This window comes from Salvelinus alpinus, chromosome 28 (assembly GCF_045679555.1).
Source record: "Salvelinus alpinus chromosome 28, SLU_Salpinus.1, whole genome shotgun sequence".
In the NCBI taxonomy this organism is placed as follows: domain Eukaryota; kingdom Metazoa; phylum Chordata; class Actinopteri; order Salmoniformes; family Salmonidae; genus Salvelinus; species Salvelinus alpinus.
The window spans coordinates 20,806,719-20,878,807 of NC_092113.1; the positions used below are offsets into that span (position 1 = coordinate 20,806,719).

Sequence of the window (72,089 nt, forward strand, 5' to 3'; positions counted from 1 at the left end):
TTTACATAATTTCCATCAATTCCCATTTTTAAAGTGGCTGGAGTTGAGTCAGTATGTTGGCAGCGGTCGCTAAATGTTAGTGGTGGCTGTTTAACAGTCTGATGGCCTTGAGATAGAAGCTGTTTTTCAGTCTCTCGGTCCCTGCTTTGATGCACCTGTACTGACCTCGCCTTCTGGATGATAGCGGGGTGAACAGGCAGTGGCTTGGGTGGTTGTTGTCCTTGATGATCTTTATGGCCTTCCTGTGACATCGGGTGGTGTAGGTGTCCTGGAGGGCAGGTAGTTTGCCCCTGGTGATGCGTTCTGCAGACCTCACTACCCTCTGGAGAGCCTTACGGTTGTGGGCGGAGCAGTTGCCGTACCAGGCGGTGATACAGCCCGACAGGATGCTCTCGATTGTGCATCTGTAGAAGTTTGTGAGTGCTTTTGGTGACAAGCCGAATTTCTTCAGCCTCCTGAGGTTGAAGAGGCGCTGCTGCGCCTTCTTCACAACGCTGTCTGTGTGGGTGGACCAATTCAGTTTGTCCGTGATGTGTACACCGAGGAACTTAAAACTTTCCACCTTCTCCACTACTGACCCGTCGATGTGGATAGGGGGGTGCTCCCTCTGCTGTTTCCTGAAGTCCACAATCATCTCCTTTGTTTTGTTGACGTTGAGTGTGAGGTTATTTTCCTGACACCACACTCCGAGGGCCCTCACCTCCTCCCTGTAGGCCGTCTCGTTGTTGTTGGTAATCAAGCCTACCACTGTAGTGTCATCCGCAAACTTGATGATTGAGTTGGAGGCGTGCATGGCCACGCAGTCGTGGGTGAACAGGGAGTACAGGAGAGGGCTCAGAACGCACCCTTGTGGGGCCCCAGTGTTGAGGATCAGCGGGGTGGAGATGTTGTTACCTACCCTCACCACCTGGGGGCGGCCCGTCAGGAAGTCCAGGACCCAGTTGCACAGGGCGGGGTCGAGACCCAGGGTCTCGAGCTTGATGACGAGTTTGGAGGGTACTATGGTGTTAAATGCTGAGCTGTAATCGATGAACAGCATTCTCACATGGGTATTCCTCTTGTCCAGATGGGTTAGGGCAGTGTGCAGTGTGGTTGCGATTGCGTCGTCTGTGGACCTATTGGGTCGGTAAGCAAATTGGAGTGGGTCTAGGGTGTCCGGTAGGGTGGAGGTGATATGGTCCTTGACTAGTCTCTCAAAGCACTTCATGATGACGGAAGTGAGTGCTACGGGGCGGTAGTCGTTTAGCTCAGTTACCTTAGCTTTCTTGGGAACAGGAACAATGGTGGCCCTCTTGAAGCATGTGGGAACAGCAGACTGGGATAAGGATTGATTGAATATGTCCGTAAACACACCAGCCAGCTGGTCTGCGCATGCTCTGAGGACGCGGCTGGGAATGCCGTCTGGGCCTGCAGCCTTGCGAGGGTTAACACGTTTAAATGTTTTACTCACCTCGGCTGCAGTGAAGGAGAGCCCGCAGGTTTTGGTAGGGGGCCGTGTCAGTGGCACTGTATTGTCCTCAAAGCGGGCAAAAAAGTTGTTTAGCCTGTCTGGGAGCAAGACATCCTGGTCCGCGACGGGGCTGGTTTTCTTTTTGTAATCCGTGATTGACTGTAGACCCTGCCACATACCTCTTGTGTCTGAGCTGTTGAATTGCGACTCGATTTTGTCTCTGTACTGAGACTTAGCCTGTTTGATTGCCTTGCGGAGAGAATAGCTACACTGTTTGTATTCGGTCATGCTTCCGGTCACCTTGCCCTGGTTAAAAGCAGTGGTTCGCGCTTTCAGTTTCACGCGAATGCTGCCGTCAATCCACGGTTTCTGGTTTGGGAATGTTTTTATCGTTGCTGTGGGTACGACATCGTCAATGCACTTCCTAATGAACTCGCTCACCGAATCAGCATATTCGTCAATATTGTTGTTGGACGCGATGCGGAACATATTCCAATCCGCGTGATCGAAGCAGTCTTGAAGCGTGGATTCAGATTGGTCGGACCAGCGTTGAACAGACCTGAGCGCGGGAGCTTGTTGTTTGAGTTTCAACCTGGTACGGTTGGAGAGGCTCGGTGCTCAAGAGCGCGTGTCCTCCTTCACGGTCCGGTATATCCGGTGCCACCTTCCCGCCCCAGCCCAGTACCACCAGTGCCTACACCACGCTTCCAGTGCATCTCCAGAGCCCTGTTCCTCCTCCCCGCACTCGCCCTGAGGTGCGTGCCCTCAGCCCGGTACCTCCAGTTCCGGCACCACGCATCAGGCCTATAGTGCGTCTCAGCCGGCCAGAGTCTGCCGTCTGCCCAGCGGTGCCTGAACTGCCCGTCTGCCCAGCGGCGCCTGAACTGTCCGTCTGCTCAACGCCGTCTGAACTGTCCGTCTGCTCAACGCCGTCTGAACTGTCCGTCTGCTCAACGCCGTCAGAGCTGGCCGTCTGCCAAGCGCCATCGGAGCCATCCGTCTCCCCAGCGCCATCTGAGCCATCCGTCTCCCCAGCGCCATCTGAGCCATCCGTCTCCCCAGCGCCATCTGAGCCATCCGTCTCCCCAGCGCCGTCTGAGCCATCCGTCTGTCCCGAGCCGTTAGAGCCGCCCGTCTGTCCCGAGCCGTCAGAGCCGTTCGTCAGTCAGGAGCCGCTAGAGCCATTCGTCAGTCAGGATCTGCAAGGGCCGCCAACCAGACAGGATCTGCCAGAGCCGCCAACCAGACAGGATCTGCCAGAGCCGCCAACCAGACAGGATCTGCCGGAGTCGTCAGTCAGCCATGAGCGTCCAGAGCCGTCAGCCAGTCATGAGCTGCCCTACAGTCATGAGCTGCCCTACAGTCATGAGCTGCCCTACAGTCATGAGCTGCCCTCCAGTCATGAGCTGCCCTCCAGTCATGAGCTGCCCTCCAGTCATGAGCTGCCCTCCAGTCATGAGCTGCCCTCCAGTCATGAGCTGCCCTCCAGTCATGAGCTGCCCTACAGTCATGAGCTGCCATTTAGTCCGGAGCGGTCATTCAGTCCGGAGCTGCCACCCAGTCCGGAGCTGCCACCCAGTCCGGAGCTGCCACCCAGTCCGGAGCTGCCACTCAGTCCGGAGCTGCCACTCAGTCCGGAGCTGCCACTCAGTCCGGAGCTGCCATTAGTCCGGAGTTGCCCCTCTGTCCTGAGCTACCTCTCTGTCCTGAGCTACCTCTCTGGCCTTGGGGAGGATTCTTAGGCCAAGGTCGTGGGCGAGGGTCGCCACTCAAAGGACGCTAAGGTGGGGGACAAAGGGAGTGGTGTCCTCGTCCTGCGCCGGAGCCGCCACCGCGGACAGATGCCCACCCAGACCCTCCCCTTGAGTTTTAGGGGTGCGCCCGGAGTTCGCACCTTGAGGGGGGGGTTCTGTCACGTTCCTGACCTGTTTTCTGTTGTTTTGTATGTGTTTAGTTGGTCAGGACGTGAGCTGGGTGGGAATTCTGTTGTGTGTCTAGTTTGTCTGTTTCTATGTCCAGCCTAATATGGTTCTCAATCAGAGGCAGATGGTAATCGTTGTCCCTGATTGAGAATCATATATAGGAGGCTTGTTTTGTGTTGGGATTTTGTGGGTGTTTGTTTCCTGTCTCTGTGTTTGTGTTCTACACCAGATAGGACTGTCTCGGCTTTCACGTTTGTTATTTTGTTATTTGTTAAATGTTCACCGTGTATCGTCACATTAAACATGTTGAACACTAACCGCGCTGCATTTTGGTCCTCTCCTTCATCCCAGGAAGAAAGTTGTTACACCCGGTTGATATAATATCCAATAGATATTTGAAAAACACCCTGAGGATGGATTATAAAAAACGTTTGACATGTTTCTGTGGACATTATGGATATCATTTGGAATTTTTGTCTGCGTTGTCGTGACCGCTCTTTCCGGTGGATTCCTGGGCATAACGCACCAAACTAACGGAGGTATTTGAATATAAAAATATCTTTATGGAAAAAAAGGAACATTTGTTGTCTAACTGGGAGTCTTGTGAGTGAAAACATCCGAAGATCATCAAAGGTAAACGATTAATTTGATTGCTTTTCTGATTTTCGTGACCAAGTTACCTGATGCTAAGTGTACTTATTGTTTTGTCGATCGATCGATAAACTTACACAAACGCTTGTGTTGCTTTCGCTGTAAAGCATAATTTCAGACGACAGGTGGATTAACAAAAGGCTAAGCTGTGTTTTGCAATATTGCACTTGTGATTTCATGAATATGAATATTTTCTAGTAATATTATTTACCTGTGGCGCTATGCTACGCTATGCTATTCAGCGTTGCTGATGACAATTATCCCGGATCCGGGATGGGTGGTTCAGAAAGGTTAACCTCATAAGTAGAATGGAGTCCATATTCCTTGCCAGCTGTTGTGTAAATCCCCTATCACGCATGCAAAGAAATCTGCAGGCCTCATGTAAATGAATGACATAGATGGGCACCAACTAATGGATTGGTTGTATACACAGTTGAAGTCGGAAGTTTACATACACATATACACAGCCAAATACATTTAAACTCAGTTTTTCCATAATTCCTGACATTTAATACTAGTAAAAATTCCCTGTCTTAGATCAGTTAAGATCACCACTATTTTAAGAATGTGAAATATCAGAATAATAGTAGAGAGAATGATTTATTTCAGCTTTTCTTTCTTTCATTACATTCCCAGTGTGTCAGAAGTTCACCTACCCTCAATTAGTATTTGGTAGCATTGCCTTTAAATTGTTTTACTTGGGTCAAACGTTTCAGGGTAGCCTTCCACAAGCTTCCAAAAATAATAGCTGAATTTTGGCCCATTCCTCCTGACAGAGCTGGTGTAACTGAGTAAGGTTTGTAGGCCTCCTTGCTCGCACATGCTTTTTCAGTTCTGCCCACAAATTTTCTATAGGATTGGGGTCAGGGCTTTGTGATGGCCACTCCAATACCTTGACTTTGTTGTCCTTAAAGAACCTCCTGACAAACTTTGATCTTGGGGTGAAGTATTCTTTGATCACAGAGTGAAATATCCTTTTCACAAACTAAGTCACTATCTGAGTTTTTAGATCTGAAGGTTAGGATGGAGACACAAATTAAGCTACTGGTAGAGCTACTTTTATAAGGCAAAGTCCTGAAAGGATAGAATTATCTGCCATAAATGAAACTTTCCATGAACACATTTAATCATTACTTTATGAAAATAAGTAACAGACTGATACTGTACTGAGGAGGACAATCAAATTATTTATGGTGGCTTTTTGTCTGGTCTGCACCCTTAATTGGATGAATAACATTGTTCAGAAAAGGTCAATTGGGTAATTATAAAACTGTGGCCGAAATACGCTGATGCTGAAGAACGGTGGTCCACAGAGTCAATCACAGCCAGTGCTGTGATATCGACTGGCTTCAGACTAATGTGTTACACATTGCATGTTAGATCTGGCCACAGTTAGAATTCCCCAGTTGCGACAGCACGTTGAGTGATTCTATGAAGTGGAGACAGAGCAGAATGTTAAAGGATTTAGCCACCTGACCTGACCATTTGATCAAATCAAATTTTACTGTCACAGGTGTAGACTTTACCTTGAAATGCTTACTTAAGAGCCCTTAACCAACAATGCAGAGTTTAAAAAAAAATGAAGTAAGAAAAAAGTGCTAAATAATAACACAGTAAAATAACAATAAAGAGGCTATAAACAAGGGCTACTGGTACAGAGTCAGTGTGCAGGGGTGTGAGTTAGTCAAGGTAATTGAGATAATATGTAAATGTAGGTATGGGTAAAGTGACTATGCATAGATAATAAACAGAGAGTTGTAGCAGCGTGTGTGAAGGAATGTGTGTGTGTGTGTGTAGCGTCACTATGTGTGTGTGTGTGTGTGTTCGAGTGTCAGTGTAGTGTGTGTGGTTAGAGTCCAGTGAGTGTACATTAAGCATGTGCAAGAGAGTCGGTGCAAAAAATAAATTAGAATAAAATAAGGGGGTCAATGCTAATAGTTCGGGCAGCCATTTAAATAACTGTTCAGGAGTCTTATGGCTTGGGGGTAGAAGCTGTTAAGGAGTCTTTTGGTCCCAGAATTGGTGCTCCGGTACCGCTTGCCGTGCGGTAGCAGAGAGAACAATCTATGACTTGAGTGGATGGAGTCTTTGACAATTTTTAGGGCTTTTCTCTGAAGGGATCCTGGTTGGCAGGGAGCTCAGCCCCAGTGATGTACTGGGCTGTACGCACTACCCTCTGTAGCGCCTTGTGGTCGGATGCCGAGCAGTTGCCATACCAAGCGGCGATGCAACCAGTCAGGATGCTCTTGATGCTACAGCTGTAGAACTTTTGAGGATCTGAGGTCCCATACCAAATCCTTTTAGCCTCCTGAGGCAGAATAGGCATGGTCGTGCCCTCTTCACGACTGTCTTGGTGTGTTTGGACCGTGATACGTCCTTAGTGATGTGGACACCAAGGAACTTGAAGCTCTCGACCCGTTTCACTACAGACCCTTTTCCTGTAGATTACGATCAGAAGCCTTTGTCTTGCTCACGTTGAGGGAGAGCTTGTTGTGCTGGTACCACTCTGCCAGGTCTCTGACCTCCTCCCTATAGGCTGTCTCATCGTTGTCGGTGATCATGCCTACTTAATGATGGTCGTGTGTGGCCACGCAGTCGTGGGTGACAGGGAGTACAGGAGGGGATTAAGCACGCACCCCTGAGGGGCTGTCGTGTTGAGGGTCAGCGTGACGGATGTGTTGTTGCCTAGTCAACAGGTAGAGATGCGAGAGATTTCATTGTTTTGTTCAGGTCTTTTTGTCTTTGATTGCTCTTTGCCATCAGAGCCAACTTAGTACTTTGTACGCTCTGAAAGAGAGAGTTGAGACAGTCAGTGACAAAAGCCACTGTAAAATGGCATAACTTCTACCTCAACAAGAGCAACTGAAATGGTCTCGGCCGTTTACAGCATCCCAGGGCACTGTGAACAAGACATTCTAGACACACACTCCACAATGAATTAGAGGTTTGTCAGCAGTTCAATTCATAAATTCCTGTACATTACCATAATATAAGTGATAAATGTAGTCATATATTATTCATAGAATAGTGATTAATTGCCAGATTTTCAACCATAAAAAGCTGTCATTAAATTCTAATTAGTTCTACATGAAGTAACAAAGGACCTGGTTACTTTAATCATACATATGTATTAGGCTAATCTCGCAAAACAGTGAAATAAATAAACAGAGTGGAGAGATAATTGCCTCAGAGAAAAACGTACTTACTTACTGTTGATCACAGACAATACTACATAATAATTAGGAAGAAAGCATGCCGCTTCTCTGGTGATAAATTACTGTCTCCACAAGTGCATTTTAATTATAACCGTTAGATCCCACATTCTTCCATGTGTGTAAGGTTGTGTTTTTGTTTTTTTACCCAATCTAGCAACCGCACTGACTGTCCTTGGTGGATCTGTAAGGTCACTCAGACCTGTCTAGGGATGTTTGCCTGTTGACGGTGAGAGATTGGAGATTATTCATTTAATGGGTTGCCAGATGCCAACACTGTCACGACTTCCCCCCAAATGGTTTCCACCATGCACATTCCCCCCAAATATGCCGATTTGGCACTCGCCTTCTGTAAAAAGAAAGCGACTCAATTACCACCCCCTCGACAGGGGGATTGTGCGATAAATCTCCAGGTAGGCGCTGCACTTCCCAGGAGTCACGTGTATCCTCTGTCACAGGAGGAGACGGCGGCTATGGAAACATATGTTGCCGAATCTCTGGGACAGGGATACATTCGGCCTTCCACTTCACCTGTCTCCTCGAGTTTATTTTTTGTGAAGAAGAATGATGGAGGTTTACGCCCGTGTATTGACTATCGAGGTTTAAATCAGATTACGGTAAAATACAGTTACCCGCTACCTCTCATCACCAGTATGACAGAGTCTTTGCACGGGCGCGCTTCTTCACAAAATTGGACCTCAGGAGCGCTTACAACCTGGTGCGTATCCGGGTAGGGGATGAGTGGAAGACGGCATTTAGTACCACTTCTGGGCACTATGAGTACCTAGTCATGCCGTATGAGTTAATGAATGCTCCATCAGTCTTCCAATCCTTTGTGGATGAGATTTTCAGGGACCTGCACGGGCAGGGTGTAGTGGTGTATATAGATGACATTCTAATATACTCCACTACCCGCGCCGAGCATCTGTCCCTTGTGCGCAGGGTGCTTGGTCGACTGTTGGAGCATGACCTATACGTCAAGGCGGAGAAATGTCTGTTCTTCCAACAGTCCGTCTCCTTCCTAGGGTACCGCTTTTCAGCGTCAGGGGTGGAGATGGAAAATGACCGCGTTTCAGCCGTGCGTAATTGACCGACTCCATCCACGGTAAAGGAGGTGCAGCGGTTCTTAGGGTTTGCCAACTACTACCGGAGGTTTATCCGGGGCTTTGGTCAGGTAGAGGCTCCCATTACCTCCTTGCTGAAGGGGGGACCGGTGCAACTGCAGTGGTCGGCTGGGGCGGACAGGGCTTTTGGTCACCTGAAGGCTCTGTTTACCTCGGCTCCCGTGCTGGCTCATCCTGATCCCTCCTTGGCATTCATAGGAGCTGTGCTGTCTCAGCGCTCGGGTACGCCACCGAAGCTCCGCCCCTGTGCTTTCGAAGAAGCTCAGCTCGGCGGAGCGAAACTATGATGTGGGGGACCGGGAGCTGTTGGCTGTTGTCAGGGCTCTGAAGGCGTGGAGGCATTGGCTTGAGGGGGCTAAACACCCTTTCCTCATTTGGACTGACCACCGACCATATGGAGTAGATCCGGGCGGCGAGGAGAATGAACCCTCGCCAGGCAAGGTGGGCCATGTTTTTCACCCGCTTTGTTTTCACCCTATCCTACAAACCAGGTTCCCAGATTGTTAAGGCAGACGCACTGTCCCGGCTGTATGATACAGAGGAGCGGTCCACGGATCCCACTCCCATAATTCCAGCTTCTCGCCTGGTGGCACGGGAGGTGGACGCGTACATCGAGCGGGCGTCACGTGCAGAGCCCCCTCCCCCTGAGTGTCCAGCTGGGCGTCTGTACGTTCCGTTTGATGTCCGCGATCGTTTGATCTGTTGGGTTCACACGCCATCCTCCTCTGGTCATCCTGGCATCGGTCGGGCGGTGAGGGTTTATGTTTCGTCCTGTTCGGTATGCGCACAGTGCAAGGCATCTAGACATCTGCCCAGAGGCAAATTACAACCCTTCCCGTTCCACAACGACCGTGGTCACACCTATCGGTGGATTTCATGACGGATCTTCCCCCGTCGCGGGGTAACACCACGATCCTGGTCGTTGTGGATCGGTTTTCTAAGTGCTGCCGTCTCCTTCCTTTGCCCGGTCTCCCTACGGCTCTACAGACTGCGGAGGCCCTGTTCACCCACGTATTCCGTCACTACGGAGTGCCTGAGGATATAGTTTCTGATCTGGGTCCACAAATCACGTCTAGAGTCTGGAGGGCATTTATGGAACACCTGGGGGTCTCGGTCAGCCTTACCTCAGGTTTCCACCCCGAGAGTAACAGGCAGGTGGAGAGAGTCAACCAGGATGTGGGTAGGTTTCTGCGGTCCTATTACCAGGACCGGCCGGGGGAGTGGGCGGTTTACATCCCCTGGGCGGAGATGGCCCAAAACTCCCTCCGCCACTCCTCTACCAACCTTAACAATAAATATCACAAGGAACAAAACAAGAAAAACGAGTAGCGTACAGACATGAAACACTGAAACAATAACGCCTAGGGAAAGAACCAAAGGGAGTGACATATATAGGAAAGGTATTCAGGCAGGTGATAGAGTCCAGGTGAGTCTGATGGGCGCTGGTGCGCGTAACGTTGGTGACAGGTGTGCGTAATAATGAACAGCCAGGTGACCTCGAGCACTGGAGAGGGAGTATACGTGACATCATGAGTGGCTGCAGTAGCTCGCCGGTCTGCATACCCACATCCATGCCCCCCCCACACACACACACACCTTACAAGCAAAACATGTTAGCGCGCCCCCCCTCTTGACAGCAGAGAGAAAAACAAACTTTGGGAGTTAATTTCCTAGAGTTTAAAGAAATGTTTACCGTTTTTAATATGATATCTGAGTGAGAGTGACTAACAAAATCAATGGGGTCCCCCGGTCGGTATTTCGACCATGATTACTACAAGTTTCAATATCTGGCTAGACTAGTTTACCAATCAAACCTTTTTTAGCTGACATCGGTAACTGACTGTCAGTGATTGAAGATAAAAACAACCATATTTCAAAATTGCACCTTGTATATTCTACTATTCTAACTGAATGGGCCTACAAAAGGGGGGCCAAGTTGCCAATCCCTGTCTTACATTTTAAAATATGCACTGTTCTTACACTATGTTACAGTTGATAGTATTGTATTCTTCTCCACTGAATTGTCTAGACATATTACAATGCGATAAGTCATGTTTTTATACAGTACATATACACTACCGTTCAAAAGTTTGTCACTTAGAAATGTCTTTGTTTTTGTCCATTAAAATAACATCAAATTGATCAGAAATACAGTGTAGACATTGTTAATTGACTACTGTAGCTGGAAACGGCAGATTTATAATGGAATATCTACATAGGCGTACAGAGGCCCATTATCAGCAACCATCACTCCTGTGTTCCAATGGCACGTTGTGTTGATCATTAGAAAACGTTTTTGCAATTATATTAGCACAGCTGATAACTGTTGGTTTGATTAAAGAAGTAATAAAACTGGCCTTCTTTAGACTAGTTGAGTATCTGGAGCATCAGCATTTGTGAGTTCGATCACAAGCTCAAAATTGGCAGAAACAAAGACCTTTCTCCTGAATCTCGTCAGTCTATTCCTGTTCTGAGAAATGAAGGCCAACATCCCATAGTTGCCTCTTCACTGTTGACGTTGAGACTGGTGTTTTGCGGGTACTATTTAATGAAGCTGCCAGTTGAGGACTTGTGAGGCATCTGTTTCTCAAACTAGACACTCTAATGTACTTGTCCTCTTGCTCAGTTGTGCACCGGGGCCTCCCACTCTTCTTTCTATTCTGGTTAAAGCCTATGTAGATATTCCATAAAAAATCATTAGTTTCCAGCTACAATAGTCATTTACAACAATGTCTACACTGTATTTCTGATCAATTTGATGTTATTTTAATGGACAAAAAATTGCTTTTCTTTCAAAAACAAGGACATTTCTAAGTGATCTCAAACTTTTGAACGGTAGTGTATATGCCACTATAATTACACTTAGATAACATTTCTGATCATGTAGGTTAAAACACCATAAGATTATGCACCTGGTAGACAACAGTGCTCCATGTCCTCGTGTCAACGTTAACATTTACCTGTACTTAGTATTCATCCTCATCCACCTCAGATGTGATTCCCATTTGGACAATAAAATGTGAGAGGAAAACAATTTGTCTGGGTGGCTGTCTTTAAATTTCTTTCGAGCAATTCACGGTGGCGCAATCACCTTTTAATGGCCTGGCTTTGAAGGAGCGCGTAGTGGCCTTTGGCTGATAGTCCTGCCCAGTGATTCGGCTCTAGATTACTCTGGTCTCAAGTTACATCCACAGGCTATTGACTGCAGCCACAGACACTATCCAAACAATATTTGAGAGTGCACTATAGCAGTTGTAACACCATTGCAATTTCATTGATCCCTCTTCAATTCCACATAAGGTTAGAGAAAGAATAAAGTTTTCTTTGAGTGAAACAAGACTCCCAAGGCTATGGTTTATAGGCAATTTTCAGCCAGCGGGAACAATCTTCTGAGAGTGGTCTTACAGCTTGTAGCTCCGTTATCATCGCATAGTTGTTCACATTTCTGAAAATCCTTACCTTTTTGTAAAGGGAGCCTGTCTCTGAGAACTTGGCTTGTGGCTTGTTATAAATATATTTTTTACAAAGAAAACACCCCATTGTAAAGTATTTCAGGTTAGTTTTGTCTTTGAATATACATAGTGCAATCATTTCTAATATAGGTGGGCAAGAAAACAGTCTATGACACACCAAATGCAAGTGATCAACAGTTAGGCCTACATGCCAGTTTGCGACATCATATGGTTCTAACCAGCTAAATAAATCTTTGCATGTTGGCTAGGGGGTAATTCCATGGTAACAGAGTGATGCTAAGAGTCATATTTCTCACTTTAAAAGGTATGTCAAACAAAAACACATGCAAAGATAAACAAACTATACAACTCTATACACAATAACTGCTTTTAACAATTTCTAAAGAAATTTTTGCAAAAGCACATTGTAACGGCAGCCTTCCTCCTCTTCGTCTGAAGAGGAGGTGTAGCAGGGATCGGACCAAGACGCAGCGTAGTTAGTGTCCATGTTTTAATAATAAACAACTGAACATGAACACAATACAAAATAACAAATGTGGCAAAACCGAAAACAGTCCTATCTGGTGCAATGAACACAAAGACAGAAGACAACCACCCACAAATCCCAACACTAAACAGGCTACCTTAATATGGTTCCCAATCAGAGACAATGACAAACACCTGCCTCTGATTGAGAACCATATTAGGCCAAACAACAAACCCAACATAGAAACACAAAACATAGAATGCCCACCCAGCTCACGTCCTGACCAACACTAAAACAAGAAAACACAAAAGAACTATGGTCAGAACGTGACACACATTTACTTGAAGAACAGTACAGAGGCTAAGTTTGGTAACAGAATGATGGCACAAACAGCCAAAACCGCCATAATGTTCTTCAAGTAAATGTGTTTTTGTAAATGTTCAATGGACATTGTAAAAATACTAGGTCTGTCTCAGTCTGTTACTGTAGAATTGCCCTAGGTTAAATACCTATTTCTGAAACCCCTTTCCGAAAAATGTGATACTCGTTTTATTGACCAACATGGTTAGATAGCTGATGAACTAGCCTCAGGATGCAATATCAGACAAACCGCGTTGTGATGCTGACCGAAAACCATCAAAACCTCATTCAGTCGGATTCTGACACATCACCTTGTTTTTCCCTCTGTGTCATAGAGCAATGTGCTGCTCCTCAACAGCATATCGATGTGTAGAGCACCATGAAATTGTGTCAATACAGTACTCCATGTGAGCGAAGCCACCTGTGAATAATGTGAAACCCTAGCAGAGGCAGAAAGGATCACGACACATTATATTGCTAAGTGCGTGAATTGGACCATATTGTTGTCCTGCCTGAGCATTTGAAATGCAACGAGTGCTTTTGACGGTCAGGGAAAACGTATGGGAGTACAAAGTACATAGGGATGTAGTGGAATAAAAGTAAAAGTTGTCAAAAATATAAATAGTAAAGTACAGATACCCCAAAAAATGACTGAATTAGTACTTTAAAGTATTTTTACTTAAGTACTTTACACCACTGGTCAGTAAGCACAATACACTCAATGGAAAACGACGGATGCTGTTTATAAAAGTACATTTTCTGGGCTGCCAGATGTGTATTTGCATTTAGGAACAACCCTTAATGTAGGCTGGCATGTAGAAAAGGCAATCAAGAAAAATACATTTTTTTTGGTAACATACCATACAATTCTGTCTGCTAGTAAAAGCATTTAGCTGTATATAGAATGTTGGACAATGCATTGCATAATGATGAGCTACTGTACTCAATAGTACAGTTACTGCATATTTTATAATATAGTTATAATATACAGTTTTGTTCAGTACTGTATATTAACTACATTAGCATTATTAACAATATAGGTTAAACACTATGAATCAAAATGTCATAAAAACAAACATTTACCCCTATAACCCTTGTATTTGTCCTCTGTTTCTCAGAGGAAGTCGACACAGGAAGTGAAAAAAAAACTGGCTTAGTGACGTAGCAGGGCCTCCAGATTGGGCTGCCATTGAAACGTGCCCAGCCAAGGTGACGTGGCGCCACACTAATCTGTATCTGTGCTGATGGAGAGGATAAGGTTAGAGAAGACCTCAGGTGCAAGACCCAGAGCAGCTGTTCCTGGGCCAGCTACACATTTGCTGGCTGCGATCGGACAGCCCTCTCCAGCTGAGCATGGGTCTGTTGTCTGTGCTATATTTGATACGGCTGTGGTTAATTAATAGGCTTCTATTAATAAGAATGGGAGCTGTTAGAGATCTCTTTCCTCACAGCTCCCTGCTGTAGAGTAGAACAGCCTGACAGCCATTTGCACTGCATTATTGATGAAGCCAATGGCTCTCAAAGAATTAGAGTTTTGTTTCTTCCTCTGTATTACCATTACATTTCTTGGTAATTTTTACTTGATTGTATCACATACATTTGCATAATTGTTTTAAGACTCTGCGTAAAACCTGGTGGCGTCATGGTATGAAAAAAGGTTTCACTTCCTTTTGCTGTCCATTCTGAGTTGCTGATATCCTCCAGGGGTTGGATGAAGCTGTGCTGTGATTTAGCCAATGCAACAAATCTCCTTTGTCAGACTCCCCCAGTTTAAGCCAATGGTATGAGTGCTAAGTTGAGGAGTGTGGGCAGTTGGCTAATGGACACAGTCAATTCATTCCTAATACAGAGGTGAGGGAATTTCTAGGACATCTAGAGACAACATTACCCTCCCACAATCCCCTCCTCAATAGGTCCAGCAGCAGTCTTCAAGTTGGTCAGTGATTCCGTTCAGCTGACTGGCTTCACTTACCTTTCGTGACCCATTAAGGAATCAGGAGAAGCTATGGTGATCTGGGGCATTTCTGGACCGCTAAGTGGTTGAGTGAACACAAGGATTTTCTAACTTAATTTTGACAAAATGCATGTTCCCGTAATTGATGACCCACCATTCCTAGACGCCTGAAAATGTTGTGACTGCTGACTGAAGTATAAAGTACAAAATTGGCTCAACACAAGGCAATGTGGTAACAGCTGAGTCAAAATGACTGGTTGACACTTGACAAGCGGGCTGACCCTTATCTAAAAAAATAAATGGGCAAGTAACAGTCATTATGTAGCCTACAGCTGATTTATTAGTTTGATACAACCGCGACTGGCTCCAGAAACAGGAAAATCATCCATTGGATGATTAACATCTTTCACTCATCCACACATCCCTGCACTGCCGTTCCTAGATCAGAATCACATGTTTACTTGATGACAGTTGGCTCTGCCCATGCAAGGACTAGCTGCCCACGACAGGCACTGTTGAGCTGACTCCATAAGCCTGCCTCGGGGTATGGTGCAGTACTGTTGTTGCCATGGTGCAGAGATAACCTCTCATAAGGATAATTTATCTCCTGAATTTCTGTTCAGAACACCCGCTGGCCAAGCATTATATTCTCTCAATAACATTTAAATGGATTTAAAGCCCTCAATCCTGTTGTAATTCTCTGAGTGCCAAGAAAATATTCTAGGGTTTTGGCAAGTTGTATTTGGTATAACTGTTTTAAATGGAGGGCCCTGGGTCATCAACATGTTAATACTGTCTGCTCTGGCTCGTCAAACCATGTTAATTTGGTCTTTGATGTTAGCTATTAGTTAGGCTTATTGTCAATTTCATGGAGAGTAGTTTAGTAGTCCTATTACAGTGCCTTCAGAAAGTATTCACACACTTTTCCCACATTTTGTTGTGTTACTGAATTTAAAATGGATTAAATTGAAATCTGTTCTTACTGGTATACACACAATACCCCATAATATCAAAGTGGTTTAATGTTTTTAGAATATTTTACAAATTAATACAATATTAAAAGCTGAAATGTCTTGAGTCAATAAGTGTAAGAACTGACGCTGGAGATGAGAAGCAGGTACAGTGATTTTAACATTTAATGAACGGACAAGTGACAGAACAGGAACAGCGTCAGAACAAAACGAGGGAACAAAATGACAATAACACTGAAGCGAGGAACAACTTCGGGAACAGACAGATATACAGTAAGGGAGGTAATGAAAGCAGGTGATTGAATTAGTAGTGCTGAGCAGCCTGGCACCCTCGAGCACCAGGGAGGGAGAGCGCAAGCCCGGAAAAAACCCTCACCAATGCCCATTACAGCCCAAAAGGAATGTGGACAAACTCAAACATCTTGAGGCCCGAGCAAGAGAATCCCCCAGAGCCAGAATGCTCTGCTATGGCTGGGTGGCAGTATTGAGTAGCTTGGATGAAAAGCATGCCCAGAGTAAACTGCCTGCTACTCAGGCTCAGAGGCTAAGATATGCATATTATTAGTAGATTTGGATAGAAAACACTCTGATGTTTCTAAAACTGTTTGAATGATGTCTGTGAGTATAACAGAACACATATGGCAGGCAAAAACCTGAGAAAAAATCCAACCAGGAAGTGGGAAATCTGAGGTTTGTAGGTTTGCCTATCCAATATACAGTGGGATATTGGTAATTTTGCACTTCCTAAGCTTTCCACTAGATGTCACCAGTCTTTGGAACCTTGTTTGATGCTTCTACTGTGAAGAATGAGGGAAGGAGAGCTCTTTGAGTCAGGTATCTGGCACGAGCTGAACATGCGCGCTCACGTGAGAGCGACCTGCTTTCCATCGCATTTCTGAAGACAAAGGAATTCTCTGGGTGAAACATTATTGAAGATTTATGTTAAAAACATCCTAAAGATTGATTCTATACATCGTTTGACATGTTTCTACGAACTGTAATGGAATTGTTTGACTTTTCGTCTGACCTGCGCCGAATGAATGTGGATTACTGGACTGAACGCGAAAACAAAATAAAGGTATTTGGACATAAATTATGGAATATATCGAACAAAACAAACATTTATTGTGGAACTGGGATTCCTGGGATTGCATTCTGATGAAGATCATCAAAGGTAAGTGAATATTTATAATGCTATTTCTGACTTCTGTTGACTCCAAAAAATGGTGGATATCTTTATGGCTTATTGAGGCTTTGAGCGCTGTATCCAGATTATAGCATGGTGTGCTTTTTCCGTAAAGTTTTTTTGAAATCTGACACAGCGGTTCCATTAAGGAGAAGTCTATCTAAAGTTTCATGTTTAATACTTGTATCTTTTATCAATGTTTATTATGAGTATTTCTGTATGTTGATGTGGCTCTCTGCAAAATCACCGGATGTTTTGGAGGCAAAATATTACTGAACATAACGCGCCAATATAAACTAAGATTTTTGGATATAAATATGAACTTTATCGAACAAAACATACATGTATTGTGTAACATGAAGTCCTATGAGTGTCATTTGATGAAGATCATCAAAGGTTAGTGATTAATTCTATCTCTATTTCTGATTTTTGTGACTCCTCTCTTTGGCTGGAAAAATGGCTGTGTTTTTCTGTGACTTGGCTCTGACCTAACATAATCGTTTGTGGTGCTTTCGCCGAAAAGCCTATTTGAAATCGTACACTGTGGTGGGATTAAATCACACATGAAAGATATCAAATTAAAGCTACACTGGTTGTGAATCCAGCCAACATGTCAGAATTCAAATAGGCTTTTCATCGAAAGCATACGATGCTATTATCTGAGCATAGCACCATTGTAAACAAAAGAGAGAAAACATTTCAACCCTGCAGGAGCGACACAAAACGCAGAATAAAAATATAATTCATGCTTTACCTTTGACGAGCTTCTGTTGTTGGCACTCCAATATGTCCCATAAACATCACAAATGGTCCTTTTGTTCGATTAATTCCGTCGATATATGTCCAAAATGTCCATTTATTTGGCGCGTTTGATCCAGAAAAACACCGGTTCCAACTTGCTCAAACATGACGACAAATATATCAAAGATTACCTGTAAACTTTGCCAAAAAATGTCAAACTACTTATGTAATACAACTTTAGGTATTTTTTAACGTTAATAATCGATAAAATTGAAGACGTGGTGATATGTGTTCAATACAGGATTAAAACGATGTATGTAGCATGTAGCATGCCTTCTGTTTGATTGAAACGCATGTCTAGGACACCAGGAGTGCCTCGACTTCAAGATGGCCGTATTTCTTCCTTACACAAAGGAATAACCTCAACCTATTTCTCACGACTGTTGACATCCAGTGGAAGCCGTAGGAACTGCAAGCAAGTTGCTTAGAAATCTGGTTTCCCAATGAAACCTCATTGAAAAGACAGTGACCTAAAAAAAAAAAAAATCTGAATGGTTTGTCCTCGGGGTTTCGCCTGCTAAATAAGTTCTGTTATACTCACAGACATGATTCAAACAGTTGTAGAAACTTCAGAGTGTTTTCTATCCATATCTACTAATAATATGCATATCTTATCTCCTGGCGATGAGTAACTGGCAGTTCAATTTGGGTATGTTTTTTATCCAAATGTGAAAATGCTGCCCCCTACCCTAGAGAAGTTAACAAGAAGTGTATCTTTAAAATGGTGTAAAATACTTGTATGTCTGAGGAATATTAATTATGAGATTTCTGTTGTTTTGAATTTGGCGCCCTGCACTTTCACTGGCTGTTGTCATATCGATCCCGTTAACGGGATCTCAGCCAGACATTGTTAAATAAAAATCTGCTTCTTGATTGTTTGATTTTAGCAACAAGGGAGGTCTTTGGTGCATCAAGTGACACTGAGAAGTCAGGACTAGGGCTGGCCACGACCGTATTATGGCTTATGGCGCCGGAAGAAATGGCAGCAGTTTTACGGGCGCCCAACCAATTGTGCTATTATGTGGGTTTTTTTGTGTTATTTGTAACTTATTTTGTACATAATGTTTCTGCAACCATATCTTACGGCAAAAAAGTGCTTCTGGATATCAGGACAGCGATCACTCACCTCAGATTAGACAACGTTTTTTCTTCAACAAGCAAGACGCACAGGACATTCTCCAAACACCCGACAGGGCCAACATCCCCGTTATTTGCAAGAGGAAGTGACGCAGGTACAGGAGGACAAAGAGCCGGATGCCTGGCCATTACCGTCAATACTACTCGCCAACGTGCAATCATTGGACAATAAACTAGATGAGGTACGATCACGAATATCCTACCAATGGGACATCAAAAACTGTAATATCCTATGTTTCACGGAATCATGGCTGAATTACGACATGAATTTTCAGCTAACGGGATATATGCTGCACCGGCAAGATAGAACAGCACACTCCGGTAAGACGAGGGTGGGCGGTCTATGCATATTTGTAAACAACAGTTGGTGCACAAAATCTAAAGAAGTCTCAAGATTTTGCTCGCCTAAAGTAGAGTATATTGTGATAAATTGCAGGCCACATTACTTGCCTAGAGAGTTTTCAGCTATACTTTTTGTGGCTGTTTATTTACCACCAGAGACAGATGCTGGCACTAAGACCGCACTCAGTCAGCTGTACTGTATAAGGAAATAAGCAAACAGGAAACCACTCACCCAGAGGCGGCGCTCCTAGTGGCCGGAGACTTTATTGCAGGGAAACTTAAATCAGTTCTACCAAATTTCCATCAACATGTTAAATGTGCAACCAGAGTGGGAAAAAATCTAGATCACCTGTACTCCACACACTTTCTCGCCCTCCATTTGGTAAACTATTACATACTCCATTTGGTACCAGTATTGGACTGTCTCTCCACTACAACGGCGGATTCCTGCCATAATCCCTGGACCACTACTTCTGATCTTCACAGCTAGCTAGTGGCTAACGCCCCTGCCACGAAGCTAGCACCAGTTAGCCGTGAGCCAGCCGCATCTCTCGGCTAGCAAACTAAATTCTACAATACCTCTTTCGCCATCTGGCTTGGATCCTCTGTCGACACGGCGCCCCGCCGCACCACCACGACACCACCACGACTGCCGACGAATGGTCTGCCGACGAATACTCCATCCGCTGTGCCTTCAACCGGCCTCCATCGGAGCAGACGCTCCTACTAGCCCTGGGCTACTAACTTTAAACGCTGTGTCGCCCGCGTGCTAGCGTAGTGGCGACTACTCCGCGGCTTCCCTGTTCCACCTACTGCTGCCCCCTGGACACTATGATCACTTGGCTACATAGCTGATGCCTGCTGGACTGTCCATTAATCACGGTACTCCATTCTGTTTATTTTTTATTTGTCGGCCCCAGCCGCGAACTCAGGCTCTGGGTGTAGTCAATCCGACCCTCTCTGCCTAGTCATCGCCATTTTACCTACTGTTGTTGTGTTAGCTGATTAGCTGTTGTTGTCTCACCTGTTGTCTTAGCTAGCTCTCCCAATCAATACCTGCGATTACTTTATGCCTCGCTGTATGTCTCTCTCAAATGTCAATATGCCCTGTATACTGTTGTTCAGGTTAGTTATCATTGTTTTAGTTTACAATGGAGCCCCTAGTTCCACTCTTCATACCTCTGACACCTCCTTTGTCCCACCTCCCACACGTGCGGTGACCTCACCCATTATAACCAGCATGTCCAGAGATACAATCTCTATTATCATCACCCGGTGCCTGGGCTTACCTCCACTGTACCCGCACCCCACCATACCCCTGTCTGCACATTATGCCCTGAATCTATTCTACCACGCCCAGAAATCTGCTCCTTTTATTCTTTGTCCCCAACACTCTAGGCGACCAGTTTTGATAGCCTTTAGCCGCACCCTCATCCTACTCCTCCTCTGTTCCTCGGGTGATGTGGAGGTAAACCCAGGCCCTGCGTGTCCCCAGGCACCCTCATTTGTTGACTTCTGTGATCGAAAAAGACTTGGTTTCATGCATGTCAACATCAGAAGCCTCCTCCCTAAGTTTGATTTACTCACTGCTTTACCACACTCTGCCAACCCTGATGTCCTTCCCGTGTCTGAATCCTGGCTTAGGAAGGCCACCAAAAATTCTGAGATTTCCATACCCAACTATAACATTTTCCGTCAAGATAGAACTGCCAAAGGGGGAGGAGTTGCAATCTACTGCAGAGATAGCCTGCAAAGTAATGTCATACTTTCCAGGTCCATACCGAAACAGTTCGAACTTCAAATTTTTTAAATTAATCTCTCCAGAATTAAGTCTCTCACTGTTGCCGCCTGCTACCGACCCCCCTCAGCTCCCAGCTGTGCCCTGGACACCATTTGTGAATTGATCGCCCCCCATCTAGCTTCAGAGTTTGTTTTGTTAGGTGACCTAAACTGGGATATGCTTAACACTCCGGCAGTCCTACAATCTAAGCTAGATGCCCTCAATCTCACACAAATCATCAAGGAACCCACCAGGTACAACCCTAAATCCGTAAACATGGGCACCCTAATAGACATTATCCTGACCAACCTGCCCTCCAAATACACCTCTGCTGTCTTCAATCAAGATCTCAGTGATCACTGCCTCATTGCCTGTATCCGCCACGGGTCCGCGGTCAAACGACCACCCCTCATCACTGTCAAACGCTCCCTAAAACACTTCTGCGAGCAGGCCTTTCTAATCGACCTGGCCGGGGTATCCTGGAAGGATATTGACCTCATCCCGTCAGTTGAGGATGCCTGGTCATTCTTTAAAAGTAACTTCCTCACCATCTTAGATAAGCATGCCCCGTTCAAAAAAATGCAGAACTAAGAACAGATATAGCCCTTGGTTCACTCCAGACCTAACTGCCCTCGACCAGCACAAAAACATCCTGTGGCGGACTGCAATAGCATCAAATAGTCCCTGCGATATGCAACTGTTCAGGGAAGTCAGGAACCAATACACGCAGTCAGTCAGGAAAGCAAAGGCTAGCTTTTTTCAAGCAGAAATTTGCATCCTGTAGCTCTAACTCCAAAAAGTTCTGGGACACTGTAAAGTCCATGGAGAACAAGAGCACCTCCTCCCAGCTGCCCACTGCACTGAGGCTAGGTAACATGGTCACCACCGATAAATCCATGATAATCGAAAACTTCAACAAGCATTTCTCAACGGCTGGCCATGCCTTCCACCTGGCTACTCCAACCTCAGCCAACAGCCCCCCCCCCCCCCCCCCCCCCCCCCGCAGCTACTCGCCCAAGCGTCCCCAGCTTCTCCTTTACCCAAATCCAGATAGCAGATGTTCTGAAAGAGCTGCAAAACCTTGACCCATACAAATCAGCTGGGCTTGACAATCTAGACCTTCTATTTCTGAAACTATCCGCCGCCATTGTCGCAACCCCCATTACCAGCCTGTTCAACCTCTCTTTCATATCGTCTGAGATCCCCAAGGATTGGAAAGCTGCCGCGGTCATCCCCCTCTTCAAAGGGGGAGACACCCTGGACCCAAACTGTTATAGACCTATATCCATCCTGCCTATCTAAGGTCTTCGAAAGCCAAGTTAATAAACAGATCACTGACTATCTCGAATTCCACCGTACTTTCTCCGCTGTGCAATCCGGTTTCCGAGCCGGTCACGGGTGCACCTCAGCCACGCTCAAGGTACTAAATGATATCATAACCGCCATCGATAAAAGACAGTACTGTGCAGCCATCTTCATCGACCTGGCCAAGGCTTTCGACTCTGTCAATCACCATATTCTTATCGGCAGACTCAGTAGCCTCGGTTTTTCTGATGACTGCCTTGCCTGGTTCACCAACTACTTTGCAGACAGAGTTCAGTGTGTCAAATCGGAGGGCATGTTGTCCGGTCCTCTGGCAGTCTCTATGGGGGTACCACAGGGTTCAATTCTCGGGCCGACTCTTTTCTCTGTATATATCAATGATGTTGCTCTTGCTGCGGGCGATTCCCTGATCCACCTCTACGCAGACGACAGCATTCTGTATACTTCTGTCCCTTCCTTGGACACTGTGCTATCTAACCTCCAAACGAGCTTCAATGCCATACAACACTCCTTCCGTGGCCTCCAACTGCTCTTAAACGCTAGTAAAACTAAATGCATGCTTTTCAACCGTTCGCTGCCTGCACCCGCCCGCCCGACTAGCATCACCACCCTTGACGGTTCCGACCTAGAATATGTGGACATCTATAAATACCTAGGTGTCTGGCTTGACTGTAAACTATCCTTCCAGACTCATATTAAACATATCCAATCCAAAATCAAATCAAGAATCAGCTTTCTATTTCGCAACAAAGCCTCCTTCACTCATGCTGCCAAACTTACCCTAGTAAAACTGACTATCCTACCGATCCTCGACTTCGGCGATGTCATCTACAAAATAGCTTCCAATACTCTACTCAGCAAACTAGATGCAGTTCATCATAGTGCCATCCGTTTTGTTACTAAAACACCTTATACCACCCACCTACTGCGACCTGTATGCTCTAGTCGGCTGGCCCTCGCTACATATTCGTCGCCAGACCCACTGGCTCCAGGTCATCTATAAGTCCATGCTAGGTAAAGCTCCACCTTATCTCAGTTCACTGGTCACAATAACAACACCCACCTGTAGCACGCGCTCCAGCAGGTATATCTCACTGATCATCCCCAAAACAAACACCTCATTTGGCCACCTTTCCTTCCAGTTCTCTGCTGCCTGTGACTGGAACTAATTGCAAAAATCGCTGAAGTTGGAGACTTTTATTTCCCTCACCAACTTTAAACATCTATCTGAGCAGCTAACCGATCGCTGCAGCTGTACATAGTCCATCTGTAAACAGTCCACCCAATTTACCTACCTCATCCCCTTACTGTTTTTATTTATTTACTTTTCTGCTCTTTTGCACACCAGTATCTCTACTTGCACATGATCATCTGATGATTTATCACTCCAGTGTTAATCTGCTAAATTGTAATTATTCGCTCCTATGGCCTATTTATTGCCTACCTCCTCATGCCTTTTGCACACAATCTATATAGACTCATTTTTTCCCCTACTGTAGTATTGACTTGTTTATTGTTTACTCCATGTGTAACTCTGTGTTGTTGTCTGTTCACACTGCTATGCTTTATCTTGGCCAGGTCGCAGTTGTAAATGAGAACTTGTTCTCAACTAGCCTACCTGGTTAAATAAAGGTGAAAAAAATATATATAATAATAAAAATCCGACCACAACTCTATCCTCCTGATTCCTGCTTACAAGCAAAAATTAAAGCAGGAAGCACCAGTGATTCCGTCTATAAAAATTGGTCAGATGAAGCAGATGCTAAACTACAGGACTGTTTCGCTATCACAGACTGGAACATGTTCCAGGATTCTTCCGATGGCATTGCGGAGTACACCACATCAGTCACTGGCTTTATCAATAAGTGCATCGAGGACGTCGTCCCCACAGTGACTGTACGTACATACCCCAATCAGAAGCCATGGATTACAGGCAACATTCACACTGAGCTAAAGGGTAGAGCTGCCACTTTCAAGGTGCGGGACTCTAACCCGGAAGCTTACAAGAAATCCTGCTATGCCCTGCAACGAACAATCAAACAGGCAAAGCGTCAATACAGGGCTAAGATTGAATCATACTACACCGGCTCCGACACTTGTTTTATGTGGCAGGGCTTGCATACTATTACAGACTACAAAGGGAAGCACAGCCGCGAGCTGGCCAGTGACACGAGCCTACCAGACGAGCTAAATCACTTCTATGCTCGCTTCGAGGCAAGCAACACTGAGGCATGCATGAGAGCATCAGCTGTTCCGGACGACTGTGTGATCATGCTCTCTGTAGCCGACGTGAGTAAGACCTTAAAACAGGTCAACATACACAAGGCTGCGGGGACAGACGGTATTACCAGGACGTGTGCTCCGGGAATGTGCAGACCAAATGGCAGGTGTCTTATACCAAGCAGACCACCATAGTCCCTGTGCCCAAGAACACAAAGGCAACCTGCCTAAATGACTACAGACCCGTAGCACTCACGTCCGTAGACATGAAGTGCTTTGAAAGGTTAGTAATGGCAACACCATTATCCCAGAAACCCTAGACCCACTCCAATTTGCATACCGCCCAAACAGATCCACAGATGATGCAATCTCTATTGCACTCAACACTGCCCTTTCCCACCTGGACAAAAGGAACACTTATGTGAGAATGCTATTCATTGACTACAGCTCAGCGTTCAACACCATAGTACCCTCAAAGCTCATCACTAAGCTAAGGATCCTGGGACTAAACACCTCCCTCTGCAACTGGATCCTGGACTTCCTGATGGGCCGCCCCCAGGTGGTGAGGGTAGGTAGCAACACATCTGCCACGCTGATCCTCAGCACTGGAGCTCCCCAGGGGTTCGTGCTCAGTTCCCTCCTGTACTCCCTGTTCACCCACGACTGCATGGCCAGGCATGACTCCAACACCATCATTAAGTTTGCAGACGACACAACAGTGGTAGGTCTGATCAAAAACAACGACGAGACAGCCTATAGGGAGGAGGACCGAGCACGCCCCCATTCTCATCGACGGGGCTGTAGTGGAGCAGGTTGAGAGCTTCAAGTTCCTTGGTGTCCACATCAACAACAAACTAGAAGAGGGCACGACAAAGCCTATTCCCCCTCAGGAAACTACATTTTTTTGGCATGGGTCCTGAGATCATCAAAAGGTTCTACAGCTGCAACATCGAGAGCATCCTGACTGGTTGCATCACTGCCTGGTACGGCAATTGCTCGGCCTCTGACTGCAAGGCACTACAGAGGGTAGTGCGTATGGCCCAGTACATCACTGGGGCTAAGCTGCCTGCCATCCAGGACCTCTACACCAGGCGGTGTCAGAGGAAGGCCCTAAAATTTGTCAAAGACCCCAGCCACCCCAGTCATAGACTGTTCTCGCTACAACTGCATGCAAAAGCGGTACCAGAGTGCCAAGTCTAGGACAAAAAGGCTTCTCAACAGTTTTTACCCCCAAGCCATAAGACTCCTGAACAGGTAATCAAATGGCTACCCGGACTATTTGCATTGTGTGCCCCCCAACCCCTCTTTTTACGCTGCTGCTGCTCTCTGTTTATCATATATGCATAGTAACTTTAACTATACATTCATGTACTGTACATACTACCTCAATTGGGCCGACCAACCAGTGCCCCCGCACATTGGCTAACCGGGCTATCTGCATTGTGTCCCACCCACCAACCTCTTTTGCGCTTCTGCTACTCTCTGTTCATCATATATGCATAGTCACTTTAACCATATCTACATGTACATACTACCTCAATCAGCCTGACTAACCGGTGTCTGTATGTAGCCTCGCTACTTTTATAGCCTCACTACTGTATATAGCCTGTCTTTTTACTATTGTTTTATTTCTTTACCTACCTATTGTTCACCTAATACCTTTTTTGCACTATTGGTTACAGCCTGTAGGTAAGCATTTCACTGTAAGGTCTACACCTGGTGTATTCTGCGCACAGTGACATATACACTTTGATTTGATTACCGGCACACTGGGAGTTAGGAGTCATGACCACATTCAAATTCCATGTGACCTTTGAGTCACGGTAACTAGGCTTCTCCAAAACTGTGCTCTGATGCCGCTGATCGTCATTAGTAGGCTATCAAACTTGCTAACAGCCAGTAGCTAATGGCCTGCTACTCAGCCCTCTCTTGTCCCTCTAAACATTCTGACATCAATGCAAATGCAATCAAAAATCAAACACTTCATGGACCCTCTTGCGCAGCGAGAGACAGCTCCTCATAGCTGGTTGACGCATTGAATGAAGTGCAACATTTCTATAGGCTATGCTATTAAAAAGAGGATCTCATCAACTTTTTATAGGCTAGGCCTACTATATTTATTTCTCAACTTTCCTAATATTAAGCACATTGCTATGCTTTACAACTGGAGTAGCCTACCTGGCTGGCATGAAAATGAACAACAGAAAAGTGTCCTCCATCCTCTGTTCAAGTGCGTACAGATCACGTATTTTTCCCCCCTGCCCCGACAAGTGCATGATAATGGCCCATTCTAAATCAAAACTAATTTCACACATATTATTTAGTATATGTAAAGACAAAATCAAATTTAGAACAGTCTGATGAGGGAGAAATAGCGCATACATTCTTTTCTACTTTTTCAAATCATAGTCACATGCATCATGTAGCCTGCCTAGACCATAGGCCTATATGTTTTAATAGGGTTTGTATAACAACTAAAGTGGCCAAATAACTCTAATAGTAGCCTATAGACCTAGGGCTTTTGGAACTGGGTTGGAGAGCCCATAACCCAAAGAGCTTATAGTGAAACATCTGTTCTTATAAGCGCATTCGCGTGTGAAAACAAAGTTTTGACTGGCCACTATTTAAAAGAGGATCCCAGCTTTTCTCTGCTGTATTTATTGCTCAATTCTTAAAAATGAAGCACATTCACATTAATCTGCTTTACAGCCAGTGTAGCCTAACTGGCATATTAAAAACATAACCGCAGGAAGAGCTTCCTCCATTTACCTCCTCCATTAGCTATTCGAGTGCAGGCTACTGATAACGTTTTTTTTGTGGACCGTTTTAAATAAAAAATAATTCCACACATACAGTACCAGTCAAAAGTTTGGACACACCTACTCAATCAAGGGTTTTTCTTAATTTTACTATTTTCTACATTGTAGAATAATAGTGAAGACATCAAAACTATGAAATAACACATATGGAATCATGTAGTAACCACAAAAAAGTGTTAACCTTTTCATACGTGAGTTCCAAATATCTCTAACGGTCGCTCCAGCATGAGTTTTTTTATGCACGTGATGTTAGAATGTTCTCTCCATTCCAGAATGGGATTGTTACACAACAGTACATTTAATCCGCGCTTCCCTCAAACCAAGGCACGCAGCCTGTTTTTATTTATAGGCTGTTTCAACTGGTCAATTTAAATGATTTTCAAACAAGTTTTTTTTCAAATAACAGTTTGAATTGACTTTTTTTAGTTTTGCGGACAATTCCTTTTCTTGACATTTCTGACCCGGACAAAATTCCCCAAGCATTTCCCAATTGTTTGTGCAGTTCAAGTCTGCAGACATATGCACATCTCCAGTGAGAACAGGATCTGCAAACACGTGTTCATATTTTCCATCTGTTGCCCGCATCGCAGTCATTGTTGTTTTCATCAATAATAATAACTTTGGAAATGTGTGCATTTCTATCAAAGTAAGTGTCTTATTACGTTACATTACTTTATTTGTCGTTTCTACTGTAGCTTACTGTATGTATGGAGCATAATATATTTGTGTATATTCCTTATAACCGCGGACACACGAGTTAACGTTACTTATTTCATAACCTTTATGGTGTTATATTCAATCATGCTTAGGTAGCTAGCTACATTCTTCTATTAGCTCTGTATAAGAAAGCTAATTGTGGCAGAGAAGTATTAGCTTGTGTTGTATTTTGAAGCTACCCTGGCCTTGTGGCGCAGCGGTCTACGGCACTGCATCTCAGTGCTAGAGGCATCACTGCAGACACCCTGGTTTGAATCCAGGCTGTTTCACAACGGGCCATGATTGGGAGTCCCATAGGGCAGCGCACAATTGGCCTAGCGTTGTCCGAGTTTGACCGGTGTTTGCCGTCGTTGTAAATAATAATTTGATGTTAATTGACTTGCCTAGTTAAATAATGGTTAAATAAATAAAAAATATATTACCGTGGTTTGTTTACATTTGGCCTATTTAGCATAGCTCTGTTCTGCCCTGCCCTGCCCCCTTGTGGAGCTCAAAAGTTACTTTTTATTACGGTTAGAACTAAAATTTGTGATTTTGTCAATGCAGAGTTTATTATGTTAATGCTATATCCTTATTGTATTCTAATTACTAATAATTCCTCTTTATTCTGTACTTTCAGAATCCACAAACAGTATTTGCCAATATCATAACTGGAACTGGAGCTGGACATCTTTCGAGCTGAAGATTGAGGCCAGCTTTTGTATGCTAGCGTACACTCCTTAAAGACAACCTGAGGATTGATTATAAAAAACATTTGAAATGTTTCTACGACCATTTCGGATACTTTTTGGGATTTGTCGAACGGAACACGGCTTTTGTTTTCTCAAAATAATGCACAACCCAAATGGCGTTTTTTGTGATAAAAGTAATATTTATCGAACAAAAAGAAGATTTGTTGTGTAACTGGGAGTCTCGTGAGTGGAAACACCCGAAGATTATCAAAGGTAAGCGATTGTATTGCTTTTCTTACTTTCGTGGCTAAGCTGTTGTAGCATTGAAAGCTACACTCACAAAAGCTTGGATTTCTTTCGCTGTAAAATATATTTTCAAAATCTGACACAATAGGTGGATTAACAACAAGCTAAGCTGTGTTTTGGTATATTTCACTTGTGATTGCATGATTATAAATATTTTTAGTAATATTTTTGAATTTGGCGCCCTGCAATTCAGCGGTTGTTTAGGAAAGTGAACCCATATTCGGTATCTGTAGCGCAGTGAAGTTAACAGTTTTACTGGATGAAAACACATAGGCCAATATATAATAGTTGTCTATTTTTTTGCAGTATTGGTGGTGGTTGGTTGAACAACAACAACAAAAACTTGTTTTACTAGAGGAAAAAAAATGAATATGCATAACCCATATTTCATATTCATGCAGTGACTGAACAACAACTGCATTTCCACCCCCACCTCTGAAAGGCATAGTATCATGGCAGGTCACCTGTCAAGTCACCTGTCAGTTCAGTCAGTCACTAATTGCTGCAGATGTGCTCAATGGTGCTTGAGCATATGATACTCCCCAAAGCATGGTGAAATACATAGAGGTGTATCACAAACTAAACACATGTATTTTGTCAACTTCCTCTGCTTACTTCTCCTGGTGCCAGACAGGCAGACTTTGCAGTGCCTCCGTGTGCGAATACCTTGAGCAGCAGTTTGAGGGACTTTCCTGGGAAAAATGCCGTGCAGTGAAGCGTATGGGGATTGTTCGCAGCAGGACGACCCCCAGTGGATGGGCGCCGAGGGGTGTGGTGCTCCTCCAGCAGCTCTCTCATGAGGTTCTCTCTGTACATTTGGTAGGTAATTACTTTACCTATGAGGGAGTGGGGAGGATGAGGGAAGGGATAGGATGACGAGGCAGTGGGTAGATGGGTGAGATAGTCATTATAAAAGGCAGTGGGTAGGTGGGTGAGATAGTCATTATAAATGCATAATGGAACTGTATGTGATGTTTGTGAGCTGTACGTCCAATTACAAAAAATACCTTATCAGTAATCACCTCACCTGTTAGTTGGCGGTGAACTATGTGGCCATTGAGGGCAGCAGTGTCGATCAGATGGAAAAATATCTTCTTACGTCACTTGGTCGTTTTCCAAGTGTATTCCACAAAGCTGTTCATCATGTCCGCCTTATCCACTGCCCCCATTTTGAGGTTATAGTCAAGCACACAGTCTGGTTTGATTTTTTTCTCTCTCCCGTCAGGTGGTCCACTTTCCCTGTGGCTGACATGGCTGCTGTATGGACAGTGGAGAGGACATGGAAGTCTCGTTTGTCATGCCACTTTACTGCCAGCTGTTGACCGTTCTCCTTGAACTCCACCTCCCCTCTCTGCATCTTCTTGCATCCGAATGCCGGCATCCCCTTCCTGTTCGACCTAACTGTGCCACAGGCCCCTGTGCTGTTGGAGAGCAGATGCTGGAAGAGTTTGGGACTGCTGTACCAATTGTCCACATACAAAGTGTGTCCCTTGCCGAGATGAGGAGCCAGCATGGTCATAACCACGGACCCGGACACCCCAAGCCCCTTATAATGTTGGATGTCAGTGGTGGACCCTGTGTAAACTATCTTCACGTCGCACATGAATGACAAAGAACTTGACCCCAATCCTGTGCCTTTTGGAGGGAATATATTGATGGAACGCCAGCCTACCTTTGCATAACATCAGGGTCTCATCAATGCATAGGTCCTTGTATTGCACAAAGACCCGACCAAATGCTGATGTCAAGCTGGTAAGAACATTTCTTATTTTGTATAACGGGTCATTTAGGATGGCAGTAGCATTGTTGACGAAATGCAGGCATCGCAGCAGAACTAGGAAGTGGTCTTGGGAAAAGAGGGTGGCAAAGAAGGGAGTTGCAAACATAGGATCTGTGCTCCAGTATTCTCTTAGGGAGTTCTTCTTTACTATCCCCATGAGAAGGACTGTCACCAGGAAGGTATACATTTCACTAATTGTAGTTTTCACCTATTTAGCGAGTTTCCCCCCACTCCTGTCTCTCTCTTCTCCTGTAGCTCCAAGGCATAGTTATTAGTCTCCTCTACTATGTCTCCCACCAGCTCCTCTGTCAGAAACAACTTGAAGCACTCTGCCTCAGATGGAAATGGCAAGGTGCGTTGCACTCCAGACTGGGACTCATCAAAGCAAACAGCAGGGCCAGGAGGAGTGAGATGGCTAGCGGCCTTCCAGCTACCACAGAACTCCTGTACTTCATCTTTTATCGGTTTGCCTCCATCACATCAGCATCTTCAAAGGGACCTGGGACTTTGTCAGAGATCAAGGGGTCATCAGATTCAGGGTTCTCAATGGCTACAAGGCTGGGGGGCAGCTCCTCACTGTCACTGTCACTGTCAGAATTTTAAAAAATCTTCAGAACTTCCGCATTTGTGAGTTGTCTCCTTTTGAAAGACATTGCTAATGCTACAGCTTAGCTCACTTGCTACATACATGAACAACAACACTGAATGGCTCAGAGTGGGATTGAGAGGTTACATGATTGACTGCCGGCACGTGCTACTTGTATAAATAAATCACTATCAGAAAATGTTTTGTGTGGTAATTATTTACACATGTACTGTTTTATTTACATGTTTTCAAGTTCTGGTCACAAATCATGCATTCCGATTCTTGCATAGATTGTAATGGGCACATATTATGTGTGTAAAATACTTTTTTGAAGGTTGTACTAATTATGATGAGCTAAGCTAATTCCAGCTGTGTGTGGGGCCATGTTTGTTGACATGTAATACATTCTGGGTTTCACGTAATCGTCTGTCAGACCAAAGATGTTATAACAAAAATAGGTGAGTAAGGGTTCACTCATTTTTTGAGAACTTCCGGAAGTGAATGGTGGGATGTGAACAATGATAGACAACATACCCCCTTCAACATGCATACTATAAACAGCCCAAACTCATCTTGTCTTCTCTCATAATCTTTGGTTTCTGTGAGAAAAAAAGCATGGCAGCACGTAGAAACTACCCATCGTTGGATTACTTTCGATTTCTAGAGAATGTTTAACTCAATTATTTTGATCAATGGTGAGCTCACCCGTGATGTGATTAATTATAAATAGTAATAGCTAATTCATATTGTAGTTTCTGTCAGCCGAGAGTTATAAAAATATGACTACTTGTGTTACGTCAATCTTTCCTCAGTTAGCGTTATGCTGTAGATACTTCTGTGAATGTCTGAACATTGCATCCAAAAATTATCTGTTCACATTCTGGACATAACTTTGTAAGGACTGTGCTTGTGCAAAATGTTTATGATAAAACTGTGTGGCCAGCTCAAATGCTGATTGTTGCGTCATTCGAGTCTGGCCGTTTGTCACGGCCGTTAAAAGAAGAGGACCAAGGTGCAGCATGGTGAGCGTACATTTTATTTTATTAATAAAAATGACAAAACAATAAACACGACAAAAACAAACCGTGAAGCTAAAGGCTATGTGCCCTAAACAAAAGTCAACTTCTCACCAGGGGCCTGTTGCACAAAAGTAGAATTAAGACATCCGGGATAAATGACTCAGCTGAGCTCAATGAAGCCAAAACATGTGCGTCCAGGCTTAATTGGTTGCACAAAGACCAAGCCAGGATGAGCAGACACGGATTCATTAAGCCAGGTGAAACCAATCCTGGATAGGTGCGCGCTCACGGCTCACTCAAATAGACCCCGCCACAGATCACAGATTAACTGATTTACCATGGCAACTAGAGCCGCGTACTTTTCACCGTCGGAAGCACAAATCCTCATGGAGGCATACGAGGAGGTAAAAGATATAATTAAGAAGAAAGGCAACACCGCCACAGTGATAAAGCAAAGAGAAAAAGCGTGGCAAAGTATTGCAGACCGCCTGAATGCGTAAGTAGTGCACAATTACACACTCACCGCTCCGCTGAAACATCACAATTACAATTCAAATATTTAATTCACATCTCCAAAAATGCAGTTGTACTGTAATTATGAAACGGTTAAATTTTTAATTGAAATGCACGGCAGATATGAGTGAAATTGTGTAAAGTAACTCCATCACACTGTATAAAGCTATGATACATTTTTTGATATTTTTACTGAAAACAAGACAAAAATACCAAGTAATTTTTTGCAGTGTGACTCCATTAAATGTGTGTGTGTGTGTGTGTAGATTAAACATGAACGGGCCAAAACGGACATGGCAGCAGGTCAAAATCAAATACAAGAACATTCTGCAGAATGGTATGGTCCCTGACTAATATTTAACAAAGCACAAGCATATATTGTACCCAGAAGGTGCCTGCTCACACATTGTCTGTACTGTTTTAGCAGTGAAAAAGAATACCCACAGACAAGGCACGGGTGGTGGGTCACCAAAGGCTGACCTTACCCCAGCAGAGGACATGGCCTTGGAGCTAAATAAAGGCAGGCCCGTCTTAGAGGGGATCCCTGGGGGGAAAGAGACGAGCATAGGTTCCTCCCAAGATGCCACCCGCTTCATTCAAGGTATGTCCTTCCATCTCTACATGGGATACAACCACATTCATATTGAATCAATTTGGACTGTCTGACTTTGGTTTACCTATTGCCTTGCAGTGTCTGGCAGCACTGTGTTCCTGTTAGAGCCACCAGCACAAGCACCAGACGATGCTGATCCAGTGAGTACTCCATCAAAGGCATACTGTAGGCCTGGCATGTCTTGTCTACTAGCTTCAATATGAATCCGATTAAATGTGATAGGGTGAAGGCCCCAGTGCAGCAGCAACAGCACATGATGGAGACGATGATGAGGAGGAGACCATCTCTCTGGATTCCAGAAGGCATGAGGTATCATGTTAAGACTGTGAAAGTACTATTTACTCTACAATGGTGAGGAGTCCTCATCAAAATCAAAAAATCTAATTTCTTTTACAGGACCCAGATGCTATACAGTGGGAAAACCAGCCTGGCAACATAGTGCGTATTAATAAAAGGACACCACATCCTGACAAATTCCAGCTGCGCTAATTGTATTGTGTTCACAGAGCTCACAAGCTATCAGAAAGTTGTATGGCAACCACCTCCGGCGCCAAATAGAACTGGCAGACATAGACATTCAGTACAAGAAGAAAAAGATGGAAAATCTTGCACTGGAGTCCGAAATAAAAAAGAGGACAATTAGGAAACTGGACCTTGAAATAAAAAAAACTTGAGAGGGAGGTGAGATATGCCTTCAATGTACACTGTATGCTAACTGTAACACAAATGTATTAATCATTATTTTTCTTTCCTCCCCCAGCTCCAAGAAGATGACACAGCTCAAAATAAAAATTAGGTATATTCTCGTAAAGTCAAGTGAGCCATGACATATGAGCTCTTATTGTGAGCACACAGGACGGTGGCATCTTTCTAAGGTTTTTTTTATTTTCCCAGCAATCAGTACAACCAAGTCATCGTTATAAGGCATCGCCCTCTTTTGCCCACCCCCCCAGCACCAGGTGTGGCCACTAGCCTATATGAAGGCCCAAAATTGTGTGTTCCTTTCTGCTCTGACAATGGCATGCCCATTCGTGCGAGATGTGGTGGATGAAGAAGCACTTGTGCTGAGGAGAGCCTTCAGGCGAGAAAGGGTCTTCAGGGACCGGTTGGACCCACTGGCCTTCCCTGATGACCATCTATATGAAAGATACAGGTTTTCTGCAGATGGCATCAGGTATCTATGCAGACTACTGGGTCCCAGGATTAAGCACCGCACTGCACGGAGCCATGCACTGAGTGTGGAGCAAATGGTTTGTGTGGCCTTGCGCTTTTTTGCTAGTGGAGCCTTCCTGTACTCAGTGGGGGATGCAGAACAGCTGAACAAGGCCACAATTTGCCGCACAATAAGGAGTGTGTGTCTGGCTATCAAAGCATTAGCAGATGTCTTCATCTCCTTCCCTGGCCACAGAAGACTCTGTGACATCAAAGAGGAGTTCTATAGGATTGCAGGTAAGAGGATCTACAAATTACAGGACAACTGTTAACACATAGTAGGATACTCATTACTTTGTGTGACAGGTTTCCCCAATGTCATTGGTGCAGTGGACTGCACACACATAAGGATAAAAGCCCCCTCAGGTGCCCATGAGGCCGATTTTGTGAATAGGAAATCCTTTCACAGCATTAATGTTCAGGTGAACATAACTTTTTGATATTGTCCATTGACGAACACTCTGCATTGCCAGTGATGTGCATTGATTGGTGTAATATTCCTCATCTTATGATTTCAGATGGTCTGCAATGCTGACTGTGTGATCAGCAATGTTGTGGCAAAATGGCCTGGCTCAGTCCATGACTCCAGAATCTTTCGGGCCTCTGAAATCTATCAGTGCCTATCACAAGGTAAGCCACACAACCCCTATTTATAACCATCATGGCTGTGTCAAGAATATCACTGTGTTTATGAGGTAGTAATGATGAGATTTTGTGTTGACAGGTGAATTCTCTGGTGTGTTGCTGGGAGACAGGGGGTATGGCTGCCAGCCTTTTCTCCTGACACCTTTCACAGACCCCCAGGAAGCACAGCAGGCCTACAACCATGCCCATGCCAGGACCAGGGCCAGAGTTGAAATGACCTTTGGCCTCCTGAAGGCACGCTTTCACTGCCTTCACAAATTAAGGGTCAGCCCTGTTAGGGCATGTGATATTACTGTGGCTTGTGCTGTCCTCCACAATGTGGCCTGCCTGAGGAAGGAGAGGGCCCCCAGAGTGCCACCAGCCATGGACTGGGACAATCCGGCAATCTTCCCTGATGACGACAGTGGTCGGCTGCTGAGGGACCAATATGTGTTGAATTATTTTAGTTAGTATGTGTGCTTTCAATTTTGGTTAAATATGTCCTGCGGTGGCAGAGTAATTTGAGTTTTTTTGGGTTCGTTTTTTGACGAATTTGGCCTCTTATGATGTTTGTGCGGTATACTGTGTGTAATACAAGGCTGCAGGGAGGCTACTGCATCCATTCATTTGTCTGTTCAGTTGATGTGTATGGATTTGTCCTGCATTTATTTTAGTGTGCAGACATGCAGGGTGTGTTATATACAGACCTTTGAATGTGTATGTATCATTTTGTATAATATGCTTGGATTCTGTGCTTTCCATCTTGTAGAGTCACTGTGACTTCAGTTTCGAAAGGAGCTGATGGTTTACCTGCTTTGTTTTGTCCTTATTCAATAAAGGAACATAATGTTACACATTGTGTTTTTATATTCATATGGAATGTGTATTTGTTTATATGACAGAGTACTAGGGCCACACTGAAGAAAAAGGATAAAGTCATAAATTTATGAGGCTGGTTCTTTCTGCAGAAAAGCTACATATTGTTTTTACAGTTTTGATACTTATGACAATGTGATACTTAATATTCTGGCACATCAGCATGTCTTTGTTTATGAAACCATACTGAAGTACAATTTCACGAAATGCCCCACATCTGTCATTTTAACAACTGTCCTCCTTTAAAACAACTGGTTACAATATTATGACTTGTGTTTTTTTCCCCTCTGTGGCCCTAATATTCTATCATTTTATATATAGCCTTATAGTCTATGGGAAACTGTAAATTATCTAATGATAGCAACATCATCTAAAAATCATTTTTTTATCCAAAATCATTGAAATTAATGATCACAAACGTTTAAATAATAACAGTGGGTCTAGTTATATGTGATAATGTATAGTGAGCAGTGAAATAACTATTGGTTTCCATTTGTGGTGACTGCTGACTGACATTAGGGATGAGATTAAATAGATCCTGGAATTTAGCCTGGTCTGGAGCAGGCTAGCTCCACAGAATAAATCTCCATGGTAATTTATACCATAACATATCCTCCTGCCCCCTATCCATCTTTAGTGCAACCGGATTACGGATCAATTGAGCCAGGATCACCAAGATATCCTGGCTTAATCCCTTATCCTAGTTTTGTGCAACAGGCCCCAGGACAGCTGCCTCTGATTGAGAACCACACCCGGCCAAACACAAAGTAATAGAAAACATAGAAATAAAGAAACTAGAATGCCCACACTAGTCACACCCTGGCCTAAACAAAATAGAGAATAAAAGCCTCTCTATGGCCAGGGCGTGACAGTAACAAACCCCCCCCCCCCAAAGGTGCGGACTCCGGCCGCAAAACCTGACTCTAAAGGGGAGGGTCCTGGTGGGCTTCCTTTACGGCGGCGGCTCTGGTGCGGGACGTAGACCCCCCTCCGCCTCTGGCGCCCCCCACTTTGGTGGCGCCTCTGGTGCGGGGACCCTCGCCGCCGACCACGGGACCCTCGCCGGACTGGGGACCCTCGTTGGAGGCTCCGGACTGGAGGCCGTCGCTGGAGACTCCGGACTGGAGGCTGTCGCTGGAGACTCCGGACTGGAGGCCGTCGCTGGAGACTCCGGACTGGAGGCCGTTCCTGGAGGCTCCGGACTGGAGAACGTCGCTGGAGGCTCCGGACTGGAGAACGTCGCAGAAGGCTCCGGACTGGAGGCCTTCGTTCCATGACTCCTCACTGGAGGCTTCGTGCCATGGATCATCACTGAAGGCTTCGTACCATGGATCATCACTGGAGGCTTCTTGCCATGGATCATCACTGGAGGCTTCTTGCCATGAATCATCACTGGAGCCTTCGTGCCATGGATCATCACTGGAGGCTTCGTGCCATGGATCATCACTGGAGGCTTCTTGCCATGGATCATCACTGGAGGCTTCGTGCCATGGATCATTACTGGAGGCAAATTATAATTAGCAACAGAGCAATCAGTAATATTAGACCATAGATGCACCCATCCTAACGGATTCCAGTCGATGTCAGGCTGGTGTTCCCTTTTGAGAACACCACTAAGCTCTTTCAAATGTTCTACTACAATAGTCAAATTGTCATCTCCCTGGGGTATGAATGTACAACAGTGATCTCCTATCATTTGACACACCCCTCCTTCACGTGCTAGCAACTTGTCAAGTGCCACCCTATTTTGTGTTGCCATGAGTCGAGTGGCTTGCAACTCTGGTCTTATCATAGAAAACCCTGTAGTGGTCAAATTTACCAGGGATTCCAGATGATATCCTAGCCTATCCAACTCATGTGCATTCTCCGATGCCCCATACCAGGTCAATAAACCACGCCAGAACTTTTCCAATTTCGAGGATCGTCGCGAGTCACTGGGGACATAATTGGATTGCGAGATGTCCCTCTTAATTAGTCTTAACATGCTTGGAATGGAGGAAATCTTTTTTTGCATTACCACAAGGGATATGTTTAGTTTACCAAAAATACAGCACCCTGTCCAATTTGTGGGTAGATAGAGATAGGCTTTATCACCACAAATCCAATAATGATCAGTAAATGTTGCCGAGCCAAATTGATGAGGAGAACAATCGTCAGTTTCCGCATCAATAATGGTGTGCCCCACCCTCAGTCTAATGGGGTATCCAGAGCTGCATGTTCCCTTCCTCCAGCTACATCCTATTGGGAAAACACTATAATTGACACATGTTGACATTCCCAGATAGGATTCATTAAATTGTGGTATGGAAATATTGCTTGGGTTGTGACAATGACAGGTCCTAAATGGGGTTCGCCGGGGTTGTACTTGAATAGGTTCTGGTACACGGGATCTAGGTTCTAAGATGATTCTACTGCACCAATGTGAACAATCAAATCCCCCTCTTAAATCTTTTGTTGATGACAAATTACCATTAACCCTTTCACACGTACCATCACACGGGTGTGATCGTTCTACAGTGGTCCCTGAAGCGTACGATCACACCCGTGTGATTAGAACACTCATTTAGAACGCTCGTTTAGAACGGCCAGTTTCGAATGACGCAACAATCAGCATTTGAGCTGGCCACACTTTTTTCAGAAACCATTTACACAAACACAGTCCTTACAAAGTTATGTCCAGAATGTGAGCAGTTTATTTTGGGATGCAATGTTCAGATATTCACAGAAGTATATATAGCATAACACAATCATCCTAACCGGAAAAATGTAGGCTACATTTGTCCAAGCGCTAACTGAGGAAAGATTGACCCAACACAAGCAGTAATATTTTCTAACTCTCGGCTGACATAAACTACAATATGAATTAGCTAATAGCAATTATTATGTATAATTAATCACATCACGGGTGAGCTCACCATTGATCGAAATAATTAGGTAAAACACTTTTGAAATCGAAAGTAATCCGACGATTAGTTTCAGCGCGCAGCCATGCATTTGTTCCTCACAGAAACCGAAGATAATAAGAGAAGACAAGATGAGTTTGGTCTGTTTATAGTATGCATGTTGAAGGGGTGTGTCAATCACTGTCGTTCACATCCCACTCTTCATTTCCGGAAGTCCTCAAAAAATTAGTGAACTCTTACTCACCTCATTTTGTTATAACATCTTTGGTCAAACAGACGATTACGTGAAACCCAGAATGCATTGTATGTCAACAAACATGGCTACACAGCTGGAATTAGCTTAGCTCATCATAATCAGTACAACCTTCAAAAAAGTATTTTACACACATATGTGCCCATTACAATCTGTGCAAGAATCGGAATGCATGATTTGTCACATAGAATTGAAAACATGTGAATAAAACAGTAAATACACAAATAATTGCCACACAAAACATTTTCTGATAGTGATTTATTGAGACAAGTGGCGCGTGCCGGCAGTCAACCACGTACCCTCTCACTCTAAACCATTCAGTGTTGTTGTTTATGTATGTAGATAGTGAGCTAAGCTGTAGCATTAGCAATAACTTTCAAAAGGAGACAACTCACAAATGTGGAAATTCTGGAGATTTTGAGTCTGAAAGTCAGGAATCAGATTCTGACAGTGAGGAGCTGCCCCCCAACCTTGTAGCCATTGAGAACCCTGAATCTGAGGACCCCTTGTCCACTGACAAAGTCCCAGTTCCATTAGAAGATGCTGGTGGTGATGGTGGCAGACTGACAGTGGATGAAGTACAGGAGTTCTGTGGTAGCTGGAAGGCTGCCAGCCATTTCACCCCTCCTGGCCCTGCTGATTGTGTTGATGAGTCCCAGTCTGGAGTGCAACGCCCCTTGCCATTTCCATCTGAGGCAGAGTGCTTCAAGTTGTTTCTGACAGAGGAGCTGGTGGGAGACATAGTAGAGACCAATCGCTATGCCTTGGAGCTACAGGATAAGAGAGAGCCAGTGTAACGGATGTGAAATGGCTAGCTAGTTAGCGGGTACGCGCTAATAGTGTTTCAATCAGTTACGTCACTTGCTCTGAAACCTTGAAGTAGTGGTTCCCCTTGCTCAGCAAGGACCGCGTCTTTTGTGGAGCGATGGGTAACGATGCTTCGTGGGTGACTGTTGTTGATGTGTGCAGAGGGTCCCTGGTTCGCGCCCGGGTATGGGCGAGGGGACGGACGTAAAGTTATACTGTTACACCAGGAGTGGGGGGACAACCACAATTAGTGAAATGTATACATTCCTGGTGACAGTAAAGAAGAACTCCCTAAGAGAATACTGGAGCAGAGATCCTATGTTTGCAACTCCCTTCTTTGCCACCCTCTTTTCCCAAGACTGCTTTCTAGTTCTGCTGCTATGACTGCATTTCATCATCAACGCTACTGCCATCCTAAATGACCCGTTATACAAACCAAGAGATGTCAACAGCTGGCAGTAAAGTGCCATGACAAACGAGACGTCCATGTCCTCTCCACTGTCCATACAGCAACCATGTCGGCCACAGGGAAGGTGAACCACCTGACGGGAGAGAGAAACAAACCAGACAGAGAAACATCAAACCAGACTGCGTGCTTGACTATTACCTCAAAATGGGGGCAGTGGATAAGGCCGACATGATAAACAGCTTTGTGGAATGAACTCAGAAAACGACCAAGTGGTATAAGATATTTTTCCAGGGTAGCGTCAAAATACAACATGCCAATACTTCTGACGCATTTAGCATTGTTTTACAGAGCTAATAGAATAATGTAACTAGCTACATAAGCACGATTGAATATAACACCATAAAAGGTGAGTAACATGAGTAACGTTACCTAGCGTGTCCGCGGTTATAAGGAATATACACAAATATATTATGCTCCATACACACAGTGAGCTACAGTAGAAACGGTATAACACGACACAGAAACTATTATAACGTAATTAGGCACTTACTTTGATAGAAACGCAGTCTGGATTTGAAGATGGGTGTCTGTAGTGACGCATCTAGCACTGAGACGCTGTGCCACTTGGGAGTCAAAAGGCCAGGGTAGCTTCAACATACAACACATGCTAATACATCCGTGACGCAATTAGCATTGTTTTCCAGAGCTAATAAGACTGTAGCTATACCTAAGCATTGAGTATAACACCATACATGTTATGAAATGAGTAACGTTACATCGCGTGTCCGCGGTTATAAGGAATATACACAAAAACATGATGCTACAGTAGAAACGACATAACACGACATGCAGAAACTATTATAACGTAATAAGGCACTTTGATAGAAACGCACTCATTTCCAAAGGTATTATTGGTAACGAAAACAACTTTGATTGCGATGCAGGCGACAGGTGGAAAATATGAACACGTGTATGCAGGACGGCAGATGAGTAAATGTCTGCAGACTTGAACTGCACAAACAATTGAGAAGTGTTTGGGGAATTTTGTCCGGGTCAGAAATGTTAATTGGTCCGCAAAAGTAAAAATGACTACTTTTATGTGAATGAATGAGGCGGAACACACCTCATTTCAAACTGTTTAGAAAATAATTTAAAATTGACAAATAAAACAGGCGGCGTGCTTTGGTTTGAGGGCAGCGCAGATTAAATATACTGTTACATAACAATCACATTCTGGAATTGGAGAGAACGTTCTAACATCACGTGCATAAAACAACTCACGCTGGGGCGACCGTTAGAGATATTTGGAACTCACGCATGAAAGGGTTAATAACCTCTCTGGGATATGTGGGACGGTAGCGTCCCACTTGGCCAATAGCCAGGGGAAATGTAGAGCGCCAAGTTCAAAAAAATGTTATAAAATCAAACTTTCATTAAATCACACATGTAAGATACCAAATTAAAGCTACACTCGTTGTGAATCCAGCCAACCTGTCAGATTTCAAAAAGGCTTTTCGGCGAAAGCATAAGATGCTATTATCTGATGATAGCACAACAGTAAACAAAGAAAGTGTAGCATATTTCAACCCTGCAGGCACGACACAGAATGCAGAAATAAAATATAAATCATGGGATGAAATTCTTGGCTACTGCTATAGCAGTGGAATGTCGACATGGGAATGCCTCTACCCACTTGGAGAAGGCATCCACTATCACCAGACAATATTTGTAACCTTGACAATCATTATGTGTTCAAATGGTCCTTCAGGGGTTGGATGAGCCGACAGTGGCATCGGAATCCCTCTTCCCATGTTGTTAGTCATACAAATCACACATTTTGCACAAAATTGTGTAGCAAACAGAAAACAGCAAACAGAAAACCCAGGTGCAAACCAAAATGTATTTACAAAATCAACAACTCCCCCCTTTGACACATGATCCTTACCATGTGACAACTTAGCTAAGTAGGGAAAACATGAACTTGGTAAGACCTGTAGCCCAGCCGGGCCCAGCCAGAGTTTCTGCACCTGGTCATATGTACATAGTCGTTTCCACTTCCACTTCCTCAACTAAACAGGACCTACAGAGCATTGCAAGTCAGAGATATCAGTGGGAGAGAAGAGGTTATGATCAGGAAGTAAAACCATCTGTAACACAGGTGCCTCCATGGAGACAGCTGCTGCCTTAGCTGCCAAGTCAGCCATAGCATTACCTTTGGAGACAGGGTCGGAAGAGTTAGCATGAGCAAGGCACTTACAAACAGCAATTTCAGAAGGAAGCAAAATAGCTTTTAGCAAATTATCAACAAGTTTTGAATGAGAGATTGTCTTACCAGAGGAGGTCAGGAAGCCGCGCTGTTTCCACAGAGTACCAAAATCATGTACCACACCAAAGGCATATCTGCTATCTGTATAGATAGAAGCAGACTGGCCTTTAGCTAATATGCAAGCTCTAGTGAGTGCAAAGAGTTCTGCTGCTTGAGCAGAAAGGTGGGAGGGTAATTTAGCACTTTCCAGTGTGGTTGAGGCAGTAGTAACCGCATACGCAACCAATGGTTCTCCTTTCTCAGAACGCTGAGCAGAGCCATCTACAAACAGTTCCAAATGTGCATTTTGCAAAGGGACATCAGTTAAATCCGACCTTGGTTTAGAGACAAGCTCCACCAGGGCAGCACAGTCATGCGGCTCTCCATCATCTTCGGTGGGCAACAAAGTAGCAGGATTTAACACAGTGCACCTCTTCAGGGTCACATGACACATTGTCAGAAGAACATTCTGATAATGGAGCAGTCGAGCTGGTGTTAGATGGGCCGTCTTTGCCTGTGAAATAAGAGCATGTACAGCATGAGGAACGTGTACAGTGAGTTCACACATGGCAACAATGTCTGCACAAGCCAACACAGCTTCAGTAGCAGCAGCCACAGCCACAGCTCTCAAACAACAAACCAGACCCCTGGCCACACTGTCCAGCTGTTTGGAATAATACCCAACCGGGCGCTGCTTTCCTCCATGTTCCTGCCTTTTCTCAATAGGGGGTGCTGTTTACACTTTGAAAAAAATTTGTTTCCAAATTAAACTGCCTCGTACTCAATTCTTGCTCGTACAATATGCATATTATTATTACTATTGGATAGAAAACACTCTCTAGTTTCTAAAACCGTTTGAATTATTTCTCTGAGTGAAACAGAACTCATTCTGCAGCTCACTTCCTGTCAAGAAGTAAGATTTCTGAAATCGAGGTCTCTGTTCCAGGGTCGGTTTATAAATTCCCTTGTAAGCTATGGGGCTACATGCACTGCATACGCCTTCCCCTAGATGTCAGTAAGCGGTGAGACTTTGAATGGAGTGGATAGCACCATCTGGGGGAGTATAAATCCTCTTGGAACGGAAGGACCGACCTTTTCGACGCAGGGCCTGACGCAGGAGGGACACCAAGCATGGCGTCCTGAAAAGCTTTCGGTTTAGCAGTTCTATATCTCCGGCTCTGATTTAATTTGTTTTTTGTCTTAAAAACTTAATAAGGTAGTTAATTTAAACCGACTTATAGCAGTTTATAGCAGTTTATTGCGATTTTCTGGAATTTCTTTGTCATGCGTCGTCGCGAGTTGGACACCTCTCCGGCATATGGCTAACGTTAGCTGCTAATTACACGGTTGAAGAGGACATCTTTCAACCAAAAGACGATTGTTCTGGACAAAGGACACCTTGCCCAAGATTCTGATGGAAGCTCAACAAATAGTAAGAGGTCTTTATGCTATTAATTCGTATTTATGTTGAAAAATGTGAAACAATAATTCCGCCATGAATTGCGGTGCGGTCTCGCTTTAGGGCACGCTGTATATCATAGTAACGTTAATTTTAAAAATCTAACACAGCGATTGCATTAAGAACTAATATATCTTTCATTTGCTGTCCAACCTGTATTTTTTTGTCAAGTTTATGATTAGTTATCGATTAGATTAGGTGCCTCTCCAAGATGGCGCCGGACAGATTGCTTGAAGTTTGACTACTAATCACATTGTATAACCACGATTTGTGTGGTTAAATATGCACATTTTCGAAGAAATCCTATATGCATTGTGTAATATGATGTTACAGGACTGTCATCTGATGAAGTATATGAAGGTTAGTCAAAAATTATATATCTTTTGCTGGTTTGTTAGGATCGCTAACCTTTGCTGCTGGTAAACGGCTTGTGTTTCTGGCTATTGTGGTAAGCTAATATAATGCTATATTGTGTTTTCGCTGTAAAACACTTAAAAAATCTGAAATATTGGCTGGATTCACAAGATGTTGGTCTTTCATTTGCTGTATGCTGTGTATTTTTCAGAAAAGTTTTATGATGAGTATTTAGGTATTTGACGTTGGTCTCTGTAATTATTCTGGCTGCTTCGGCACTATTTCAGATTGCAGCTGCAATGTAGAACTGTGATTTATACCTGAAATATGCACAGTTTTCTAACAAAACATATGCTATACAATAAATATGTTATCAGACTGTCATCTGATGAAGTTGTTTCTTGGTTAGTGGCTATTTATATCTTTATTTGGTCGAAATTGTGATAGCTACCTATGCAGGAAAAAAATTGTGGGAAAAAAAAGTTGTGTCTTTTGCTATCGTGGTTAGCTAATAGATTTACATATTGTGTCTTCCCTGTAAAACATTTTAAAAATCAGAAATGATGGCTGGATTCACAAGATGTGTATCTTTCATCTGGTGTCTTGGACTTGTGATTTAATGATATTTAGATGCTAGTATTTACTTGTGACGCTATGCTAGGCTATGCTAGTCAGCTTTTTTACTGATGGGGGTGCTCCCGGATCCGGGATTGGGACCAATTAGAAGTTAAAACAGATGACATAAAACCACTTTTCTCACAAACAAAGAGTTTAAAAGGTTTAGGATGGTCAGGGAGTCCCAAACAGGGAGAAGTAGTCATGAGTGGTTTCAGTCAGGTCAGAGCAGTCAGTCCCTCTGATGTCCACTTAATTTTGTCAATCATAGCCATTTTGTGGCCATAAATAAGGTCAGCAAGCGGCTGCACCACCTCAGCATAGTCAGGTAACCACACCCTACAATACCCTGCCATACCAGTCAATGACATCATGTGTCGTTTAGTAACCGGCTGTGGGACAGAGAGAATATGGTGTATCCTCTCTTTACCCAGCTGCCTGCCATTGGGAGAGATGTCATGACCCAAATACCTCACTGTCTGTGAAACCTTCTTTGAAACTTTGTGGCCATTCTCAGCGAGAAATATCAACAGAGCTCGAGTATCAGTTTCACAAGTTTCCATTGAGCTGGAGCACAACAACAAATCATCCACATACTGAATCAGAGTGCTGCCCTCAGGGGGAATAAAACCCTCCAGATTTTGTGCTAAAGCCGCTGAAAAAATAGCGGGGGATTCCACGTACCCCATTGGAGCCCCAGTCCACGTAAATCGCTTTCCTAGAAACGTGAAAGCAAACCAGAACTGAAATTCTCAGAATAAAAGGCTCAGCTCCCTTTATTCTCCCAAAATCATACTTGTCCCTTGCCCATAGGCATTCAGGGACCCCTCTCAGGAGGGGTGAGTCTTCACGCAACAACATGATATTGGTAGAAAAAGAAATCTGATCAACACCATGCACACCCCTTTCAGTTGGAGTTTCCCAACTGAGTCGGTAACAACTTGTCAGTGTGCTGGGTGAATAAGTTGACCCATCAGGGCGCATCTCCCAGTCTGTAGCAGCAACCAAGCATTTCATCCAAATTCCAGTATCCACCCATTCTACTCTGTCTGATTTTGCCAGGGACACATGTGGTGCGCTATCCTCAAACAGGTAGAACTCTTTCTGTGCAGGGGTTAGATTAACCCCTAAAGCACAGAAATCACTGCTACAGTATAAACCCTCACACTGCACTGGCTCATTCTGTAATGTATCACACAGCCATTGTTTCTCATAATAGAGATCTCTTGTCAATGGTGAAAAATGGGAGGTGCAATGTAAGCCTGCTTGAGACATGAAACTGCACTCGTGGCCCCAATGGGTTTTGGCCATTGAGAAAACACGAGCAATATTGGGCACCTCATCATCAACATCCCATGCATAATACCAGTCACAAAACTCTGACATTAACATCAATTGCTCCCCTCCCTCCTCCTCTTCCTCATGAATAACAGTTAAACCGGTTCGGCCACATGTTATGTTGATGCCAAGTTTACACAGGAGGTCCCTGCCCATCAGATTGACAGGACAGTGGTCAGAGTAGAGAAAATGATGTTGACACTTCTCCTCGCAAAAGGAGACAGGCAGAGGCATAGTTACCTGCTCTCTGAGTGGGAGGCCTGAAGCCCCGACAGTTTTGACTATTTCATTAGACATGGGAGGTTTTGTCATAGCCTTGCAGTTAATCACAGACATAGCAGCCCCAGTATCAACAATAAATATTAGTGACTCACCATTGACGCAAGCCTCCACGGTTGGCTCTACTCTCGGAAGGGTGTGACACTTTAATATGGCTGCAGTCCCGTTAACGGGATCGATATGACAACAGCCAGTCGAAGTGCAGGGCGCCAAATTCAAAAAACAGAAATCTCATAATTAAAATTCCTCAGACATTCATGTGTCTTATATCATTTTAAAGGTAATCTTGTTGTTAATCCCACCAAAGTGTCCGATTTCAAATAGGCTTTTCAGCGAAAGCACTACAAACGATTATGTTAGGTCACCACAAAATCACAACCACAGCCATTTTTTTCAGCTACAAAAACCAGAATAGAGATAAAATGAATCACTAACCTTCGATTATTTTCATCAGATGACACTCATAGGACTTCATGTTACACAATACATGCATGTTTTGTTTGATTAAGTTAATATTTATATAAAAAAATCTGAGTTTACATTGAGGCGTTAGATTCACTAGTTGCAAAAACATCAAGTGACTTTGCATAGCCACATCGTTTCAACAGAAATACTCAACATAAATATAAATGATAATACAAGTAATACACATAGAATTATAGATATACCTCTCCTTAATGCAACCGCTGTGTCAGATTTCAAAAAAACTTTACGGAAATATAAACCATGCAATAATCTGAGACGGAGCTCAGATGATTAGCCAAATTAGCCACCATGTTGGACTCAACAGAAACCAGAAAATACATGATAAATGTTTCCTTACCTTTGATGAATTCATCAGAATGCAGTCCTAGGAATCCCAGGTCCACAATAAATGCTTGATTTGTTCGTTCATGTCCGTTATTTATGTCAAATTAGCTACTTTCGAATTGTTTACCAAAGTCTCAAACCGCGACCACTATAACGTGACGAAATGTCCAAACGTTCCGTTACAGTCAGTAGAAACATGTCAAACGATGTACTGAATCAATCTTTAGAATGTTGTTAACATACACCTTGAATAACGTTCCAACCGGAGAATTAAATCGACTTCAATTGAGAGAAGGAACGAAGCTCACTCTCACGTGAACGCGCCAGTTCAATGCGTGGGCACCTCATGGAAGTGATTACTCATTCCTGTCTCCTTCGAATCCCCTTCAAATTAGTCATCAGACTAAGTTCTATTGACTGTTGACATCTAGTGGAAGCCGTAGGAAGTGAAAACCCATCCATATCTCTCTTTATATTCAATAAGAGCTTGGTTGAAAATATGGCACCCCCAGAAAAAATCCAAACAGGAAGTGGAACTTTCTCAGGTTTTTGCCTGCCATATGAGTTCTGTTAATCTCACAGACTTAATTCAAACAGTTTTAGAAACTTTAGAGTGTTTTCTAACCAATACGAATAATAATATGCATATATTAGCAACTGAGACTGAGGAGCTGGCCGTTTACAATGGGCACCTTTCATCCAAGCTACTCAATACTGCCCCTTCAGCCATAAGAAGTTAAAAACAAATTTATTTTTTTATTTTTATTTATTTTTATTTCACCTTTATTTAACCAGGTAGGCTAGTTGAGAACAAGTTCTCATTTGCAACTGCGACCTGGCCAAGATAAAGCATAGCAGTGTGAACAGACAACACAGAGTTACACATGGAGTAAACAATAAACAAGTCAATAACATGGTAGAAAAAAAGAGAATCTATATACAATGTGTGCAAAAGGCATGAGGTAGGCAATACATCGAATAATTACAATTTAGCAGATTAACCTTTCACGGCTACTAACCCCGGATCCGGGAGCACCCCCCACCCCCCACACACTGATTAGCATAGATAGCATAGCTTCACAAGTAGATAGTAGCATCTAAATATCATTAAATCACAAGTCCAAGACACCAGATGAAAGATACAGATCTTGTGAATAAAGCCACCATTTCAGATTTTTAAAATGTTTTACAGGGAAGACAAAATATGTAAATCTATTAGCTAAACACGTTAGCAAAATACACCACTATTCTAACTCCATCAGTTTCTTACTCCTTCAGGTGCTATCACCAATTCGGCTCAACTAAGATATTGATAGCCAATAACCTATAAAAAAAACCATCAGATGACAGTCTGATAACATATTCATGGTATAGGATAGTTTTTGTTAGAAAAAAGTGCATATTTCAGGTAGAAATCACAGTTTACAATTGCACCGACCATCACAAATCCACTAGAATTACTAGATAGAGCAACGTGTATGACCAATTTACTCATCATAAAACATTTCATAAAAATAGACAAAGCATAGCAATGGAAAGACCCAGTTCTTGTGATTTCAGACCATATTTCAGATTTTCTAAGCGTTTTTCAGCGAAAACACAATAAATCGATAAGTTAGCATACTACATGTTCCAACGTTACCAGAGCATCGATTCCAGCCAAAGAGCGCTATAACGTAACCACCGCCAAAAGATATTAATTTTTTCACTAACCTTCTCAGAATTCTTCCGATGACACTCCTGTAACATCATTTTACAACATACATATACAGTTTGTTCGAAAAGGTGCATATTTAGCCATACAAAACCGTGGTTACACAATGAAAATACTAGGAAATCAAGCCTCAATATGTCTGACGTCATCTATCAGAGTGATCTAGTTTAATTAAAAGCTAATCATATACTTGACTAAAAAATACAGGGTTGACAGGAATCGAAAGACAAATTAGTTCTTAATGCAACCGCTGATTTACATTTTTAAAATTATCCTTACTTTTCAATACAGGGTTGGCCAAGTGAAGCTATACCAAACAAAATGGCGATATATGCGTTTAAAATATTTCGACAGAAACACGGTTTATCATATTAAATATTGCTTACTTTGAGCTGATCTTCCATCATATTCTTGGGCAATGTATCCTTTCTATGTTATAAACGTCTTTTGGTCGATAGATGTCCTCTGTCCTTCGAAATGTCTATCACCAACGACCGACACCCTAAAACGTGTCCAAACTTTCAGAGTGCACGACAAAGAAATTCCTCAAAATCGCACTAAACGGATATAAATTGATATAAAACGGTTAAAATTCACTACATTATGATGTTTTTAACAACTATAACGACTGAAAACATGACCGGAGAAATACTGCTGGTTAGAAAACGATTTGGAACGAGGCAGGTCCGATGGCCTTCACGCTTGAGGCGCACGTTGAGAAAGGGGGGTCTCTGTACATTTTTGTCATTTATAATGGCTGTGAACGTCCCATCGACTTCATTGAAAACGTGATGACGTACAGACACCCAGAGGAAGACGTAGGCAGTGTCGGTTTCTTCATAGCATTCACTGTGGCCTTATAAACAGACCCCAGATCAGAGGTAAAAATTTCTGAAATCTGAACCCTGTCATGAAAAGTGCTGTAGAAATTGTTCTGTACCACTCAGAGACAAAATTTCAACTCCTATAGAAACTATAGACTGTTTTCTATCCAATAATAACAATAATATGCATATTGTACGATCAAGAATTTAGCACGAGGCAGTTTAATTTGGAGACACAAATATGCTAATGCGGAACAGCACCCCCTATAGTTCCAAGAAGTTAACACTGGAGTGATAAATCATCAGATGATCATGTGCAAGAAGAGATACTGGTGTGCAAAAGAGCAGAAAAGTAAATAAATAAAAGCAGTATGGGGGGTGAGGTAGGTAAATTGGGTGGGTAGTTTACAGATGGACTATGTACAGCTGCAGCGATCGGTTAGCTGCTCGGATAGCAGATTTTTAAAGTTGTTGAGGGAGATAAAAGTCTCCAACTTCAGAGATTTTTGCAATTCGTTCCAGTCGCAGGCAGCAGAGAACTGGAAGGAAAGGCGTCCAAATGAGGTTTTAGCTTTAGGGATGATCAGTGAGATACACCTGCTGGAGCGCGTGCTGCGGGTGGGTGTAGCCATCGTGACCAGTGAACTGAGATAAGGCGGCACTTTACCTAGCATAGCCTTGTAGATGACCTGGAGCCAGTGGGTCTGACGACGAACATGTAGCGAGGGCCAGCCGACTAGGGCATACAGGTCGCAGTGGTGGGTCGTATAAGGTGCTTTAGTAACAAAACGAATGGCACTGTGATAAACTGCATCCAGTTTGCTGAGTAGAGTACAAATGCTCTTGTTGCTCTGAGGATTTTAGCACAACTGTCTCTGTCTTCTCATCATGTCAATACACCTCCTCCTGTCCCTGTCCTGGATTGTACAGGGTCGTCTGTGACGGCGGCCCCGTCTGCCAGGCTCCAGGTTGTCCTCTGCCTGGAGGGACTCCTTGTGGGCCCCACTGTTGCTGTTGCTGGACCCCGTGAGGTTGCCCGACCTGCCATTGGTTGGGAGGTGGCTGCCACGGCTGTTGTTGGAATGGGGCTGTCCATGCATGTGCTCCTTTTCCTCCACTTCTTGCCCCCTCCCTTTGGGCCCCTCTTCTCGGTCCGCCCCTGTCTTTGTTCCTCTGTGGATTCGTTGGCTCGGAGCAGTCAGCAGCAAAATGACCCGGCTTCCCACAGCTGTAACACTTGCGCACTCCACCCCCTTGTCCTGTCCCTGCTGGGGCTGCTCCCTGGTAAAACGTAATCTGGGCAGCCTGTAGTTTCTGTGTCTTCACTTTTTCTTCCTTTATTTTTTCTTCCTTCTGAGTACTTTGTTGTCTCTCAGCATGCTTACAGTGCTGTACCACCGTTGCTAATGGCTCAGTCTCCCAACTGATGCAGGTAGTCCTCACAGCTTTCTACAGGCCCGGTGTCAGACCCCTCACCAGGGCGTCTTTCAGCAGATCCCCATATGCATGTTCGTTTGGTCTGATACCACTGTGTAGCCTGAAACAGGTCTCAAGTCTCCTTCTGAAAGCCTCCAGGCCCTAAACTTTCTTCATAGTGCATTCTCTGATGGCAGTCCAGTCGGTCTTAGTTGGATACATCTCCAAAATCCTGGCCAGCAGCGCCGTTATCTGGTCCTGATATGCGCCATTCACAGTCCACAGATAGTTGCAATCAAATTGTCCCTGTACATCCGCCCACCTGAGTCCCAGTTTCTTTTATCAGATATGGGCTATCTCAGCAGCAGATGGTTTGTATTGACCCACCAATACCCTCATTTCTGCTGAATATTTCACAGTGTCCTTACTTGGGTCTGGTAGGTCTTCTACAATGTCTTTGATTTCATCATGTCTCCACGTCCTCTGGACATACACAATGGAGTTCCATGCTGCGGCGGCAGCAGCATTAGCATCATCAGGTCAAGGCTGAGGGTTGGGACAGGCCATCAGAGGGTATTGTCGATACATGTCTGATGCTGGGTCGTATGTGGAGGGGGTAGAGACACGCCTCTCCGTCCTGGCCCGTAGACGGTCCTTCAATGGGGGAGTCAGCTGGGGTGCCCCTCCGTCCTCACTTTCCTCACTGGAGCTGAGTGGAGGAGCCTTGAGAAAAGGATTGTTGATCTTTTTTCCCTTCTGGCGTGCTCCCCCCACTGCGCTTCCAGTGGGACTGGCCGGAGTCACTCCAGACCCTTTCAGGACATCAGCCAGGCTCCGTGCCAGACGATCAATCACCGTGGTGTTGGGAGAGACAGGGGTGGGGCTGCAGGCTGTAGTGGTCTTGCATCCAGCGGATCAGCAGGAGGCGGCTGAGGAGGAGGGAGGTCCGGCAACACTGGGTAGAGAGTTTGAGGAGTACAGTAGGGAGGGGGACAGTCTCTGTCATCATCATCCTTCCTATTCCTTCTCACTGTTTCATCTTTCGCCTTATTTTCTCCTTCATCAGTCTGAACTACCATATTCTGACAGGGTTGTCCCCGAAATGGGTCCTGTCTCTTCTTTCGTTTGTCAGCTTCCCTTTCCCATTTTCTGAATTTCACCCAGTCAATTTGATCCTTTTTCCCTAGTTTACCTTCCTTCTCTACCAATCTCTGTCTTATCTCGTCTAACAGCGTCACACTTAGTGTCCCTGTCAAAGGAAAACCACCCTCTCTATGCCATAGAAGTACCTGTTCCAGAATATCCCTACCCCATTTATCTACCATAACCTTCAAGGCTCCAGTAGGAGGGTCCAGAATGCCTGGTTCTTTGCTCCCGCGTGCACGCATGGCTACTTAGTCACACACAAACACAAAATCACACACACACACACACACACACACACACACACACACACACACACACACACACACACACACACACACACACACACACACACACACACACACACACACACACACACACACACACACACACACACAGGGAGAGAAAAACTGTTTTAACAGAAATTCCTTAAGTACTCACACAGAACTTTAATGATCACCCACACAGGATGGTCAGATGCTCACACAGAACTGGTCAGATGTCCACACAGAACATCAGAACATCATTGAAAGGTTACTCACACAGAGTCAACCTACCGCGCCCACACAGAACGCTCCTACAAAACAAAACACTCACACAGAGTAACCCAGGGCATACCTGGCTAGCACATTTAAAATAATTGGAATTCACCACTTCTGAGGGTCACTTAGACAGTCACACAGACACTTTCAGAATGAGGTCCTTCTTCCAATAGGGCTTCACCAAGTACCGTGTTTCACACAGAACACACAGTCACCCTGGCCCCTCACCCCCACAGACTGCACCAATCCCCACTGTGATCAATTCAGTGTCAGGACGGCTCTAGTCGCCCGCAACCGAACAATAGCAGAGTATCTTTGAGTCCACAAACTCTCAGATTACTCTCCTCTGACTCGGCCCTGCTTACGCCTCCAAGGTGCCCCCCTCACACAGGAACACACTCAGAGCCCATGTAACAGAGGCTTTTGTTAAAAAACTCAACTTCAAGTGTGGTTTGCTCACCTCACCTTTTTTATTTTTTACTATGTTCGGGATGTGGTATCCACTCGGCTCGCTTCCTCTCAGATTTTAGGTTGGTCCATTTGCTCCGTTCCCGAAGTGTGGTCTCCCTGAGATCCCAAGTTTGAGGGATCCCTTGTGCACGATTTACCAGGTCATCAGGAGCGGTCACCGAGTGAAGATTCACATCTCATCCTCGTCGCCCAATGTCGTGGCAATTTCCTGTATTACCAAATGATGAGAGAGCAAACCACACACCAGTCAGAGTTATACTTCAACTTTAATAATCATTAAGCTTTTGCAATAGCATTTGACTTTCAACATTTCAGTATCTCTAATGAAATAGTTGTGTGGCAAACATAATGGCAACTGAGATCTTTTATAGCAATGATCCACCCCCTAGTCAACATGACAAACCACAGATAATAGGAACTGCTTCACAAAGAAATACTTTTACTTTAGAGAGGAGTATCCCATAGCTAGACGGCATTCGCTATAAATTATCGTTCAGTTTGGTCTCCTAAACAAGGTTCTAATCTCATCCTTGGTACTTCACTGTCTACCAAAACATTACCTCATCCAATGGCATATATCAATTGTCAATCCTAGATACTCCCAAACCTGGACAAACTCAAAATCAGACAGTGAGCCTCTTAGGTCAAATACTAGGTCAAGATAATGGCAACCTCAGAGGGGACATACAATGGTTCCATTCTGCCCTCCTCCCCTTCTGATATTCTACATAGCACCACATGGTTTAACAGATACATTGACATATGAAGACAAGCCTGACCTCTCCCCTCTCTGGGCCCCGAGTGACTAAGCCCTAGCTGAGAAGTGATAACTGCAACTACCAACCCTATAGACAAAGGGAAAGATTTTAATGACAAGTATCTCACAAGCATATGATGAAAATAAAACATCTTATCAATATTACCCAACTCATTCTGATTCATCCCCAACAAACCTTAGGTATTTTTTTATGTTAAAACCTTTTGTCAATAGGGGGTGCTGTTAGCACTTAATTTTTTTTGACATTGCCAAATTAAACTGCCTAGTAGTCAATTCTTGCTCGTACAATATGCATATTATTGTTATTATTGGATAGAAAACACTCTCTAGTTTCTATAACCGTTGGAATTATGTCTCTGAGTGGAACAGAACTCTATCTACAGCACTTTCCCTGACAGGGAGTGAGATTTCAGAAATCTTGGCCTCTGGTCCCAGGTCAGTTTTAATGTCCCTGTGAATGCTATGAGGATACAAACACTGCCTACACCTTCCTCTAGATGTCAGTAAGTGGTGACAATTTGAATGGAGTCGATTGCGCAATCAGGGCCTGTATAAAACAGAAAAGACCGGAAGTAGCTTTCTTTTGGATCCTGCGCTGGACGCATGAAGGGCGTCGGACCGACCCCTTTCCAAGCCTTGGTTTAGCCAGTAATATATCGCCGGTCATGTTTTTACTTGTTATAGGTGTTAAAAACATCATAAGGTAGTTAATTTAAACCGTTTTATAGCAATTTATATCCGTTTAGTGCGATTTTGAGGCATTTATTTGTGACGCTCTTCCATGAGCTGGGCACGTTTCCTGTACATACCGAACGTTATTGGCCATTTCGACGGGACAAGAGGACATCTTTCGACCAAAAGACGATTAGACCGGAGAAAGGATACATTGCCCAAGATTCTGATGGAAGAACAGCTCACAGTAAGAACTATTTATGATGATAAATCGCTGTTCTGTTGAAAATTTTTAAACGCATATATCGCCATTTTGTTATGTGTAGCTTCGCTTTGGCGGACCCGGTATTGCACAGTAAGGATAATTTTAGAAATGTAAGTGAGCGATTGCATTAAGAACTAATTTGTCTTTCGATTCCTGTCAATCCTGTATTTTTTAGTCAAGTTTATGATTAGCTATCGATTAGACTAGATCACTCTCAAAGATAGCGCCCGACATTTTCAGGCCAGTTTTGCTACTATTCTCATTGCATAACCACGTTTTTTTGTGGCTAAATATGCACATTTTCGAACAAACTCTATATGTATGTTGTAATATGATGTTACAGGAGTGTCATCGGAAGAATTCTGAGAAGGTTAGTGAAAAAATTAATATATTTTGGTGATCATAACGTTATCGCTCCCGTTGCCTTGGATTCATGCTGGGGTAACGTTTGCACATGTGGTATGCTAATATAACGATTTATTGTGTTTTCGCTGTAAAACGCTTAGAAAATCAGAAATATTGTCTGAATTCACAAGATCTGTGTCTTTCCATTGCTATGCTTTGTCTATTTTTATGAAATGTTTTATGATGAGTAAATTGGTAATACACGTTGCTCTCTGTATTTATTCTAGTCGAGTTGTGATGGTGGGTGCAATTGTAAACTATGATTTCTACCTGAAATATGCACATTTTTCTAACAAAAACTATCCTATACAATAAATATGTTATGAGACTGTCATCTGATGAGGTTTTTTCTTGGTTAGTGGCTATCAATATCTTTATTTGGCCGAATTGGTGATAGCTACTGGTGGAGAGAAAAAATGGTGGACAAAGAAAAATGGTGTCTTTTGCTAACGTGGTTAGCTAATAGATTTACATAATGTGTCTTCCCTGTAAAACATTTTAAAAATCAGAAATGATTGCTGGATTCACAAGAAGTGGATCTTTCATCTGGTATCTTGGACTTGTGATTGAATGATATTTAGATGCTACTATTTACTTGTGACGCTATGCTAGCTATGCTATTCAGCTTTTTTACTGGTGGGGGGTGGGGGGTGCTCCCGGATCCGGGTTTCTGACTCGGTAGAAGTTAATAATCGATAAAATTGAAGACGGGATGATATGTGTTCAATACAGGATTAAAACGAAATGTTGCATGCCTTCTGTTTGATTGAAGCGCATGTCCAGGACACCTGGAGTGCCTCGACTTCAAGATGGCCGTATTTCTTCATTACACAAAGGAATAACCTCAACCTATTTCTCATGACTGTTGACATCTAGTGGAAGCCGTAGGAACTGCAAGCAATTCGCTTAGAAATCTGGTTTCCCAATGAAACCTCATTGAAAAGACAGTGACCTCAAAAAAACGAATCTGAATGGTTTGTCCTCGGGGTTTCGCCTGCTAAATAAGTTCTGTTATACTCACAGACATGATTCAAACAGTTTTAGAAACTTCAGAGTGTTTTCTATCCAAATCTACTAATAATATGCATATCTTATCTCCTGGGGATGAGTAACTGGCAGTTGAATTTGGGTATGCTTTTCATCCAAACGTGAAAATGCTGCCCCCTACCCTAGAGAAGTTAATGAAGAATAATTTAAAAATCCAAGATAATTATTCCACTTAAAATATTCTGCCGACTGAACTCAGCAGGTGTGGGGAAGAAAAATCGACATAGGAAACTGCATTACTGATTACCTCGGCCTCTTCTTTCTAATGCTGCTTTTTCTCCCTTTGGAGGAGTCTAAACATGTCCACTGATGCACAGCACTCTCTAAGTGGTAAGCAGAAAGTTTGAATAAAGGCTGAGTCATGTAAAACATCTTGTCATGCATGAGTGCAAAGTATACCATTAGCACATCAGAGATTTTTTTACCAATGCCGATGCGAGGCTAGGGATATCAAAGGAATTTTGAGCGCTCCTCGAAATTCCTTGAGACAAAAACCCATACAATGAGGCCAGGGATATCAAAGGAATTTTGAGTGCTCCTCGAAATTCCTTGAGACGAAAACCCATACAATGCTATTCAGAGACATATTGAACAAAAAAAAGGATGACGTCACTGCAACGGCGGAGGGGAAAATAAACAATGAAGTTGGTGAATCACTCTCCTGCTTGTAGATCAACATGTTGTGGAGGTTTTTGGAGGCGAAGTCAACTTGATGATTGGCGCCTTATCCTTGATACTCAGCTTACAACTACAGGAAAGGGTCACCCTTTTACTCTGACCCTTATGTTTGTTCCACACATGCAACCTCAATCTTCCTTCCTTTGTGGAAGGAGCTCACTGAAGTCATTTTCACACCCTCCGCTCTGAGTATACTGTCAAAGACTCTCTGACATCAGTGCTTTGCAAGACCTATTTTGAACCACCTTCCTACATCTCTGCCATAGCCTTACAAAATGTCAGTCACATACTTCAGATCATGGTCTCCTTCGTTGAAACAACAAAAGGAAACCGGCGTCAGCCAGCCAGCTAGCGAGCAGGATGGATTCATTAACACAGCCTAATAACCATCACTGTCCCGTTGCCAAAGTGATTCATATTAAAATGGATGCTCTGCATATGAATAATTCATGGTGGAAGGTGGGGAACAAAGGGAGAGCGCTGTGGAGAAAGTTTGGTATGTGTTGATCAGGCAGACTCACCGTTCTTTAAATCCTTGTTTGACTCTTCCCTTGAGGACATTGACAGCAGTATATTTCCTGTCTCCGTTGGCAAAGCGCAGTCTCTGACATCAGCGTGGGATACGTAAAGCACAGAGACAGCTTCACGACCCTAACAAGTTTTTACGAGAAACAACAATGTTTCTCACATCATTTGTGTTGTCTCCGCAAAGCGTTTCAAAAATCATTCTTGATGACAATGTGAATGCATTTTCAGAATTTTTTGACACTATTTGAGACTAACAGCTCTTGGTGTCAAAGTACTTTCATCCCATCAAAGCTTGACACTTTGTAAACACGTTTTTAATCTCAGAGCAAGTGCTTCTTCCATGTTGTCAAATGTAATTGGCTGGCATAGTGCTCGGTGCTTATGTAATTTCCATTAAGTGCCCTGCCTTGTTGACATTCAAAGTAATGTGTACTGATTTGATCTAAAATTCTATCAGCATGACAATTCATCCTCCGTGAGAGAAACATCCTTGCATTGTTTCTTAGAATTTATTGATGTCAGACATGTTTCAATACTAAATGTAGTATTTTCTATTTTATTAAAATGTTTACCTGGGCATAGTTGATCTCACAGCATAAGCCATTGAGTCCTGAAGGACAGGATTGCACTGAAATTGATTCTTCTGATTATTTGAATTTGAAGACGTCCATTGATTTTGTACATTATGTTGCTGGTGTTTGTCTCCTAATTGCGGAATGCTTGAACCATAGCTTATGAAATATGAAACCATAAAAAGCAACTTGACATCCTGACATGTCAACACTGATTATATTTCCCAACCTTGAATGTTCCCTTTTGATAATCATTGGCGGAATGATGTTTACATTTACTCCGAGGGTTCAAATTCCTTGGCTTCGGAGACATGATTGAGTGTCATGTTACGTCCTCGTGAGTCGTTGGTCATTGCAGACACCAAAACAAATCAATGGAGACATATTTACCGTGATTCACTATCTGAAACTGTAGCCATAGTGATATGATCAATAGAAAACAGGGAGTGAGGCAGCCAACTGTATGTTAGAGCATAGCTGAGTATTAACATGTAGTTAATTCGCTTTAGTTTTAGCATATAGCTGAAGGTACCTGTGTGTTAGCATATAGCTAATGCTAACCAAGTGTTGCCATGTAGTTGATTTGCTATAGAAATTATGAGTTCACCACAGGGACATGTCCATGTTTTATTACAGGGGGAACCAGAAAGGAAGGCTGAGCAGATTCACTTAGTCTTTTTTTATCTTTAAAGTTTTTTAAAATAATCTTGGCCAACAACTTTAAATGCTGTGTGACCCTCAGTACTGTATTTCATTTTTATTTAACCTTTATTTAACTATAAGCTCATTAATTATGTTGAAAGCACACATTGAAGGATTTACTCTTTAGTTGCTGCCTCAATCCTTTGCTCGCCTTACTGTACTATCAGTGCTTGCTTAATGGCATGGATGTGTGGATTTTTATGTCAAATCTAATGGGGGACAATATTTAATACTGAATTTGTCTGCAGCTAATAAGTCATTTATTACCACCACACCACAATTACTTGATTATGCCTACAGTTCATATCCAATATCAGGATCTTAAGCAACCAGGGACCAGGTTGCCCTTAATAACTGGTATTTTGCTGCCTGCTCAATAGTGTCATTTTTTTATGAGCTATTCCACTTCACAGAACTGGCACAGCATCTGGCATTTATGCATGACTGTTACCGAATATAGCACAATTTTACTAGCACAGATGTTGGTCATATCTCTAATTAAGCACATAAAGACATGTCTGCATGGAGACATACAGTAGATGAATTGCTCAGCCTTGTACAAACATATTGAAGTGTGACATTGAACATCAATATGTTGCATGTAAGGGTGTGAAGCATCAAGGTCTCTTCGTTGGCCTACTCACTCAGTCATTCAAATTCTCCCTAAAAAACACATTTGAGCAGTCCACAAACTTTGTCACTTAATCTCGCGGCCCACTTTACAACTGCATCAACAAAGAGCGAGTAATGAATACACCCATTCCTCACATTCTCCTCTGGCAGCCTGTCCATTACATGTTGCTTCAGTGGTATCCCCATAAGAGACTTAATAAAGCAATGGAATCTTTGGCAGGATAAGTACATTTTGGAAATCCATAGAGGCAATTTAGATTGAGTGAGAGTGCCAGCGCTAAGACCCCTTCGTCCATATGGGAGTTATGGGGTAATGCATCTGGTAAAGGAGAACTGTCCCTTTTGTTGTTGTCTTTATTATAAAGGATCAGTGCAGATACGCTTGGATACTCGTGTCCAGTATGAGGTTAACATCAATAGATTGTCTTGGCCCATTAGTGTCTACAACGCTGTAATTTTTACGTTCCTTACATTGCAAAGGCCGAATGTTAGCGGACTTCTTCCATTTGGAATTTGTTGGAATTCCTGAAGGCCTATCATCATCATCATCATCATCATCTCTGTGGGGCATAAGTGCATGTATCAATTAATAATTAACAAATTGCACTTTCAATCAAAACAGCATTGTCAATGAGAACTTGGAAGCATTTCCTGAAACTGGTGAAAGAATGAGCTTCATGAATATATAAGGTGAGGTGGGCTGACATTTAAACTACTGTAGGTTAATGACGGACTGACATAATTTTCACATTTGGATGAAAAGCATGCCCAGCCTCCTACTCAGTCCCAGATGCTAATATATGCATATTATTATTAGTATTGGATAGAAAAGTTTCTAAAACTGTTTGAATGATGTCTGTGAGTGTAACAGAACTCATATGGCAGGCAAAAACCTGAGAAAAAGTCCAACCAGGAAGTGGGAAATCTAAGGTTTGTAGGTTTTCAACTCAGCCCCTATTGAATATACAGTGGAATATGGGTCACCTTGCACTTCCTAAGGCTTCCACTAGATGTCAACAGTCTTTAGAACGTTGTTTCACGCTTCTACTGTGAAGGGGGGCTGAATGAGAGGGGAATGAGTCAGAGGTTGCCAGCAGCCTCTGTCTCGTGATGTGCGGTCATGAGGAAGTTACCTCTTGTTCCATTGCTTTTCTACAGACAAATGAATTCTCCGGTTGGGACATTATTGAACATTTATGATAAAAACATCCTAAAGATTGATTCTATACATCGTTTGATTTGTTTCTACGACCAGTAATATAACTTTTTGGAATTTTCGTCCGACATTTCCGCTGGACTTGCCCACGCCTCGTGAGTTTCGATTTGTTTACTAAACTCCCTAACAAAAGGAGGAATTTGGACATAAATGATGGACTTTATGGAACAAATCAAACATTTATTGTGGAACTGGGATTCCTGGGAGTGCATTCTGACGAAGATCATCAAAGGTAAGTGAAAATTTATAATGCTATTTCTGACTTATGTTGACTCCAACATGGCGGATATATTCTTAGGTTGTGTATGTCGTCTGAGTGCCGTACTCAGATTATTGTATGGTTTGCTTTATCCGTAAAGTTTTTTTGAAGTCTGACACTGCGGTTGCATTAAGGAGAAGTATATCTTTAAATCTGTGAATAACATTTGTATCTTTTATCAATGTTTATTATGAGTATTTCTGTGATTTGATGTGGCTCTGTGCAAATTCACGGGATGTTTTGGAGGCAAAGCCAAATGTAAACTGAGGTTTTTGGATATAAATATGAACTTGATCGAACAAAACATACATGTATTGTGTAACATGTTGTCCCGGGAGTGTCATCTGATGAAGAATATCAAAGGTTAGTGATTAATTGTATCAATATTCAGCTTTTTGTGACTCCTCTCTTTGGTTGGAAAATCGCTGTATGCTTTCTGTGACTAGTTGCTGACCTAACATAATGATATGTTCTGCTTTCGCCGAAACCTTTTTTGAAATCGGACACTGTGGTTGGATTAACGAGAATGTTATCTTTAAAAAGGTGCCTAATACTTGTATGTTTGAGAAAATTGAATTATGAGATTTCTGTTGATTGAATTTGGCGCCCTGCAATTTCATTGGCTGTTGGCGAGGGGTTCCGCTAGCGGAACGGAACCCCAGTCGTAGACAGGTTAACTTCTTGACGCTAGGGGCCAGAATTATATATATATTTTTTTATAACGTTCCCAGCGTAAACTGACTATTTCTCAGGCCCATATTCGTAGAATATGTATATAATTTACAGATTAGGATAGAAAACAGTTTCCAAAACTGTCAAAATATTGTCTGTGAGTATAACAAAACTGATTCTGTAGGCAAAAACCTGAGGAAATCCAACCCAGAAGTGCTTTTTTGTTTTAAAATCCCTGTTCTGTTGCCTGCCCCTCTTCCATTTAAAGGCGTATCAACCAGATTCCTTTTTCCAATGACTTCCTCAGGCTGTGACCAGGCTTTAGACATAGTTTCAGGCTTTTATTTTGAAAAATGAGCGAGATTTTTCAAAACGAGTCAGGTGTCCTTTGATTAGTTCCTGCGCGCGAGAGGGGTAGCTCGACATTTTCTTTCTCTCTTTTATTGAATAGGTTACCGTCCGGTTGAAATATTATCGATTATGTATGTTAAAAACAACCTGAGGATTGATTATAAAAAACATTTGACATGTTTCTACGAACATTACGGATACTTTTTGGAATTTGTCTGCCTTTCAGGAACGGGGCTTTGGTTTTCTGAACATAACGCGCAACCCAAATGGCGTTTTTTTGTTATAAAACGAGAAATAAGTGCACTCAGGCTATCCGGAAGGCCAAAGTTAGTTACTTTAAGGAACAGTTCTCTCTCTGTGGGTTTAACCCCAAGATGTTCTTGAAAATGGTTAAAGACCTGGAGAATAAACCCTTCTCCTCTCAGCTGCCCATGTCCCTTAATCACCATTTCATTAAGTCAGGATTCCTATTTGACTCAGCCATGCCTCATTGCCCATCCAATATTTCCTCATCTCCCACCCCTTCTAATGGGACAAGCCCAGATGCTCCTCCCTCTTTTTCCCCTGCCCCGCTAAAAAGTTTCTCCCTGTAGGCAGTCACTGTCTGAGGTGCAAAAGGAGCTCCTTAAACTTGACCCCGCAAAACCATCTGGGTCAGATGGTTTCGGTCCTTTCTTCTTTAAGGTTGCAGCCCCTATCATCGCCAAGCCTATCTCTGACCTTATTAACTTATCTCTCCTCTGGGGAGGTTCCGATTGCTTGAAATGCTGACACGGTCCATTCTTTATTTAAAGGGGGAGATCTAGCTGATCCTAACTGTTATAGGCCAATTTCTATTTTGCCCTGTTTATCAAAAGTGTTGGAAAAACGTGGCAATAATCAACTGACTGGCTTTCTTGATGTCTATAGTATTCTCTCTGGTATGCAATCTGGTTTCTGCTCAGGTTATGGATGTGTCACTGCAACCTTAAATGTCCTAAATGATGTCACCATTGCCCTTGATTCTAAGCAATGTTGTGCTGCTGTTTTTATTGACTTGGCCAAAGCTGTTGATACGGTAGACCATTCCATTCTTGTGGGCTGGCTAAGGAGTATTGGTGTCTCTGAGGGGTCTTTGGCCTGGTTTGCTAACTACCTCTCTCAAAGAGTGCAGTGTATAAAGTCAGTACATGTGCTGTCTCAGCCACTGCCTGTCACCAATGGAGTACCCCAAGGCTCGATTCTAGGGCCCACACGCTTCTCAATTTACATCAACAACATAGCTCAGGCAGTAGGAAGCTCTCTTATCCGCAGATGATACGGTCCTATACTCAGCTGGCCCCTCCCTGGATTTTGTGTTAAACGCTCTACAACAAAGCTTTCTTAGTGTCCAACAAGCTTTCTCTGCCCTTAACCCTGTTCTGAACACCTCCAAAACAAAGGTCATGTAGTTTGGAAAGAAGAATGCCCCTCTCCCCACCGGTGTGAACCTCTGAGGGTTTAGTGCTTGAGGTAGTAACCTCATACAAGTACTTGGGAGTATGGCTAGACGGTACACTGTCCTTCTCTCAGCACATATCAAAGCTGCAGGCTAAGGTTAAATCTAAACTTGGTTTCCTCTATCGTAATCGCTCCTCTTTCACCCCAGCTGCAAACTAACACTGATTCAGATGACCATCCTACCCATGCTAGATTATGGAGACGTAATTTATAGATCGGCAGGTAAGGGTGCTCTCGAGCGGCTAGATGTTCTTTACCATTCGGCCATCAGATTTGCCACCAATGCTTCTTATAGGACACATCGCTGCACTCTATACTCCCCTGTAAACTGGTCATCTCTGTATATCAGTCGCAAGATTCACTGGTTGATGCTTATTTATAAAACCCTCTTAGGCTTCACTCCCCCCTATCTGAGATGCCTACTGCAGCCCTCATCCTCCACATTCAACATCCGTTCTGCCAGTCACATTCTGTTAAAGATCCCCAAAGCACACACATCCCTGGGTCGCTCCTCTTTTCAGTTTGCTGCAGCTAGGGATTGGAACAAGCTGCAAAAAACACTCAAACTGGACAGTTTAATCTCCATCTCTTCATTCAAAGACTCAATCATGGACACTCTTACTGACCGTTATGGCTGTTTTGCTGCTTCTTGCCTTTGTGCTGTTGTCTGTGCCCAATAATGTCTGTACCATGTTTTGTGCTGCTACCATTTTGTGCTGCTGCCATGTTGTGTTGCTACCATGCTGTGTTGTCATGTGTTGCTGCCATGCTATGTTGTTGTCTTATGTCTCTCTTTATGTAGTGTTGTGGTGTCTCTCTTGTCGTGATGTATGTTTTGTCCTATATTTTATTTTTATTCCCAGCCCCCATCCCCGCAGGAGGCCTTTTGCCTTTTGGTAGGCCATCATTGTAAATAAGAATTTGTTCTTAACTGACTTGCTTAGTTAAATAAAGGTTAAATAAATAAAATACATAAAAATTCCATATGAAAGCTATTGAAATCGTAGGAATATGGATAATAGAATAGACATTCCCATTTAAGTTGACTTTGATTGTTGGTTGACTGGTGGCTATCTTTGTGGTAGTAATTGGAAGTGAATACTTAAATTATATATACATTTCAATGATGTACCAGCTAAATTGCAGTGGTCTGAAACAGGGGAGAATGACTGCCACCTCTCCTTGATGCCACTGAAGTTCAAGGCTGACTGCGATACTGCAGGCATTGTTTACAGAAAACAGGATCCCCCATTATAGTGAATGGAAAAATGGAAATCTTTGTGGTGAATTTTCATGTAAATATATATATTTTTTACTGCACTGTTGGTGCTAGAAATATAATAATTTCGCTGCACTTGCAATAACATCTGCAAAATATTGGTACGCGAACAATAACATTTGATTTGATTAGTTATTAGCAGCCTGCAGTACCCCGGTCGGCCTTCAACTAGAGTTAGTCAATGAGAGGGGGCAGCACTGAGCTAGCCTGCAAACATCACTTCCTGGAGTAGCTCAAACTGCGCATGTTATGTCTCCATGAGACGCCATCTAAACCAACTTAATTTGGATTCATGTGCTATTGATTCTTCACAAAGGAATGAATAGTGTCATTTGGTCGATGGCTTTGTCCACTCGTATATACAGTCATTGGTCTGACGGGATAGGCCCAATCTATGAATTATATTTCTATGATTGAAATGAAACCCACCGTGTATTCAAGCATATGCTGTGTCTCAATCGATGGTGGGCACAACACATACACCTCAGATGATATAAGTTAGGGTTTAAAATTACAACATATGAGAAAATGAAAAAAATAGGAGTTTACACATTTTTAGATAAGTGATGTCAAAGGTTAAATTTTTGTACAAATTGTAAAAAAAAATATTTAAAAAAATCAATAAATTATTAAATTGTTTGACACCCCTGTTTGTAAGCTTTTAAATGATATCAAACTCAACCGTCACTTTCTGACCACTTCTACCAATGGAAAAAATGCATGAAAAGTTTTGTTCAAATCAAAAGGGGTGCAGTCAAATGGAACGACCCAGTTCCCAGCCAGGCAGTTGGTTCTCCATACAGTCAGCCCTGGTATTGTAGCTAGTAGCGACAATGTGCTGACAAATTGTTCTCCCTGATCATATTCCCCATAAATCCTAGCTAAGCAGGGTGTCTTGCTTCCCTGGTCATTCCCACTCTGTTATCATGCCCGGGGTGCAGCAGTTACATATCTAGCTTGTCCGGGCGGTTGAATCTGGGGCCTGATTAAAATGTACCATCATAAACCGCACAGCATGTCCCGTAGCCAGCGTCACTGGGGGAGTAAATGCCAGGGCTCTAGATCATAACAGCCATAATAGTGGTTTCCTATAATGGCGGGAACAGGGAGCCATTGAATGGACCTATAAAGGGCTCCATTCAGGGCCCTTGGCAGTCCCTATGTGCCCCTGAATGCACCTGCGGCTGCCATGGGGACCCGGGGACCAGAGAGAAGAGAAAGAGAGAGAGGATAAAAGTACAAAAAGAAGAAGAAAAGGGCAAAAAAGGCGAGATAGATGGGGTTTAGCATGTTGAATGAATCGCCAGCAGGGAGGGAAAGTCAGTCAGTCCACTGGGGTTAGGAGAAGAAGACTGCTGCCAGAGCTGCAGGGATACAGTATATGGATTGTAATTCAACCAGAGTGAAACGTTTCCACTGTAGAATTCCCATTACAAATGTGTTGAAACTGGCCGATGAGCCGGGAGTAAGAGATCAGCGTCAAGCAGGAGAGCCTGATTAGAAATGTCTCCATTAGCTTCCTCAGTTAATGTCCACCCGCAGGTTTAGTGGACAGACTGTCAGCCTGTGTTTACCCCTAATAACCCTTCATTTAGGCAGTGGGGCTAAAATTCTAGCACAGCTCCTCCATCCACAATGGTCTGCACCTCTGCCATTGTCATGAAGGGGAGATCCTAAGGGCAAGGGAGCTACAGTAGATGTGGTAATTCTGGTAAAAATGCTAATGTGAATGAGGGAGAGGTCAAGGATTTTCCTTTTTGCCAAAAACATCTAAATGTTTACTCCATAGTGGTTAAACAATAGCTTCGTTCAATAATGGTTTTGTAACGCTGATGTACAATGCATTTGACACATCAGTTGTGATACAACAGATCATGTTCATTAGTTTGTCTGCACAAAGCTGTTTAACCCCCTTGGTTTTTACACTGCTGCTACTCGCTGTTTATTATCTATGCATAGTCACTTTACCCTTACCTACATGTACAAATGACCTCGACTAACCTGTACCCCCACACATTGACTCGGGTACCTGTACCCCCTGTATATATAGTGTTAGGTTCTAATTCTCAGAGTAAATAAGGACAGTATGAAAGCTTAAACTTCTTGTCAATAGGGGGCGCTGTTTTCACTTTGGAAAAAATCGTGCCCAAATGAAACGGCCTCGTACTCTTTTCTAGATCATACAATATGCATATTATTATTACTATTGGATAGAAAACACTCAGAAGTTTCTAAAACTGTTTGAATTATGTCTGTGAGTAAAACATAACTAATTTTGCAGCAAACTTCCATGCAGGAAGTGAAAAATCTGAAAACGAGGCTCTGTTTCAGGGCCTGCCTATTCAATTGCCTTATATTTATCGATATGCATGCACTTCATACGCCTTCCACTAGATGTCAACAGGCAGTGGAAGGTGGAATGGCGTGTCTAGCTTGATCTGAGGCCGAACAAGAGCTTTTGGAGTGGCAGGTCAGGAATTTTCTTTGTCTACCAAGGCGCGCCGCGGAGCTCGACATTGGCTTCTGAAAAGCGTTACGTATACACGGCGAATATCTCCGGATCTGATTTTATTTGATACATGTGATAATAACATCATAAAGTAGGTTTTTTCAACCGAGTTTTATCAGTTTATTCAACGTTTATTGGGACTTTTGGAATTTTCCGTTCTTTGCGCCAAGAGTTGATGGGCATGTTCGCGCCACATGGCTAGCCAAGGTTGCTAATTCGACAGAAGAAATGGACGTTCCAACCGGAGAATTAAATCGACTTCAATTGAGAGAAGGAACGGAGCTCACTCTCACGTGAACGCGCCAGTTCAATGCGTGGGCACCTCATGGCAGTGATTACTCATTCCTGTCTCCTTCGAATCCCCTTCAAATTAGAGTCATCAGACTAAGTTCTATTGACTGTTGACATCTAGTGGAAGCCGTAGGAAGTGAAAACCCATCCATATCTCTCTTTATATTCAATAAGAGCTTGGTTGAAAATATGGCACCCCCAGAAAAAATCCAAACAGGAAGTGGAACTTCTCAGGTTTCTGCCTGCCATATGAGTTCTGTTAATCTCACAGACTTAATTCAAACAGTTTTAGAAACTTTAGAGTGTTTTCTATCCAATACTAATAATAATATGCATATTGTCACGTTCCTGACCTTATTTTCCCTTATTTAGTATGGTCAGGGCGTGAGTTGGGGTGGGTTGTCTATGTGTGTTTTCTATGTTGGGTTTTTTGTGTTCGGCCTGGTATGATTCTCAATCAGAGGCAGCTGTCAATCGTTGTCCCTGATTGAGAATCATACTTAGGCAGCCGGGGTTTCACGTGTGGTTTGTGGGTGTTTGTCTTCCGTGTATGTAGTTGTGCCACACGGGACTGTTTGTCGGTTAGATTCTCTTTTGCTATTTTGTTTCGTTTAGTGTTCAGTTTAATTGTTAATAAAACATGGACACTTTCCACTCTGTGTTTTGGTCCGATCCCTACACCTCCTCTTCTGACGAAGAGGAGGAAATCTGCCGTAACACATATATTAGCAACTGAGACTGAGGAGCTGGCCGTTTACAATGGGCACCTTTCATCCAAGCTACTCAATACTGCCCCTTCAGCCATAAGAAGTTAAGACAATGGAGTCACAATAATGCAGAGGGTCTACCGCTCTGAATCAACCATGGGACCAGCTCAAGCATTGTAGCTATGTTGCATAGGCAGAATGCAAGCGGTCTGAAGCAGATCATAAGGTTGGTGGAATAAAATTGCAATTTAAGCTAATGCCAGGAAAAAGACTAAATCCATCTAGCCAGCTAGCTAACATGTACGTTGAAGATTACAAGGTTAAGACAAAGGGTTCTAATATCCCATAACTCTTTGTAATTCATGAAACCAGCTTTGCTAATTAAAAACTACCCTCGTAGTCATTATATTTCTATAGGCGGTAGGCTACACTCTTCTGTGCAGATCACGCTAGAACCCTGTATGGAAGGTATCCATTTTACAGGGATTTACACTAGAGCTATCCCTCAACAGGCCTACAATCCCTGGCCTAAAATGGACACTTTCTCCACGCCAAATACAATAACGTTACGTTTCAATTTGATGTGTGACATGAGAGATACGCAAGTGTTGCACACCAACAGATGGAGAAAACCTACACATTCATTTCAACAATAATCTTCATATTAATTTGACTTTACAAACAACAAGAGGGCTTTATTGGAGTCTAACTTAACTGGCTGAGGTAGGCTATGAGGCTCAACAGCCTAATAGAAGTAGGATTTGTTTTATTAGGCCTACTTACAATTGCAACTGGTAAAAAATGTATCATCCTACATGAAACAATAATTTAAAGAAAAAAAGTCTGCATGTTCGAACTAAAACAAGGGTAACCAATAATTAAAGGCGCACATTTGTAAATCCCAAACTCTAAAAGTAATTGGAAAGGTACATACAAAATGTGTGACATTGTGCTTACAATAAAGAATGTAGCCCATCATCCAAATGTTTTCTATTAGCAGGACAATATATTTTTTACAGCCCGGCTACTGCTATGAAAATCCCTCAACTTGCAATGTATTCAATGCTTAAGTACTCTACAGTGTTACATTTCTAACTCAAAACAGTATTTATTCATTAACATCTTTATGCTTTCGTTTATCTTCTTGATCTTCTTCCTTTTTTTCTGTAGCAATTTTGAGCAAATTGCTCAAGGGCCACGGTTGATTCGTCTGTGAAGATGACGTTATTGAATGTTTCGCCAGCTTTGATCCATGCCTGGGCCTGCAGGACGCAATGTACTTCGTCAGACGAATCATTGGAATCATTGACTCACTCACGCATTGAAAAGGGCAAGGACCGAGATGGAGTCACAATCCATGCCAGGCACACCTGTGAGCTCTGGAACTCCACCTCCGACAGGCAGAGTCAACATATGTGGCCAGTTCCCGCTGTTCTGAAACAAGCATGGAGAAACGAAAATGTTAAATTCTTAATATATGTTTTGACTGAATATAAGCAAGTGATGTCTGCTAAATAATCAAGTTAGGTTTCTCCAGAAAAAAATTATTCTATATAACAAACTGGCTTTATTTACAAATTAGTGAGAGTCTCACCCATGTTCAAGAATTGCCTTTTACTCGCTCACACTATATTAAAGGAAAACAAAATCTCCAAAATATTTTTACTTTTTAAACAAAGCGATTATTATTATTAACTCATTTAGAATTATATAAAAGCCCCTTAGATATTCTCACAGATCCTAACGGAAAATGCCCCTTAGATATTAATTTAGAGTCCTCCAATCCTCTAAATGTAATTATTGGCAGGGAGTCACGTCATTGAAAAAAAATGTTTTGATATACTGTAGGTCTACCATAGGCGAAATGAGTTGAGTAATGAATTAGGCACTTTCCCATGTTTACTACTGTCACGTTCGTCGTATACATAATGAGCGGCCCAAGGCGCAGCGTGAGTAGAGTTCCACATATATATTAAAGTGAACCTTCAAAAAAACAACAAAGAATAAACGAACGTGCAGTTCGTAGCGCACATAGCACTAAACCAAAACAAAACAATATCCCACAAACGCAGGTGGGAAAAGGACCACACGAAGTATGATCCCCAATTAGAAGCAACGATCATCAGCTGCCTCCAATTGGGAACCATACTCACACCAACATAGAAATTCAAGACTAGAACACCCCCTAGTCTTGCTCTGACCTATTGCACCATAGGGAACCCCAAGGGCTCTCTATGGTCAGGGCGTGACAAATACGGTATGTATTGTAGACTGCACAGTAGTCTCTCGTCCGGTCTCTCGTCCGCACGACACAGGGATTCTTTAGCTAAATAGCCCAGTACTGTACTGCCAACTGTCACCCTGGACAGTGCCATATTTTCCGTTCCATTCTAACAGAAACCCAGAGGGTTTTTATTTTTTCATGGAATAGAAACACCATAATATTAATCAAATTTGACACACTTACTCATTCAAGGATTTTTCTTTACTTTGACTATTTTCTACATTGTAGAATAATAGTGAAGACATCACAACTATGAAATAACACCGGTCTCCCGCGTGCCCTGCATTCTGTAGTACAGTCATGGCCTGCTCTCCCTTATGTAAGGAATTAGGCACTTTCCCATGTTTACTACAGTATGTATTGTAGACACGACAGTTGTCTAATAAACAAATGAACACAGTTCGTTAATAAAAAATGATAAAAAAATACTCTTTCAAAATGCAGATGTTGATTTAGTTATGGATCCATAATAAATTTCACTGATTTACAGAAATATTGGAACAAAGTTGTCTAATGAAGGCAAACAATTTAGAATCCTCCAATCCTGTAGCCTACTCCCGACGTCACGTTTTCCATTCCATCCTAACGAGGGTTTCGTTTTTCGTTTTTCTCTGAATAGAAACAACATAATATTAATCAAATTAATTAAGCCACATTTCTTAAAATCAATCCCTAATACTATGTTATTACAAAAAAGGTTTTCAATTCTCTGGTAATGCCAATACGGAATACTATCAAATGCTTCTCAAAGATGCCCTCTGGTGGTCAAACTAGCAATAACTTGCAGTAACTGAAAACATTTCTGACAATTAAATGACGTGCCACAGAATGCTGCGGCAGCACGCAAGGTGCGCCACAGTATGACACAACTTTTAAAGGAGGAACCACTGTAACTACATGTTACCTTCATGTAAAGCGTGATCTCAAGTCTTTCCATATAGCAGTCAGACAGATGATTAATAGGGGCACCCATAGGTGCAGAGCAATCACAGAGTGGCCTGACGTCTGGGCA

The 72,089-nt window shown here is 43.2% G+C and overlaps 1 protein-coding gene and 1 long non-coding RNA gene across 8 annotated transcripts; one reads left to right on the forward strand and one right to left on the reverse strand.

Moving 5' to 3' along the window:
* Positions 1-32,361: 32,361 nt before the first annotated feature.
* On the forward strand, positions 32,362-36,084 carry LOC139557398 (putative nuclease HARBI1). 7 transcript variants are annotated; one of them, XM_071372168.1, is made up of 11 exons: positions 32,362-32,766; positions 33,050-33,120; positions 33,208-33,384; positions 33,475-33,536; positions 33,619-33,705; positions 33,793-33,834; positions 33,903-34,077; positions 34,157-34,192; positions 34,291-34,845; positions 35,127-35,238; positions 35,333-36,084. In XM_071372168.1, exons 1-7 carry the CDS (start codon positions 32,609-32,611, stop codon positions 34,068-34,070), a joined length of 765 nt encoding a protein of 254 aa, XP_071228269.1. In that variant the 5' UTR covers positions 32,362-32,608; the 3' UTR covers positions 34,071-34,077; positions 34,157-34,192; positions 34,291-34,845; positions 35,127-35,238; positions 35,333-36,084. The 7 variants fall into 7 exon arrangements, with proteins under 7 accessions (XP_071228269.1, XP_071228262.1, XP_071228268.1 ...); XM_071372161.1 differs by adding an exon at positions 34,915-35,030 and having other exon boundaries at positions 32,362-33,120; positions 33,793-34,077; XM_071372167.1 differs by having other exon boundaries at positions 34,157-34,845.
* Positions 36,085-39,505: 3,421 nt separating this feature from the next.
* On the reverse strand, positions 39,506-41,195 carry LOC139557399 (uncharacterized). Its single transcript, XR_011671386.1, has 2 exons — positions 41,031-41,195; positions 39,506-40,613 (listed from the first exon to the last, which is right to left on the reverse strand). It is a non-coding gene; the product is annotated as an uncharacterized lncRNA (long non-coding RNA).
* Between the last annotated feature and the right edge of the window lie 30,894 nt (positions 41,196-72,089).

What these genes read in the sequence shown, in the direction of transcription:
- LOC139557398 (XM_071372162.1), top strand. Translation starts at nt 34,374, where the DNA reads ATGAAGGCCCAAAATTGTGTGTTCCTTTCTGCTCTGACAATGGCATGC. An exon ending in GGAGTTCTATAGGATTGCAG is followed by an intron (nt 34,846 to 34,914) that starts GTAAGAGGATCT and finishes TTTGTGTGACAG; the next exon opens with GTTTCCCCAATGTCATTGGT. An exon ending in CTATCAGTGCCTATCACAAG is followed by an intron (nt 35,239 to 35,332) that starts GTAAGCCACACA and finishes TTGTGTTGACAG; the next exon opens with GTGAATTCTCTGGTGTGTTG.